General features: G+C 39.7%; 1 protein-coding gene across 7 annotated transcripts; it reads right to left on the bottom strand.

The window, feature by feature from the left end:
* Positions 1-38,081: 38,081 nt before the first annotated feature.
* LOC127952196 (gastrula zinc finger protein XlCGF52.1) lies at positions 38,082-55,965 on the bottom strand. 7 transcript variants are annotated; one of them, XM_052550600.1, is made up of 5 exons: positions 55,642-55,965; positions 55,430-55,500; positions 51,384-51,525; positions 43,191-43,385; positions 38,082-42,848 (listed from the first exon to the last, which is right to left on the bottom strand). In XM_052550600.1, the coding sequence occupies exons 4-5, from the start codon at positions 43,246-43,248 to the stop codon at positions 41,767-41,769; spliced, it is 1,140 nt and encodes a 379-aa protein (XP_052406560.1). In that variant the 5' UTR covers positions 43,249-43,385; positions 51,384-51,525; positions 55,430-55,500; positions 55,642-55,965; the 3' UTR covers positions 38,082-41,766. The 7 variants fall into 7 exon arrangements, with proteins under 7 accessions (XP_052406560.1, XP_052406557.1, XP_052406556.1 ...); XM_052550597.1 differs by having other exon boundaries at positions 51,362-51,525; positions 55,430-55,965; XM_052550596.1 differs by having other exon boundaries at positions 55,430-55,965.
* Between the last annotated feature and the right edge of the window lie 3,323 nt (positions 55,966-59,288).

The following is a 59,288-nucleotide window of genomic DNA, read 5'->3' as shown; positions in this document are numbered from 1 at the left end:
AAACTAATTCATTGTAAAAAAAGAGTGTTCCTTCTTTATATAACTGACTAACCAATTTAATAATGTTGTCAAATCAGTTCTTAATAAAAGAGATTTGTTTGTACAGAATATTTCTATTATTTCATTTGAAATAGTGATGCAGAGAAAAATGATGCTTGTATATTAATGACCAAGATGGGAGCATGTGTTTGTTCTTGTTGTAGAGCAAAAGTATTGTCAAGTTCTGTTTATCACATACCTTATTTTATTAATTATTTGTAAAACCCCATTATAAAAAACCCTTGAGGGAAAACCTTGAGTGAGAATTCTTCTTTATTATTCAGGTTTTGACATCACAACTAAAAATACACTCTATTCTCAGGGAAAGAAAGAATAGAAACCTGTTCTAAACATTTTATAAATCTATCTTTATATCACTTACCATATTTACTTGAACGGTTCTACTCACCATTTTATTATCTCTTTAGTACAGTTCGTAGTACATATTCTTTTAAATTATCACATAACACTTTTAAAACTATATTTTTCCTCTGTATCAGTGCATAATGTTTTTCCACTGTAATTGAAACATCCTTGTAATGAATTTTTGCATTGAGCACCCAGTTTGTGTTCTTTACATGAACAAAATTAACCTTTTAAATGAAAGCAAAGTCCATGCTTAATACAATTTTCAATAAAATTTAAATGTTAAATTAGAAATGAAGATTGTTGTTCAATTTAGTTTTAACCATATGTGGCAGAGATGGTCAAGTACAGAACAAAGAACAGTAAAATGTTTAAGTACTGATCAGCTACGTCTCCCAGAATCCACAGAGAAATTTTTAGATGCCAATGAAGAAAGCAAGCCATATGGGTGTCATAATACAAGAAGCGGGAGCAATAATGCAAGTAACTCTTTATTGAGAGTAGAAAAGAGTGGGCTGGTGGTGCAGGAACTAGATGGTCAGCGTGCTGGTGAAGACAGGTGACGGTGAATATCCAGACGAGAAGGGACGAACACCACAAGGACACCGAACTGGAACTCGAATCCAGAACAGGACAGGAACGGCACACTAAGACACACACTGTGAACAACCAAAAAATGATCTGACAAAGAAAGGAGAATGCGATGAGTCTTTATAGGTGAGTGAAATCGAAAGTCTTACCAGTTGCACAAACTGAGCAAGCCAAAACAAAACTGTGAACGTTGCGAGTCATATGTGGCCACCAAAACCGTGCTTGACTAAAGATGTAGTGCGACTGACTCCTGGATGGCAAGCCACATTGGAACAATGCCCCCGCTGAATAACGTTGGACCGTAATCCCTCTGGCACAAATAAACAGTTCGGTGGACAGTCGACCAGAGGCATTACCCCTTGTAAGGCCGTCTTGACCTTCAATTCGACCTCCCATGAGAGTGTGGAGATAATTAGTGTCTCCGGAAAAATGCACTCGGGAGTAGACGTGCGATCAGAATGGTCAAAAAGGCGTGATAATGAATCGGGCTTGATGTTCTTGGAGCCCAGGTGGTACGAGAGAGTAAAGATGCTAACTTGACTGCCAACAACTCTCTGTTACCAATATCATAATTACGTTTGGCAGAGGACAAATGGTGAGAAAAAAACGCGCACGGATGCATTCTGTCGTCTGCAGAAGAACGTTGGGATAGCACTGCACCTACCCATACCTCTGACACATCGACCTCCACCACGAACTGACGTGATGGATCAGGGGTAATTAAGATTGGGGCTGAAACAAATTGGCCCTTCAGTTTGGCAAACGCAGCCTCAGCTGCGTCTGACCACCTGAACATAGTTCTGGGGGAGGTCAATGCGACCCCAGAAACCTCTGTAGGGCCTTACGGGAATCTGGACTTGGCAAATCCACTACATCCTTAACCTTTTCAGGATCCATATGCATTTCCCCAGACGACACGATGTACCCTAAGAAAGGAACAAACTGTGTATGAAAAGTGCATTTCTCCGCCTTGACAAAAAGCCCATTCTCTAGCAGCCTCTGAAGCACTCGTCGAACGTGCTGCACGTGCTCCTGGAAAGAAGAAAAAAATCAATATGTCATCCAGGTAAACATATATGAACTGATCGACCATATCTCGCAGCACGTCGTTGACGAGTGCCTAGAAGACTGCTGGGGAGTTGGACAAGCCGAAGGGCACGACCAAGTATTCAAAGTGCCCCCTGGGGGTGTTAAAAGCAGTCTTCCATTCATCTCCCTTCCTGATGCAGACCAAATGATAAGCATTACATAAGTCCAATTTAGTGCAGATCAACGCTCTCTGCAACCTCTCGAAGGCTGAAGACATCAGCGGCTAAGGATAAGTATTCTTTACCCTGATGCTGTTCTACCCCCGGTAGTCAATACAAGGTCGCAGGGATCCGTCCTTCTTCCCCACAAAAAATAACCCCGCCCCCGCTGGAGAAGAGGAAAGACAGATGAACCCCGCTGCTAGAGAATCAGAAATATATTTCTCCATAGCCTCTCTTTCTGGAAAAGAGAGTGAATATAACTTGCCCTTGGGCGGAGACGTACCTGGCAGTAACTATATAGCACAGTCATAGGGACGATGCGAAGGGAGAGAAGCAGCTCGAGACTTACTGTCACCTTTATTTATATAGCGCTTTAAACAAAATACATTGCGTCAAAGCAACTGAGCAACATTCATTAGGAAAACAGTGTGTCAATAATGCAAAATGAGAGTTAAAGGTAGTTCATCACTGAATTCAGTTAAGTCTCTATTCAGTTAAATAGTGTCTGTGCATTTATTTGCAGTCAAGTCAACAATATCGCTGTAGATGAAGTGACCCCAACTAAGCAAGCCAGAGCCGACAGCGGCAAGGAACCGAAACTACATCGGTGACAGAATGGAGAAAAAAACCTTGGGAAAAAACAGGCTCAGTTGGGGGGCCAGTTGTCCTCTGACCAGACGAAACCAGTAGTTCAATTCCAGGCTGCAGCAAAGTCAGATTGTGCAGAAGAATCATCTGTTTCCTGTGGTCTTGTCCTGGTGGTCATCTGAGACAAGGTCTTTACAGGGGATCTGTATCTGGGGCTCTAGTTGTCCTGGTCCTGTCTTTCAGGGATGTAGATGTCCTTTCTAGGTGCTGATCCACCATCTGGTCTGGATACGTACTGGATCCGGGTGACTGCAGTGACCCTCTGATCTGGAACACAGACTGGATCTGGTGGCCACGATGACCTCGGAACAAGAGAGGAACAGACAAATATTAGCGTAGATGCCATTCTTCTAATGATGTAGCAAGTACATAGGGTGTTATGGGAAGTGTTTCCGGTTTAGCTAATTAATGTAAACTAAAAATCCTTTAAAGGATTTGGATGTTAAAAGCATATTAGTATGTTATGTGTATGCCAGGTTAAAGAGATGGGTCTTTAATCTAGATTTAAACTGCAAGAGTGTGTCTGCCTCCCGAACAATGTTAGGTAGCTTATTCCAGAGTTTAGGCGCCAAAAAGGAAAAGGATCTGCCACCCGCAGTTGATTTTGATATTCTAGGTATTATCAAATTGCCTGAGTTTTGAGAACATAGCGGACGTAGAGGATTATAATGTAAAAGGAGCTCAATCAAATATTGAGGTGCTAAACCATTCAGGGCTTTATAAGTAATAAGCAATATTTTAAAATCTATACGATGTTTGATAGGGAGCCAGTGCAGCGTTGACAGGACCGGGCTAATGTGGTCATACTTCCTGGTTCTAGTAAGAACTCTGGCTGCTGGATTTTGGACTTGCTGTAGTTTGTTTACTAAGCATGCAGAACAACCACCCAATAAAGCATTACAATAATCTAACCTTGAGGTCATAAATGCATGGATTAGAATTTCTGCATTTGACATTGAGAGCATAGGCCGTAATTTAGATATATTTTTGAGATGAAAAAATGCAGTTTTACAAATGCTAGAAACATGGCTTTCTAAGGAAAGATTGCGATCAAATAGCACACCTTGGTTCCTAACTGATGACGAAGAATTGACAGAGAAACCATCAAGTCTTAGACAGTGTTATAGGTTATTACAAGCGGAGTTTTTATGTCCTATTATTAACATCTCTGTTTTTTTTTTCAGAATTTAGCAGTAAGGAATTACTTGTCATCCAGTTTTTTATATCTACTATGCATTCCATTAGTTTTTCAAATTGGTGTGTTTCACTGGGCCGCGAAGAAATATAGAGCTGAGTATCATCAGCATAACAGTGAAAGCTAACACACCATGTTTCCTGATGATGTCTCCCAAGGGTAACATATAAAGCGTAAAAATGTTAGGTAGAGCTTGGCCGTTAAGGGCGTGAACAGCAATGCTGTGGGTGAAAGGTAACAGGGGAACCTGAATCTTGTGTGCAAATGTATATTCCATGAAGTTACCTTCGGCCCCGGAGTCCAAAAGTGTCTGACCATCTTAGTCTTACCGGGAGGAGCATAAATGTTGATGAGGTCTTCTCAGCGGAGATCCCACCCGACAATAGCCTCAGATTTACTGCCGGGCTTGCCCTTTTACCGGGCAGTTATAAGCTAAATGTCCTGCAGTTCCACAGTAAAGGCAAAGGCCCTGGGATCTCCGCCTTTCCTTTTCCTCCCGGGAAAGCCGAGCTTGCCCGACCTGCATGGGCTCGTGATCGTAGACGGGGCTGACCGCATCCCCGCCGCTGGATCGCGTGGTCTCAGCTGCTCCAGAGAACCGAGCGGGTAACCTCAGACGTTCGACTCGAGAGAGTCAGGAATCCACACGAAGTGCCAGTTCAGTCAACCCATTGAGTGTAGTAGGTAAATCCAGCGCGTAAATCTCTTTCAGGACGCGGTCAGCCAGCCCATGCAGGAACATATCCTAATGTGCCTCCTCGTTCCACTGACACTCTGCCGCCAAAGTCCGAAACTCGATAGCATAATCAGATACAGATCTTCGGCCTTGTTTGAGGTCCGCGAGGATCCGTGCCGCTTCTCTTCCAGCAATCACGCGGTCAAACACCCTTCTCATTTCGGTGGCGAGTGTCTGGAACGAGGCACAGCATGGATCCTGGTTCTCCCACACCGCCGTCCCCCATAGCGCTGCCCTCCCAGTCAGTAGCCTGAGTACAAATGCCACCTTGCTCTGATCAGTGGCAAAGATCCTGGGCTGCAGAGAAAAATGCATAGAACAGCGTGTTAGGAATGCTCTGCAATAGTTAGGCTCACCGTTGTATAACTTGGGGACAGGTAGGCGGGGCTCTGACTGGGAAATGCTCCGGGGAGCGGCCGGTGTGGGTGGCACAGTGGGAGCTCCTAGATGTTGCAATTGCTGGGTGAGCTCGGACACCTGCACCACAAGAGCTTGAATAGCCCGACCCGTCCTCTCCTGGGCATCCATCCGTGAAATACTGGACTTGATGAATACCTCCAGAGGAGAAGAGGATCCGCTTGCTCCTTTCATCGCTTTGTCAGATCGTTCTGTCACAATACAAGAAGCAGAAGCAATAATGCAAGTTACTCTTCATTGAGAGTAGAAAAGACACAAAGTAGTACTGGAGATCGGGTGGGCTGGTGGTGCAGGAACTAGATGGTCAGCGTGCTGGTGAAGACAGGTGAGGGTGAGTATCCAGACGAGAAGGGACGAACACCACAAGGACACCGAACAGGAACTCGAATCCGGAACAGGACTGGAACGGCACACTAAGACACACACTGTGGACACCCAAACAATGATCTGACAAAGAGAGTAGAGTGCGATGAGTCTTTATAGGTGAATGAATTGGCAGCAGCTGATGCGATGAATGAGATTAGCTGGCATGCTGATCAGCAGGAATGAGCGGTCACGCCCACTCACACACACACACCCCCACACACACAGAACAACCAATACACGGGACACGGAGAAAACAGTGAATTCATGAAAAGTGACAATGGGTTTACAACGACATAATGGTGAGTATATGATGACAGCTTTACTTTTATTCCTGGGTGAATCAACTATTAACATGTTAATACATATTGCCTTGATCCACAGAAGAGGTTTTTAAACAAACAAGAAGCCACCACGTTAAATAATAATAATAATAATTAAAAAATCCCCAACAGGCCAACATTGTGCTCGGTAATATAGTAATAAAGGTTTATATCTTACCTAGTGTAGATTCGCAGGCTGTTGTCTTTCTTTAAGAGGCGCCTGTAGACTGTAGTATCAGAAGTGATGTTGAAATCCTTACATCTAACGTTACTACTCTGAATCCACTTATTGTGAGTTTCTTCATCCAGGTGAGAAGTGTAAAAACCTTTGAGGAGCCTAACACAATGGGACACAAAATGTTTATGGAACTCTTCATTAAATAATTATATTACTGTGGTATACTTAAATAATATTATTATTATTTTTGGCGACCAAGATTGTGGCGCGTACACATCGCAAGGCTCAGCGTCTCTCCAGTTTTTGCAATTTAGCAGTATTATTCCTGCTCATCTCAGGTCTATTCGTACTGAACAGCTTTGCTTTAACAACCTAAACCCGACAGGAGCTTTTGGATATCGGTGAGGACTTTTCCAACAGTTTTATCACCAATCTTCGACTCATGCCTGAGATCGCCAAAACACCCAAGGATACACACTCTACCCGGCCAGGCAGAAGTGCTCGCAGGTGGCGTCGAGATCGTAAAACAAAGGCGGGGGAAGTGCAGAGGTCTAAGAGCTAAGCTAAAGCTAACATCGCTCCAGCTCTCTTTACCCAGCATTTTCCTCACTAACGTGTGGTCACTGGTGAACAAAATGGACGAGTTATGACTTCACATCACACAAGAGACTTTTGGAGTGCAATGTCATGGTTTTCACAGAAACATGGCTAGACAGCGACGTACCCAATAATGCTATTGAGCTAACTGGATGCTACAAGGCTTGGTGTATGAACACTGTCATTGTTGGAAAACACTGCTCAGCTAACCTAGAGTTTCTCATGGTTAAATGTAGACCTTTTTATCTGCCACGGGAGTTCACTTCCACCATAATAATCGTAGTCTATATTACACCGGATGCTAATGCCAAGCTTGCTTTGAACGAACTTCATGTGGCCATTAGTAAACAACAGACTGCTCACCCAGAGGCTGCTTTTACTGTCACTGGTGGTTTTAATCACTGCAAATTAAAGACAGTGCTCCCCAAATTCCATCAGCATGTTTCCTGCCACACCAGAGGAGACAAAACTTTGGATCATGTTTACACAAACATTGATCTTTGCTTCTCAGGCTGCCTGTGGCTCTCACATGGACATTGATATCTATACTTCCACTGTTCTGAATTACATAAACACCATCATTGGTGTCACAACAGAAAAACAGATAAAAATGTACCCTAATCAGAAGCCATGGATGAACAAGGAGGTGCGACTTCTGCTGAAAGCCTGCAACACTGCCTTAAGGTCAGATGACACTCAGGCCCACAGTAAATCCAGGGCTTCCCTGAAAAGGGGCTTCAAAAAGGCCAAGTACTGCTACAAGCTGAAGGTAGAGGAACACTTTTCCAACTCTGACCTCTGACACATGTGACAGGGCATACAGATCATCAATGAATACAAGTCAAGCAACTCCGCAAGGAGACGGCCACCAAAATCACACACTCAGCAAACCACCAACCCCTCAAACTCACCTCCACAGATGTCCACACTGCACTGAGCGGGATCAACGCACGCAAGGCTGCTTTTTCCCTGACGCCATTCCTGGACGTGTGCTAAGGGCATGTGCAGAACAGCTTGCAGGGATCTTCACAGACATTTTCAACCTGTCCCTCACACAAGCAACTGTGACAACATGCTTGAAGTTCACATCCATTGCGCCAGTGCCAAAACAATCCTCCCCAATGTGCCTGAATGACTATCGCCCCGTAGCACTCACACCCATCATTATGAAATGCTTTGAATGACTGGTCCTAGCACACCTCAGAGACTGCCTCCCACCCACACTGGAGCCACACAATTTGCCTACTGTAGAAATAGGAGCACAAAGGATGCAGTATGCACAGTGATGCACTCTGCACTCACACACTTGGACAATAACAACACGTATGTAAAGGATGTTGTTTGTTGACTTCAGTTCAGCATTTAACACCGTCTTTCCCTCCAAGCTGACCACAAAACTTGGAGACCTGGACAATAACATCTCCCTCTGCAACTGGATTATGGACTTTCTGACCAACAGACCTCATCATGTTAGGTCAAGCCACACCCACTCCACCACCATCACACTCAACACCGGCGTCCCACAGGGCTGTGTGCTGAGCCCATTCCTCTTCTCCCTTTACACCCATGACTGCAAGCCTGTGCATGGATCCAACTCCATCATTGAGTTTGCAGATGACACCATGGTGATTGGACTCATCAGTGACAATGATGAGACTTAGTTGGGGTCACTTCATCTACAGCGATATCATTGACTTGATTGCAAATTAAAACAGACACTATTTCAACTGAACCGAGATGACATAACTGAATTCAATGATGAACTGCCTTTAACTATCATTTTGCATTATTGAGACACTGTTTTCCAAATGAATGTTGTTCAGTGCTTTGGCGCAATGTATTTTGTTTAAAGCACTATATAAATAAAGGTGATTGATTGACTGCCTACAGGGAAGAGGTACAGCACCTGGCCACATGGTGCGCTGATAACAACCTGCTCCTTAATACCAGCAAGACAAAGGAGCTCATTGTGGACTTCGGGAAGAAGAAAGAAAGCACGCATGACCCCATCCACATTAACGGGATGGTTGTTGATCGTGTCTCCAGCTTCAAGTTACTGGGAACCACCATCTCAGAGGACCTGTCCTGGACTACAAACACCTTCAGCCTAGTCAAGAAGGCTCACCAACGCTTCTTCCTCCTCAGGACACTGAAGAAGAACCAGCTGTCTTCAGCCATCCTGGTGAACTTTTACAGGTGTGCGATCGAAACATCCTGACCAGTTGCATCACAGTCTAGAATGGGAACTGCTCAGTGGCTGACCCCAAAGCACTGCAGATGGTGGTGAAAACTGCCCAACGCATCACAGGGACAGCACTTCTTGCTCTTGAGGACATCCAGAGGAAACGCTGTCTACGTCAAACTCGCAGCATTCTCAAGGACTCCCTCTCACCCTGACCACACACTGTTTAACCTCCTGCCCTCCAGGAGGCGCTTCTTGAGCCTCCAGACAAGGACCAGCAGATTCAGGAACAGCTTTTTCCCTACAGCTGTCTCCTTCCTGAACACTGCCCTCTGACACCCCCCACTCCACACACAGACTCCTCATCCCTCCTCATCACTACAACTGATCTATATATTTATAACATGCTAAAAAACAGTAAACTTTTTATTACTTGCACTACTGTCTGTTTATCCAGAATAACTGAGTAATCCATTTGCACAATTAAATATTTTCAATGCACTTTTGTACTAGTGTAAATGATGTTCATATGTTTATAGTTTCTTCCTATAGTGTACATACACTTTTACATAATCCATCTTTATAATATGCTCATAGTTAACCTATCTGTATATCATGCTGATAGTATTTAAGATCTGTAAATTATGTCCATAATACTTACCTGTATAGTTATTGTACATATTGTAGACCTTGTATATTCTGTACTTATTGCACTTCTGGTTAGATGCATTTCGTTCCTTGTACCTTATATGTACAGTGACAATAAAGTTGAATCTAATCTAATCTAATCTTGATGTTGCACAGCAGCAGACACACTCAAAAAAATGGATTTGTGGCACTGTTCGTTTTACACAGATATGTTTTGTTAAAAAGACACAAATATATTTAGTTTACGGCAAAACACATTGTATTGTGCTTAATCAGCTTAAACTGTTTCATTTTCAATTTTACTTAATTATCAATCGTTAAACTAACGTAAAGTGTTTAATTCCGTAATTCAAAAAAAAAAACCCCCGGAAGTGACGATTTCCAACGCATTTGATGACGGCGCGAAGGAGAGCAAGAGGTACCAGTCAGGTAAGAAAATCTAAAGTTTTTTTGTGTTAAGTCAAAGTCTTTAATTTCTCTTAGAGTTCCTGTTTTGGGGTGCTTTTGTTTTGCAGTCTTGTATTGTGTAATCGGTTTACTGCACCGTTAATAGATGATTTTGAGCGGTTGGGAGATGTGAAAGCGCACGACTCTCTGTAAAGTATTGACTTAAGTATATATATAACGTTACACTAGGGCTGAAACAATTACTCGACATTATCGACAACATCGACGATAAAAAAAAAAATTCCGGCAAATGTTTTTGAGTAACGTTAGTGGTTTGATCTCGTATGGCTAATGTAAAAGCCTCCAATAATGCAGTTTGACCAGTGTGGCGCTGTAGCGCAAGATTGTAATACACTCTCCTGATTCAATTCAAAAGAAGAAGATAGCACTTCAGGTTGAGGAAACCGATCCGATCCGAACCTTGGATGAATATGTAAATATATACTGCACGCCTTCCTCTCAATAACTTTTTAATATAATTTTTTTTTATTATATTTATAAGAGAAAGATAGTCTGTACCGATTTTTCCCGGAAAAACACGAGCGCCTAGAGGCGTGACGTGTGGACGGAGATAAAGAATCACGAGCGCCAGTAGGCTTTTGAGTTGAGAGCATGTGGAAGCTGTGACACAGATCCAGAGGCTGAAATTTAACAAGAGCTGCATCAGCAAAGGCGGTATGCTATGTGGTATGTACTGAAACTGTATATATATGCTTAGCGGTTTTGGAAAATGACTAAGTTCCACTTTATGGCGTCTTTTTTTTTTTTTTTTTTTTTTAAGCTGTACATGTGGAAAGTGCAGTTTGATGACAACATCGCATGTTGTTTACTTGATGTGCTTACGCGCCGATAGTTTAGTTAACAACACAGAGATATTTGAAGCAGTTTTACTCACCGCATGTGGTTCCAACACACAATCGTGACCCTTTTCCGTTGGGACTGCATTATCCTTAAGAAATAAACGATGTGCAATCCGAAATGCAGGGAACAAACAAAAACACTTGCACAACTCCGTTGATGCTCTGTAAAAATAAACTCCATCCACTGGTCCCTTAATGCTGTTTTTCCTTTGGTAATCTGTGCAGGGTTGTCTTGCCCTGGCAACCAAAAACACACTTCTTTTGTGACATTTGGCGACGCTCTCGCTCTGATCAGTGAAGTCTGTTGAGCTCTCAGTGCTCTGCTATACGGGAGCGCGCGCTCTTCCTGCAGAAGTGCCTCAGGACCCATATAAGGAAATTCCGCTCCATCTAACGTCACACAGAGCCATACTCGAAAAAAACTTTCCCAAACTTGTGACAAACCGGAAACAGGTTTTTTTGGAACAAAACTACTCCTTCAAACGTACAACTTAATTTTTGAAACTTTGTCCATGTTCAGCATGGGAATCCAACTCTTTAAAGGGACAATAAGTAACTTTTTAGGTATTTTATTATCTAAAATCAATATTTTTATTCATAAATATGCCCTCAATGGTGTACAAATACCTATGCCAATGATTAAACTAATCCTTGTAAATGAAGAATTTATTATCTTTATATACATGGGACGGGTAGGTCTACGGAGGCTTCCATGTAGTTCCGCCATCTTGCAAAACTATAATAGCAGAGAGGGACAAAAAGTACTAAGCCAACGCATTTCCACAGCGCGTTTTCGGTCAGAGCCAGAAACGCAGGTGCAGAGCAGTGAGAGGCACTTGAAACTGCACCGGCAAGTTTAAAAGTCTGGATTGCATTCTTATTATGGACCATACATATGCCGCGCCACAGGAGAAGAAAACATCGTCGCCAAAACAGTAAAAAATAGAACCTAAAAGGAAACGTGACCGTAGATTACAGAAAACAAGAGTTAATGTCGGGGAAGCTTTTTCTAGGTGGAAAGAGCTAATGCTTGATAAAGATTTCAAAAGAGACACTGAAGTGGCCAGTTTTCTTCTCGACAGGTAAGTCAGTGTTACAATCTATATTATAATTTTTTTTTATATCTAACAATGCATATAATTCAGAAAATATAACGAATAAATTAGACATAACTACTAATTACAATATTTCATGTTTTCCACAGTCAGTAATTCATACTGTAACATTCGTTTGTTTATGGTCATGTTGCAGTTTGTTTGAAATAACACACCTGTTCACCTGAAGGAAAACTCGACGAAGTGCTATTAGAAGACATCCTGTCAAAGCTTTTTGGTACATATCGCCTACCGTAGATGCAACGCGCATTTGAAAAAGCGAGGCGCTGGAGAGCAAAATTAGTTTGAATGCAAAATACAATTTCACCACTAGATGGGAGTAATTCCTACTTAGTGTCCCTTTAACAGTGTCAAAAACTCAGTATGCATGAAATAGCATTTCACCCCCCCTTTAAAGAAAAGTCCAGTCACGTTTATTTATATAACAGTCCTTTATCCAACAGATAGCTTTTCAATATTAAACATGAAAACACAGAGTCAATGTCACTAGAATTATAACTTGATTTCCTGTTATAAAGCAGCTCTCCGGCTAGCTCCAGCTAGCTAATCATAAAATTATTTTATAATTGGGGGAAATATTTCATTAAAGTTTTAGTTCTGCGCTAGATCAAACCAAACTGTTTTAAATATCATAACCCAATAAGGTATTTTAAGAGAGATTGTATTTATTAGTAAAATGCTATCACTTACCTTTACTTTATATTATACATATGGCTTACAATAAGAGATGTTAAGAGACTACTTCCTCCTATAGCTAATCAAACTTCGGTAAAGTTGGTTTTATATTCACACATTCGGACTTCCTGGTTCAATAACTTTGTTAATATGCATTTAAAAAAAGGATACTTACAATTAATTAATCATTACTGACTATAATAAGCAGTACCTACAATCCATTTTTCTGCAGAAGTCGATGTTTTTATAAGGCTTAAAACCACTTATGCCTATGGAATGATGTGACCTCATCTCCACCAGAGGGACCATCTACAAAATACTACTTTTCTGGCAAGCAGACTCATTTAAACTGAAAAACAATGCTTGCTTTTTGTTAAAAACGTTCCAGAGCATGTTGACATATGATACATTTATGATTTATATATTTAATAAACAGTTTGTGCCTCAAGTGTTTATTTTTTTTTTTTTTTTTTTTTTTTTTATTGGTCAATTTCCACTACTTCATAATGTGTTGTATGAGTTTCTTCTATGACACACCATTTAGTTCAATTGATTTTAAAAAGCTTGATGGACTATTCTAGAACATTGTGGAAAATATTTATTTGACCCTAAAGAACATACTACAAGTCTTTAATGTGCTATTATTTACTCTAGATGTTCAATTTCTACCATCATTGTTTTCTTTGGGTTTCTTCCAGTTTAATGTCTTTTGAAGGAAGACACTGACTTATCCAGTACAAATTGTATAATATTCATTTTAGATTAAATAACACAATAAAGCTTTTCAATGTACTATTATTTGCTCTATGTGGTCAATTTACACTGCCAGTGTGTTGCATTTGATTCTTCTATTATCCAGTTCAAGCTTTCAAAAGACTCAATGGACTGTTTCAGAACATGTTGGAAAATGTTAATTTGACCCTAATAAACGTATTACAACTCTTTGTTTTGCCATCATTTGCATTATATGGTGAACAAGTACTCTCAACCTATTGCATACATTTCCTAAATGACAAATTATTCAGTTCAACAGTTTTTAAAATGCCCTGTGGACTGTTACAGAACATGGTGAAATACGTTTATTTCAACCTGTAGAATACACTACAACTATTCATTGGTATAGGAAATTACATCTCCCAAACAGTTGCATTGTTTTCTTCATTCACCCTTAACATGGCTCAATAAAGTGTCATGATTGGTCCAAAATGTTAATTAGTTATAGACATACTGTTTAATGTCTTGATTGAAATATCTTTAATAATATGATGGGTTCAGTCCCATGGACAGTTCTGCAAGTTTGAAAACATCATCGCTAAAAGATTAGGACATTTTGAAACTTAATGCTAAATCAAAACCAACTTTAGAAGATGTAAAATGTAATATCCAGTCGGTTTATTCAACAGGGGCCTCATAAATAACCGTTTCATATGCACAAATCCTGTCCTGAAAGAGTCGAACACCACTTCCTACGCAAAAGGTATGTATAAATAATTAAAAAAAATAATGGTATATATAACTAACTTGAAAACTTAAAAAAAAAAAAACTTTAAACAATTAATAAAAATAATAAAGTAATACATTAATAAAGTAAACAATGATTTTAAACTGCATTTTCATACAATTTCACTCATTAATGGAGATAAGCACCCAAATCACATAAAGTCATATACGCAGAAGGTAAACCAAAATTATATTTGTACACATTTGTAGTGGATGTGGTTGATCACTTTTCCTGTGGAATGTTATGTTTTAATGACAGCGTGAAGTGCTATAGGTGAACAATAATTGATATTTAAACTAAACTGCAAATCCCATATTACGAGAAAATATTTGTGTAGGCCAATAATGATCAATGCTTCGCAATTAGGATGATATTATGGCGGACAGTTAAATCAACAGAACAGCAGGCAGCTGCACGGTGTTGTTGATGTCACGTTTCTATTTGAAATGCTTTGTCAGTGACGCAACGAGTCAGACAATTGTATTTACACTGCAATAAATACAGGCCTTTCTGTTTAATAATAGCGAAATATGTTGAGTTGTTTAAAAAAAAAAACTATTTGGCGAGTGTAAAAGAATAAGAAAAAAAACTCTATTCTAAAATATGTATCTGATAACGATTTTAAACGGTTTAACTTTTTGTGAATATTTAGATACTTCATTCGAAACAAAGCTATTAGAAGATTTTTAGAAATAAAAATTAATGTATGGCACAAATTACATGTATAAGCCATATCTCATATTTCCTTAATGTCTTGTACCTTTGACAGTGGTAAACATGGTCTTGTGAATGAGAATACGCATGGAAATAAGATGCAGATAAGGTTATGCATAGTATAACTAGGCATTGTAAGCTCAATATGGTGATTTCTGAGAAGATGGCGTAATGCACATAATCTTGCTCTAACTGGGATTTATAAAAGGATTTTTGTGCAGCTTCAACTATACGCATGGTTTTATAAATCTGAACACTTTTGTAAAGAATCTAGCTTTCGTGCGTACACTTTTGGATCAATTCTACGTAAAGTTTTATAAACTAGGTTTGTTGCGTAAAGTCGAATTTGTTTCAGAGCTACAGTACGAAGAAAAGCTATTGAACTCTACACCGCACACTGCTAGTAGAAACTGAGCATCTCAAAATATCTCTTCATTGAAGAAAAAAAAATGCTATTGAACTGGTTAATGTGTCAATGAAAAAAAACAATAATAAATGTCACTAAAAAGTAATCTGGAGTAAAAAAATAGTTATTTGTCCCTGCTAGGCTTATTATCTTTATGTTCTAGTTCTACACCCTAAAGATATAACGATTTTTGTGTTTCGCTAGTGTTCAGTGTGTTACATAAATACACGGTTACATCACTTCTGCATGTATTGCATTAAAAAACAAAACTTAACCGATGCCATATATAGCCGATTGGATATACATGTACAAAAATATAGATGTGTGCTAGAGCTCATATGATCAGCATTAAATTTGATGACGCTAATTTTATGAATAAAGTGAAGTGACATTCAGCCAAATATGGTGACCCATACTCAGAATTTGTGCTCTGCATTTAACCCATCCGAAATGCACACACACAGAGCAGTGAACACACACACACACACACACACACTGTGAGCACACACCCGGAGCAGTGTTCATCATTTATGCTGCGGCGCCCGGGGAGCAGTTGGGGGTTCGATGCCTTGCTCAAGGGCACCTAAGTCATGGAGAGAGAGCTAAATAAATAACTTAACTGTTAATGCTGCCTCTCTGCATGTTGCTGCTTTTACAGAGATTACCTAAATGGTCTGATAAAGTACTATTTAGCAATTTTTAGTGTTGACATGTCATTTCAAATCAATAAAAAAAAAAAATAATAATTAAAAAAAATTACACACGAAACTAACACACGAAAAATCCTTCAAAAATGTTTTAATGTAAACATAGAGCCAGAAGGCCAAAGGTAATAAACATTGCAGACAGAAAATGTACCGTTTTTTTTATGCATGTAGCCAAAATAAATTCACTTCCTATTTTGTCACTACTGAAATCATGACATATTGATTACCCAAATCTCATCCTTTTTGTGTGCAGGTTTTTGCCCACAGATGGAACAATATTCTTCCCTTGAGACTGCAATAATTAAAATGAACATAGGGATATGCTTTTAATAAATGGTCTGTCAAAAAAATAAAAAGGACAAAAAAAAAAAACACACTATAATACCTGATGCTAGTAGAATGCCTTTTTCCTACATTTCTGCATCCAGTCCTTGCTGGGATCCATGTCAATTCTTTCCGGAATTTTTGGAAAGTCTTCCACAATCTGCGCGGCCATCTACACAAAAAGAATTACAAATTAATAATAGAAACCCAGTCTGATGTGGAAAAAGCTGAAAACAAAAGTTAAATTATACAACCATTTTTATTACCTGCATCACAAACACACCACAGCTGTAACCATCCTTCTGAAATGTATGGTCTATTGTGCCAGGCTGCCATTTGGTGTCTACCCAGTCTTCTCTTCCATGCTGATTTCTCCTCATTTTGAAGAATTCCCTGTTGTTGGCCAAAAACAATGCACTGTGATTTTGGTGTTATTCTTGACCCCAGAGAACTAGTTAATTATAGACCAATCTCGAATCTCCCTTTTCTGTCCAAGATACTAGAAAAGGTGGTATCATCACAATTATATTCCTTCTTAGAGAAAAATGGTATATGTGAGGATTTCCAGTCAGGATTTAGACCGTATCATAGTACTGAGACTGCTCTCCTTAGAGTTACAAATGATCTGCTCTTATCATCTGATCGTGGGTGTATCTCTCTATTAGTTTTATTGGATCTTAGTGCTGCGTTTGACACAATGGACCACAACATTCTTTTGCATAGACTTGAACACTTTGTTGGCATCAGTGGAAGTGCATTAGCATGGTTTAAATCGTACTTATATGACCGCCATCAGTTCGTAGCAGTGAATGAAGATGTATCATATCGATCACAAGTGCAGTATGGAGTACCTCAAGGCTCAGTTCTAGGGCCGCTACTCTTCACGCTTTATATGTTACCCTTGGGAGATATCATCAGGAAACATGGTGTTAGCTTTCACTGTTATGCTGATGATACGCAGCTCTATATTTCCTCGCAGCCCGGTGAAACACACCAATTTGAAAAACTAATGGAATGCATAGTCGATATAAAAAATTGGATGACGAGTAATTTCTTACTGCTAAATTCAGAAAAAACAGAGGTGTTAATCATAGGGCCTAAAAACTCTACTTGTAATAACCTAGAACACTGTCTAAGACTTGATGGTTGCTCTGTCAATTCTTCGTCATCAGTTAGGAACGTAGGTGTGCTATTTGATCGCAATCTTTCCTTAGAAAGCCAGGTTTCTAGCATTTGTAAAACTGCATTTTTCCATCTCAAAAATATATCTAAATTACGGCCTATGCTCTCAATGTCAAATGCAGAAATGTTAATCCATGCATTTATGACTAATAATCTTATCACACTGAGGACATTTGAGGGACTCAAACACAACTATTTAAAAAGATTCAAACATTCACTGATGCTCCAGAAGGAAACAAGATGCATTAAGAGCTGGGGGGTGAAAACTTTTGAACACAATGAAGATGGCCAAATTTGTCTTATTTTGTTGAAATATAATTGTTTTCCATTTAGTTCTGCCCTTTGTAAGCAACAGAAGATACTTGTATGTTTCCCGGTTCACAAATTAAGTACAATTTACCTTGATCTTCAAATTCTTAATGCATCTTGTTTCCTTCTGGAGCATCAGTGAATGTTTGAATCTTTTTAAATAGTTGTGTTTGAGTCCCTCAAATGTCCTCAGTGTGATAAGGTGTATCTCAAAATCATACAGTCACTGCTGGAAAGGGTTCAAATATGCAAAGATGCTGGAAAACTGAAGAATCTGCAGGAATTTAAAGATTTTTCTGAAGAACGCTGCTCAGTTTAACTGTTCAGAACAAACAAGGGACTCATGCACAACCATCACAAAACAGAAAGACAGCCGAGGATCATCAGGTAACAGAACACAGTATTAAGAACCAAGGGTTCCCAAACTTTTGAGGGGGTTATTTTAATAATTTCAGCATTTTTTTTGTCTTGTGGACTAAGTGTTAATATCTTTTATGCACAATATCTTACTCAGGACAGTACTAAATAAAAAATAACATGCATTTAGTATGATGTATCTTATTTTTTGAAAATGACTCATTTTCACAGATTCTGCAAGGGGTGCCCAAACTTTCGAGCCCCACTGTAAGAACAAATAAATGCTGGTACACATGTTAAATGGAAATAAAAGTCTGGTGTGGTATCAACAGTGGTTTGAATATCTTTGTCCACAATTAATATATAATGCTATTTACAAGGAAGCAAAACATTTTTTTCTTTTATAAACAGTCTGTTAACATTTGTTTATGGTTAGACATAATACTATTTGGTTTGATAGTATGATTCTTAAAGCAATTATTATTTTTTTAACAATAAGTTGGGCCACAGCTAAATTGTCTTAATGTGTTGCATGTACAATATATACAATTCTCCCCTTGGAATTATAAGGTTCTATCTGACATTTTTGTCAAAATTTAGTTATTCACATATTCTTATTCTGTGACAATTTATTTACATTATGTGATGTTTTATTTTTAAGTTGTGTACATTTTGGGATTTTTTTATTGAAAAAAACAAAAGGGTTCTAAAATGTTCTTAAATGTTGTAATTACATGATATATTGTGTGTGTTTAACACAGGGAGACATATTTTAGGATTATCCTCTGTGTAAGGATTTACAGAGGTTTCTTATATTGGTTATGTAGTGTTACCATTTTGGTGAAGAGTAGAGCATGTGGTTAGGTAGAGGATGGGAAGATTTGGATAAAATTGTCTGCTAAATGCATAAATTTAACTAGCACTTAACTATAAATATCTGATTGAATGTGATGTGTATGCAAGAAAGCAGTACATAATTACCATTGTGATGAGTGGGGTGCAACTGAGGTCCACCGAAGTGAGGCTTGGCGGCTCCCATGGCTCTTAGCCCCACCCCACTTGTCGATTTTTTATTTTTAAGCTCTACAAACAAAACAAAAAATGTTATTAGTTTTTCAAATGTTCTGTGGAAAAAAGTTCCCTCAGATGTTTTGAGTATTGTTAACTTATCAAGTTTAAAGTGAAACAATGGGTAAGTAAGCCTAAATTGGTTGATTTATGCATAGTTCATTATTGTTAATGGGCCTACATTTATTTTGGAGTCTGCTATTATTAGCAGCTATATATTTTTTTCCATTATGCATCGATAAAACATATAAAGTTGTTCATGGCTTTAAATGAAATACATTTTTCTTACTTAAATATCCTTCCTTCTACTTTAAAGAAACACGATCATAAAACCATGATTTGTATTTTTTCTCAAGTAGCTTAAAAAAATTAAATAAAAATTGATTAAGAATTATTTTATATGTTATTTTTAAATACCCCATTAGTTCTTGAAACACATCTTCAGATGCACCTGAACACATCATCAGTGATGTAACCTGAGGTCCTCGGGTGTTTCGGGTCTTTCAACATCAGACACCCTCACCCAGGTGACCCAGCCGCGGCTGATCAGCCCGTGACTTGTGTTCAGGTAGCACTCGCTAGCCCCCCATAGTGCTCCTCTACGGATCCAGAGCCATCTCGAGGCTTTCTCGGTTGCGTCGGTGATATTCCTGATGGCCCTGCTCCTTGTTGTTTCTGCAATGCCCAGCGCACTAAAGTAGTAGTAGCCCTTTATTGTCACTAGTCACAAGTACCAGCGAAATTAGCCATCAACCTGTCCATACATACATACATACAATATGACAGTGGGGTAGACAGGACAGGGAGACAGGGTATTTGAGGAAGAAATAAGTACAGCATAACATTAGGGAAGTGAGGAGAAAAAAACCAACACCCAGACTATGCTCCTTATGGGAGCACAGTATGAGAACAGGAAAAACACCTCAGCACAAAAAGCACATAATCAATACACCATAGACACACGACTTTGCAGCTGGGTACGGAACTTGGGGTGGTTGAGGTAATCCAGCGCAGGCAAACAGCCATCCGGTCCCAGCAGCTTGAAAGCGCTGGTCACAGACCCGCCTGCCAGACTGGAGGAACAAAGCAGCGAAGGCGGGGGATGGGGGTTGGGAGGGTGAATGCATATCTGTATATGTGTAAGAGTTTGTGTATTTGTAGGCCTGGAGAGTTGAGACTCTCTCTAGATGCCTCAGTCCGCAGATTTTACAGCGTCACAGCAAGTTGCCATGGAGACGTCCTTGGTCAGGTCCTAGACAGAGTCAACAATCAGCAGGTGTCTGTGGGAGAGGGTGAAGGAATGCAAGAGAAGTCAAGCTGCCCTGCTCGCCTGGGAGATTTTTGTCATCCAGCCAAGGCTGGTAAAGAAAGCCAAAAGAAGATAAGATACCAGTTGTTTGGTCTAGTAGCCGCATTTCACGGTCACTATGATTGTTCAATGTCCATTGGTCTCCAAATTCTCCAATTTCTTTTCCAAATCCGTGAGCTTCTTCATGATGTTATCCATATTGTGGTTAATAGTCTCAGTCTCAATGCTGACCGCTCTGCCCACTACTTCAATCATGACGGGCAGCCTTGTGAGGCTTTGGACGGCTGTTCCCGTCTTCTTAATTTTCCGATAACCCAGGGCAAAGCCTAATCCAATCAGCAGAAGACCTGTTATCATGGTTCCGAATAGGTAGATGTCTTCAATGTCCTCCACGGAAAGAGTCGCCAGACACACGACCCGCCAATTCGCCCACGCGTCCATCTGCAAACATTCCGGCAGGGCAGTCAGGTTCCCCCGAACCCAGGCTTCTCCTCGAGAAGATGGTGTCAATTGCGTTGAGAGACCAGTTTATCAAATCCATATTCCAGTTTAGGAGACCAGTGCAGAGAGAGTCTCTCAAGTAGACGAGACAAGAGAAAAACAAGCGAAGCAAGGAGAGGCAGGGAGGAGATTTTGCCACATGTTTTGGATCATTATCCTGCTGAAAGACCCAATGACAACCCATCTTCAGCTTTCTGGCAGAGGCCATCAGGTTTTTATTTAAAATGTCCTGGTAGTTCAAAGCGTTCATAATCCCATGGACCCTAACAAGGTTCCCAGGGCCTTTGGAAGAGAAACAGGCCCACAGCATCACATATCCTCCACGATACTTCACATTGGGCATGAGGTGCTTTTCGGCATACTCATCTTTTGTTTTACGCCAGACCCACTTAGAGTTGAAGTCCCAGTGCCGCTTAGCAAACTCCAGAGGTTTACTTTTGTGAGTGTTAGTGAGAAAAGGCTTTTTCCTTGCATGCCTCCCAAACAGCTTGTTGACATGTATAGAGCGACTGATGGTTGTTTTGGAGACTTTGTGACCCCAAGATGCCACTTTTTTTTTACTTCTCTAACCATCCTCCTCACTGTTAGTTGTAGCAAGATAAACTTGGGACCTCTTCCAGCCTTGTTTGACATTGTTCCAGTTGTTTTAAACTTCTGAATGACTCCTCTGACTAGATACGTGCTAGATAAGTTAAGGCAAGTGGCTATTTTCTTGTAGCCAATGTCTGACTTATGAAGGTCGACCTTCATAAGTCAGACATTGGCTACAAGAAAATAGCCACTTGCTGTCCTTTTACCTCGGGGCACCAGCTAAGGAATATCACCTTAACAATATCAAATGATCCAAATGGATCATACAATAAGAAAAATTATTAGCATTGGATGAAGGATGGTTTTTCTAAAGGGTTTTTAGATTTGGTTTGTGATTACCAACACAAGAAAGACACAGTTATAACACAAAAAAGCTAAGCAAAGCAAAGAAAAGACAAAAGTTAAAAACTAAACATGAAATGAAAAAAGTACTAAAGTACTAAACAATGTTAATGACAAATGTAAATGACAAACACTACTAAGGAATAGCAATTATATTTTAGGGGTGTGAAAAGTTGAGAAATGTGAAGATCTCCTTTGTTCTAGCCATTTTTACCGCATGGCCAGCAAAATTGCATGCTGCATCTGTAGGTCAAAGGGATTTATTTTGAATGTGTTTCCATTAACAAATATTTTTGCTGTGGTATGTAGGCTATTATGAGTTTGTTTTAGTGCAACTATAAAAAGCAATGCACTTAGCTTATTATCATATGGAACATGGAAAATGTACAAAACATGTTCTTCATAAACATGGAAAATTCAGAACCATGGACAGTGACAGTTCTGCAAGACTGTAAATATTGATCAGTGAATATGGATTATGATAGTGAGTGAGTTTAATGTTAGATGAATACTGAAAACAGCATTAACCTAAAACATAGTCAATAATGTTGCATACCTCATTAATAATAATAATAATGATACATCTTATTTATATTGCACTTTTCTTATACCCAAAGTGCTACAAAAAACACAGAAGAAAAGTAAATAATAAAAAAAATGAATAAATAAAAAATAAAGAATGCAACAGTGTCACCAATCAAGACACAAACACCTTCTTAAAAAGATGGGTTTTAAACCATTTCTTTAAACTTGTTATTGTTGGGGAATTCCTAACAGTTAAGGGAAGTGCATTCCACAACCAAGGGGCTGCCACAGAGAAGGCTCTTTCACCCATAATCTTTAGCCTGCAAGAAGGCTGTTTAAGGAGAAAAGAGTTGGCGGAGAGGAGATATTGAGAGGGCATTTATAGCATAATTAAATCACACATATATATATATATATATAATGGTGCAGTTCCATGAACAGCTTTATATGTTAAAATCAATACGGGCATGGACCGGAAGCCAATGCAGGTTCCTAAGCACCCCGGAGATATGCTGACGAGAAGGAGTATGCATAAGAACACTTGCAGCAGAGTTCTGTAATGTGTTGCAGTCGCTTAATAGACTTTGCAGGTAGGCCAAGATAAAGGGCATTATGATAATCAACACAATAGGGAACGAGTGCATTGACAAGCCTTTCTGCATCAGGTAATGAAAGAAAAGGCCTAATCCTGGCAATATTCATTAGATGGAAAATTGCAGATTTTGAAATGCACTTGATATGTGCTTCAAGTGTCAACTGAGTATCAAAAATTACACCAAGGTTGGGAACTTGAGGTAACGGAGATACTACATTATTTTCAAGGTGTAAACTAAAATTTCAACCATTACAGGCAGCTGCATGGGTACCAATTAAAGAACCTCTGACTTTACATGACATTTACATTACATTTAAGAAAATTGTGGTACATCCATAATTGAATCTCCTGCCGACAGTGAGATAGGGTTGCTGATATACCAGTGATATTAGTTTTCGTGCTAATATAAATCTGAGTATCAACAGCATACAAGTGGAACCCCAAACCATGCTTTCTAATAATCTTCCCTAAAGGAAACATGTAAATATAAAAAGTATCGGGCCAGGAACAGACCTCTGAGGAACACCATGAAATAGCTTTCCAATGTTAGATTTATTGTTTACTAAAGTGACAAACTGTGTACGATCAGTGAGAAAATATTTAAACCACTCCAAGACTCTACTGGAAATACCAAGCCAAGTCTGAGTCTCTCAATCAATATAGAGTTGCACACACAAGGCTGCACTCAAGTCCAACAGCACCAATAGAGTAAGGGGCACAAGAGTCAGCAGAAATGAGAAAATCGTTCATAACGCGGACCAAGGCAGTCTCAGTACTATGTCCTATTTGAAACCAAGATTGAAAAGGTTCTAAAAGCTCATTCATGGACAAGTGAGAATGATGTTGTGACACAACAACACATTCCAGAACCTTAGATTATACAGTATTGTTCAAAATAATAGCAGTACAATGTGTCTAACCAGAATAATCAAGGTTTTTCGTATATTTTTTTATTGCTACGTGGCAAACAAGTTACCAGTAGGTTCAGTAGATTGTCAGAAAACAAATGAGACCCAGCATTCATGATATGCACGCTCTTAAGGCTGTGCAATTGGGCAATTAGTTGAATTAGTTGAAAGGGGTGTGTTCAAAAAAATAGCAGTGTGGCATTCAATCACAGAGGTCATCAATTTTGTGAAGAAACAGGTGTGAATCAGGTGGCCCCTATTTAAGGATGAAGCCAACACTTGTTGAACATGCATTTGAAAGCTGAGGAAAATGGGTCGTTCAAGACATTGTTCAGAAGAACAGCGTACTTTGATTAAAAAGTTGATTAGAGAGGGGAAAACCTATAAAGAGGTGCAAAAAATGATAGGCTGTTCAGCTAAAATGATCTCCAATGCCTTAAAATGGAGAGCAAAACCAGAGAGACGTGGAAGAAAACGGAAGACAACCATGAAAATGGATAGAAGAATAACCAGAATGGCAAAGGCTCAGCCAATGATCACCTCCAGGATGATCAAAGACAGTATGGAGTTACCTGTAAGTACTGTGACAGTTAGAAGACGTCTGTGTGAAGCTAATCTATTTTCAAGAATCCCCCGCAAAGTCCCTCTGTTAAAAAAAAGGCATGTGCAGAAGAGGTTACAATTTGCCAAAGAACACATCAACTGGCCTAAAGAGAAATGGAGGAACATTTTGTGGACTGATGAGAGTAAAATTGTTCTTTTTGGGTCCAAGGGCCACAGGCAGTTTGTGAGACGACCCCCAAACTCTGAATTCAAGCCACAGTACACAGTGAAGACAGTGAAGCATGGAGGTGCAAGCATCATGATATGGGCATGTTTCTCCTACTATGGTGTTGGGCCTATTTATCGCATACCAGGGATCATGGATCAGTTTGCATATGTTAAAATACTTGAAGAGGTCATGTTGCCCTATGCTGAAGAGGACATGCCCTTGAAATGGTTGTTTCAACAAGACAATGACCCAAAACACACTAGTAAACGGGCAAAGTCTTGGTTCCAAACCAACAAAATTAATGTTATGGAGTGGCCAGCCCAATCTCCAGACCTTAATCCAATTGAGAACTTGTGGGGTGATATCAAAAATGCTGTTTCTGAAGCAAAACCAAGAAATGTGAATGAATTGTGGAATGTTGTTAAAGAATCATGGAGTGGAATAACAGCTGAGAGGTGCCACAAGTTGGTTGACTCCATGCCACACAGATGTCAAGCAGTTTTAAAAAACTGTGGTCATACAACTAAATATTAGTTTAGTGATTCACAGGATTGCTAAATCCCAGAAAAAACAAATGTTTGTACAAAATAGTTTTGAGTTTGTACAGTCAAAGGTAGACACTGCTATTTTTTTGAACACACCCCTTTCAACTAATTGCCCAATTGCACAGCCTTAAGAGCGTGCATATCATGAATGCTGGGTCTTGTTTGTTTTCTGACAATCTACTGAACCTACTGGTAACTTGTTTGCCACGTAGCAATAAAAAATATACTAAAAACCTTGATTATTCTGGTTAGTCACATTGTACTGCTATTATTTTGAACAACACTGTATATAGGCCTGTAGTTAGACAGATCAGACAAATCACATCCAGGCTTTTGAAGAATTGGTGTGATGGAGGCAAACTTAAGGGAAGCATTAAAAATGTTCAAAATAAGAGGACTGATAGATGACAGACACTCTTTGAGAACGTGAGTTGGAATAGGATCAAGAGTACAAGTAACAGAATCCATCGTCATAATGATTTAAAAAATGTAACCACTGGTAACCATTTTAAAACTGGTTAGTTATTGAACTGGATGCTGTGCCACTGAAGCGCCCCATAGAATACAGTTATCATAGAAATTGAACATCTAGAGTAAATATTATTGCATTGAAAATTTGTTGTATGTTCTTTAGGGTCTGACAAAAACTTTACAACTTGCACTGTAGCACTTGGTCCTTCTTTTCAAAAGTTATTGAACTGGATGCTGTGCCACTGAAGAGCCCCATAGAATACAGTTATCATAGAAACTGAAAATCTAGATTAAATATTATTGCATTAAAAGACTTGTAGTATGTTCTTTAGGGTCAAACAAATATTTTACAACTTGCACTGTAGCACTTGGTCCTTCTTTTCAAAAGTTATTGAACTGGATGCTGTGCCATTGAAGACCCCATAGAATACAGTGATGATAGAAATTGAACATCTCAAGTAAATAATAGAACATTAAAGACTTGTAGTATGTTCTTTAGGGCAAACAAATATTTTACAACTTGTTTTGGGGCAGTGTGGTCGTCTTTTCAAAAGCTATTGAACTGGATGATGCATCATAGAAGAAACCCGTAAAACACAATGATAGTACAAATTGAATTTATATGTAAAGCGCAAAATATTTATAATCCATTTTGTAGAATGTTTCCACTTGTTTTTGAAAGTGTTCACTCAAAACAAACATCCTGTTTGCTGTCAAACTTTATGAGTATTTGTCTATAATCTGACAAAATTAGTTCCATGGACAGTGATATCTTTTGCAGGACTGTAAACATCAATGAATGGACATAAATTGTGATATTATGAGAGTTTAATATTAAATTAAGATATCATACAACAGGGACACAGAAAGTTTATCCATTCTTTTCGTTGACCACATGTAGAATGCTGTTACAATGTAAAGTCTTTATCACACTTAAAACCACAGAAACAGAGTTGAATAAAACAGCAAAGACATGCACTGCAGTATATTCTGTAGGGTCCAAACAAGATGTTCCAATTTGATTTGAAGTAGTCAACCCATGCTTTCAAAACCTTCTGAATAATATCATACATATTTGTTAAAACAAACACACCAACACAGTTCTTGTTAATTTTGAAGCAAATAAATAAATAAATATAAAATAAATAAATAAATAAATATTTATTTATTTATGTTCAGGAGATTCCAGGAGATTTCCCACTTGTCTGGATTGTTACTAAATAACAATTAATGAACGGTCATTCTTTTTCCATTTTTAAACATTATTTAAAACACAATTATTATAATCCAGTCTTTATTGTTGTTATATAAAAATCTATAGTATTAGAAGACATAATGTGAGTGATCTTTGCTGGTACATCTGTAGTTGGCTAAAATGTAGCTGTCTGTTTGCACTAATGAAAAAAAATTACAACTTTTTAGATGGTCCCTAACGTATATGCCACACTATGTTGGCTATTCAATGGACATACGCGAGTAAGTATGCAATTAAAACAATACTTGGCCATTTTGATCGATTGTGGAAAGTGTAGTAGGTTGAGAATCATGTCGCTGAATTGAATTAGCCAAAAATTACTTTATTGCACATTAAATTGGAAAGTTATTGAACCCGGAAGTCTGAATGTTTGCACAAAAAAGTAGTCTTGTAGCTTTGTAAAATTATGGTTGAACCACTGGTGTCACATGGACTGTTTTACTGATGTCCTTACTATGTTTCTGGGTCTGGGAACATTCCAGTTCTGTTGCTTACCGTACAGGGTCCAGATGTGTGTACCATTTTCCACTGTGATGTTTGTGAGAATCCCATCTTGACTGCTTGCCTGTATTTCCCATGAAGATGAATGACTGACTTTTTTTCATGTAATTTTAGAAAAAAAAATGCTTTGTTGAAGTGAGTAACTTTAAATAGAAAATATTTAGTTAAAGTAACTAGAACTAATTGTGTGGAACCACTGTCCATAATTGAAATGAGTAATTTGAAACAAACCTCCTTATATTGATAGAGTGAAACAAATTTGGCTAGATTGTAATAAACCAAATCATGTTGAGTTAACTTAACCGGTTTAAGTTGAAGCAAAGTGAATAAATTGAGTTGGTTGGACATTATATATATATATGGATCTATTATTTCACATAGATTCTACCTCATTCAATTGTGTTGTCACAACACAAGGAGTTTGTATAGGCTAAATTTTGTTGTTTTCATCTTCAGACTAATGAAATTGAAGTATCCAAATGAAGACCCTAGCAGTATGGAGTATATGGTGAGTTTTTTTTTTTTTTTTTTTCAAGGCTAATAAATGATTTGTTAAAGTTAACACACAATAATTTGAGTTCTCCATCCTTTTAAATACTTCTAGGATACAGACGTTGCCAGCAATCAGGAGGTGATCCAGAAGACCCCTGGGAATCTTTTTGAAGCTGCAGCTGTTGGAGTTTTAAAGGATAAAGTTCTTCAGGACCTATAGCAGTTTACAGTCTGTAAAACCATGTTTCTGGGACTGATATATGGACTGAACTTGAGCAACCCTCCTGAACTCAGGTACACATTTGGAATACTGAAGAAGTTATTTCTGGAGCCAGTTCCTGTTCCTGGAATAATAATAATAATAATAATAATAATACATTTAATTTGTAAGCGCTTTTCTAAGTACTCAAAGACACTTTACAGAAAATTGTAAAACAAATGTAGCAACATAGTAAAATTGTAAAGCAGAAGTAACAGAATAGAAAATAAAACACACGATAAAATTAAACATTAAAAGCAATTTTAAAAAGATGAGTTATTGTCAAGATTTTGAATTTTGGCAAGTCAGTGCAGTCACGGATTTTTTGGGGTAGAGATTTCCAGAGGGTTGGGGCAGCCACAGAGAAGGCTCTGTCCCCCCAGGTTCAGTGCTTGGTCTTGGGAGGTAGAGTCAAGAACTTTGCATTAGAAGAGCGGAGGCTACGAGATGGGTTGTGGCGGTGGAGCAGGTCAGTGAGGTAGGAAGGGGTCTGGTTATAGAGGGCTTTATAAGTGAGGAGAAGGATTTTGAATTGAATTCGTTGTGGCACCGGGAGCCAATGAAGGTTCTTAAGGACTGGAGTTATGTTGTCGCGGGTGGAGGTGTGGGTGAGTAGACGAGCAGCAGAGTTCTGAATGTATTGAAGTTTGTTTAAGCTTTTCAATGTTGTGCCATACAGGATGCTGTTACAGTGGTCGATTCTGGAGGTGATGAAGGCGTGGATGAGGGTTTCAGCAGTTGAGAACGAGAGTGAAGGACGGAGTCGGGCAATGTTTTTTAAATGAAAAAAGGCAGTTCTGGTGATTTGTTTTATGTGCGGATCAAAGGAGAAGTTATTGTCAAAGATGACTCCGAGGTTGCGACTGTGAAGGGATTGAAACAGGGTGGAGTTGTCGACAGTGAGAGAGAAACCGTGAGTGGCCTTGGTGATGGATTTGGGACCGATGATGATCATCTCTGTTTTTTCACAGTTAAGTTGAAGGAAATTAGTGTGCATCCAGGATTTAATGTCAATGAGGCAGTTGGGGATCGTGGAGTAGAGGTCTTCACGGGTCCAAAAATTCTTGCCCGAACCCGACAGAGACCCGTAATGTACTACACCGAACCGACCCGAACCCGTCTATTATTTCAAAAGCTGGACCCGAACCCGTGTAGATCCGAGAAATGCCTACCCGGACCCGACCCGGACCCGTATATTACTTGAAATCTGGACCCGAACCCGCCGGGAAGACACAGACCCGACTGGACCCGACGTTGACATATTCCACCTTAAATTGCTATTACAAGTCAATAAACCTGTTGCGAAGAATACAGCTTTTTGTCTTACCTAATTTAAAGAGCCGTAGTCTCTCTTCCTTGTACCTGACTGCCTGTGATGCATTACAATCCTCCGTCAAGAAAGTTATTCATGTTATTCCTCTCGTTATTCCATGTCCAAGCTGAATCCACTCATTATTTCAGCTTCAAAAGTCCACTTGATGTCACGGTGATGGATGACAAATGCTACTGTGCACATGTACATTCTGACTCGAGTTAATTCGCATAATAACTTACACTGTTTGCCTTTTGAACTATAATAACGATCGTTCGTGCAATGCCATGGCCGCTGACATTATTTATTTACTATCATCTGATCTCTGTCTGTGCTCTCTGCTCTGCATCGAGTCTGAATCTGAACCACTAAAACTTTAAGATTAAACGGTTCATTTATAATATTATAAAAATGGGAGAAAATGTAAAACGCAGTTTGGCGGTCGAAGTGTCCCTCACTGCTTGCCATAGAAACATGACTGCACATGCGTGCTAGCTTTATCAACCTAAAATGCCTTAACGCAATTTGAGCGTAATAGAAAACATTCATGTGACAGTTCACCTCAGATTGTGTTGCTGATTTGAAATATATTAAACATGAGTGTGTCAAGTCTGCAAGCATTACCGTGTGTGCACTTGTATTAACTCTTGAGTCTGCGAGCGAGAGAGAGAGAGAGAGATCACTTTTTTTGGCTCACTCTTTTCTTTTCCTAATTTTACAAGTTGCAAGTTACAAAAAACACAAGCAGTCTTTGATAATGGCTGGATGTTCTCCGAGTCCAATATGACTCCGATCGGCGATCGCACGGGTATTACACACAATGTTAAACAGACCCGGGACCCGAGGTAATAGATTCGGACCCGACCCGGACCCGGCTGATGATTTAAAATATAGACCCGAACCCGTACGGGTCCCGGGTCGGGTCCGGGGTCGACGGGTCTCGGGTGCACTGTGAAGACCTCTATCGTGGAGTGGGTAGCGGAGGTAATGGATTTAGTAGAGATGTAAAGCTGAACATCATCGGCGTAACAGTGAAAGTTTAGACCATGGTGGCGAATGATGTTGCCAAGGGGAAGCAGATATAATATGAAAAGGAGAGGGCCAAGCACCGAACCCTGGGGGACACCTTGGGACAGCGGAGCAGTAGAGGAGGTACAGTTGTTAATGTGAATGAACTGTTGTCTGTCAGTGAGATACGATTTGAGCCAGGAAAGGGTGGTGCCAGTGATATTGAGGGAAGATTCTAGGCGGGAAAGAAGAATGGAGTGGTTTATAGTGTCAAAAGCTGCTGTGAGATCCAGGAGGATGAGAATAGTGAGATGACCAACATCAGCAGAGAGGAGGATGTCATTGGTGACTTTAAGGAGGGCTTTTTCAGTGCTGTGTTTCGAACGAAAGCCAGATTGAAAAGGTTCGAACAGGTCATTTGAGCAGAGGTGGGTTTTGAGTTGTTTGGCAACAGTGCGTTCCAGTATCTTTGACAGAAAAGGGAGATTGGAGATGGGCCGAAAGTTTGACATAATGTCGGGGTTTAGTCCAGGTTTTTTAAGAATGGGAGTAACAGCAGCAAGTGATAGGATGGGAGTACAGACAGTATTGACAGAGGAAGAGGAAAGGTTGTTATAAATGGTGTCAATTTTGGTCTGAAAAAATGTTTCAGTTGTGAAAGAGTTGGTGGTAGTATCACTGGGTTTGAGAAGTTTATTTACAGTTGAGAAAAGAGCCTTGGGGTTGGAGGAACCAGAGTGTATGAGGTGTGAGTAGTAAGTGGATCGGGCAGTCTTGAGAGCTTCTTTATACAGCTCGAGGTAATCTATATATGCTTGTAGATGAACAGATATATTGGTTTTCCTATGAAGCCTTTCAAGCTGACGCTTTCGCGATTTCATTTTGCGCAGATCCGGGGTGTACCAGGGAGCAGAGTGAGTGAATGAAACAGTTTTTGTTTTAATAGGAGCCAACTGATCAAGACAGATAGAGAGTGTTTCATTGTAGTAATCAGTGAGATCGGAGGTGTTATCAGTCTGCAGTGGGGGGATGGAGGATATTTTGCTAACAAGAGAGGCTACAAGAGCAGAAGTAGAAATGGATTTAAGATTTCTGAAGGAGATTGACCATTTATTCTTAGTTGTCTTAATGGGGAGATCGATGTTCATGGTGATTACCAGATGTTCAGAGATGTTGAGGTTGAGGCTGGAGAGGTGAGATATGGTAAGACCAGTAGAGCAAACCAGATCCAGGATATGACCCCGGCTATGAGTAGGAAAGTTAACATGTTGAGTAAAGTTGAAGCAGTGTAGCATTTCCAGGAATTCAATGGCAGATTTGCAGTTAGTATTGATATAAAAATTTAAATCTCCCAAAAGCAGAACAGAAGGTGAAATGGCAGAAAGCTGAGTCAAAAAATCAGATAAGTCAGAGAGAAAGGAAGGATTTGGTTTGGGGGGGGGGGGGGCGATAGATTATGGCAGTGACCAGAGGAGTGGGACCAGAAAGTTTAAAAGTGATGTGTTCAAAGGACTGAACAGCAGGGATGGAAATGATGGATGTTTTAATGTCCTTTCTGTACACTGCAGCGACACCACCTCCACGCCCCTCAGGTCGGGGTTTGTCCATATATGTGTATCCTGTGGGTGTGGTTTCATTGAGTGAGAAATAGTCCAGAGGTTTATGCCAGGTTTCAGTGATACAGAAGAAATCCAAGTTATTGTCAGTTATGAATTCGTTTAAAATGAGACTTTTATTGTTAAGTGAGCGAGTGTTAAGCAAAGCCAGTTTCAGGTGACGTTGCTTTGTGATGGATTGGGAGGACAGAGGAAGGGAGCGGAGATTCGATAGGAGCGCGTGTCGTTTGTTATGGTGACGTAGTGAGGAAGTTGGAATGCGCGAATAAGACCAGATGGATGGAATAGAGTTTGAAGTTGAAAAGTTATAATTGAACATACGACCAGAGCCTCTATGCAAAGGACGGCGAGGTAGTCCAGATTCTTGAAGGATGTTGATGTTGTCCGGACGGAGCGGAGCATAACAGTGGCATAATCCAGGCGTGTTGCGCTAGCACAAGCTAGCGCTAACTTGATCCAGAAGCCGGGCGTCTCAATTCCAGTCAAGTTCAGCAAGTATGTAACATTAGGTTCTAAGATTTCTTCGCGATCAGAGTTGTTGATCTGCTCGAAGGCCACGGTTGAGTCGGGCACTTATTGTTTGTTCTGGTGTTTGTCCTACACTGAGTGCGTCATTCGGCTACCTTGCTGTATCTCTAACCGGAGGAAGCGTCGGAGGCGCCGAGGCAAACGTGGAGGCGTCCGAGTGAAGATCAGGAGAGGAGCGAGTGGTTCTCCTGTACAATCAGGTCTTTGCCAGCTCTCTGAAGCCATCCTAGGTCGGAAGGATCTCTACCTGGCTCGACGTTCGTGGGATTCGAGGTACTCTTGTCACGTACACATTACCCTGCATCATCACCGAGACATGGATTAGTGCTGGAGTAGGCAAGTCGTCTGTTTTTAGTGAACTTTGTCCAACTAATTGTTCATTTATTAGCACGCCGAGGTGCGTCAGAAGAGGTGGCGGTGTGGCTCTTGTCTTTAGGAACAATTTGAAATTACGGACACTGTTTGCAGGGACTTTTTCCACTTTCGAACTGCAATGTGTAGTTGTAGAATCTGTTATGTCACCATTGGTTTGTGTACTGATCTATAGGCCCCCTAAACCTGACAAAGACTTTATAACTGAATTCTCTGACTTTCTTTCTCGATAATATTGTGATTGAGGAGGCCACTTTCTCTGATCATAAGCCTATTACATTTGACATCACCCTTTTCAGTTCCCAGCAAACTGTCAGAGTTCAGGATTATTACTGTCGCCAGATACATTCTCTTACTGCAACTCAGTTTTCTGATAGTTTTTTGAGTGGAAATGTTGCATCTATTATTGCAACAGAGGCATCGTGCTCCTCTAGTCCAGATGAAATAGTCAACCTTTTTCACTCATCTTGCTCTTCCATACTTGACTCTGTAGCACCTTTCACATACACTCGCTCCAAACTAAAATCTCATTACTGGTTAGATGAGAATACACGCTCTCTTAGCCAGGCCTGTCGTAAAGCTGAAAGGAAATGGAAAAAGGATCATCTCAATGTTTCTTTTCAAATTTTTAAATCTGCATTAGGTTCTTTTCAGGCAGCAGCAAAAATAGCCAGAGGAAAGCACCTCTCTGATTTGATCAGTAAACACTCAAACAGCCCATCTCTCTCATTGAATTGAGGAATTTAGTATCACATATGAAACCTACTACTTTATCTTTTGATTCTATCCCCTCTTCTATTATAAAGGATGTTTTTGATGTAGTCGGTCCCTCTATTCTGGTCATCTTAAATCTATGTCTTGCATCCGGCACTGTCCCTACATGTTTTAAGCATGCGGTTGTCCAGCCCCTGCTCAAAAAACATGATCTCGATGTTAAACTCCTAAATAGCTACCGTCCCATTTCCAAGCTTCCTTTTATCTCAAAAATTTTGGAAAAAGCCGTTCTGTCATAGCTGCTCCCCTTTTTGACCACTCACAATATACTAGAACCTTTTTAGTCAGGTTTTAGATCATTTCATAGTACTGAAACCGCTCTGCTCAAAGTAACCAATGATCTTCTCCTTACACTAGATTCAGGTGATAGCGCCATCCTGATATTATTGGATCTTAGTGCCGCCTTCGACACTATCGATCACAACATCCTCCTTACTCGCCTTGATCAGCAGGTGGGCATTAGGGAGACTGCATTACTGTGGTTCCGTTCCTATCTCAATGATAGGACTTTCTCAGTATCTATTGGCAAGTTCTCCTCATCCTCTGCTTCTGTTTTATATGGGGTCCCTCGGGTCCATCTTGGGTCCTATGCTTTTTAGCCTGTATATGCTCCCACTGGGTGACATCATAAGGAAGCATAACATTTCTTTTCATCTCTATGCAGATGATTCACAGTTGTACTTGCCTCTAAAATCTAGGGATTCCATACAATCTCTTCTGGACTGTCTCCAAGACATTAAAACTTGGATGGTTAATAACTTTCTCCAGTTAAACAGTGACAAGACAGAGGTGATTGTTTTTGGTTCTCCCAAGGCAAGATGCACTGTAGTACAACATTTAGGTAACTTCACTCCATTTATCAAACCCTATGCTAGAAATTTGGGTGTCATTCTTGACTCAGAACTCTGCCTTGACAAACAGATTAGTTCTGTTGTTAAAAATAGTTTTTACCAGCTCAGAATGATTTCCCGCCTGAAGTCATTCCTATCTTTTAACGATCTCGAGACAGTTATCCATGCCTTTATTACATCACGGCTGGATTATTGCAATTCCCTCTACTTGGGCCTCCCACAATCATCACTTAGACGTCTGCAGTTAGTACAAAACGCAGCAGCGCGTCTTTTAACTGGCTCTAGGAGGCGTGAGCACATCACCCCCATTTTGGCATCTTTGCATTGGCTCCCAGTTCCTTTTAGGATTCAGTTTAAAGTTTTATTGTTTGTTTTTAAGGCACTTAATGGGCTCGCCCCGACCTATATCATCGACCTTGTACAACCATACTCGGTTCAAAGGTCACTGAGATCCTCAAACAAAGGGCTCCTGCTTGTACCGCGCTCACGGCTTAAACAGAGAGGTGACAGAGCCTTTGCAGTTGCTGCCCCACGTTTGTGGAACCGGCTCCCCCAGGATATTAGATCTGCCCCCTCCATTGCTACATTCAAATCAAGGTTAAAAACTCATTTTTATTCCTTGGCTTTCCTTGTTCCCTAACCTGGTACCTTTGTTTTCTGTATTTCTGTGTTGTGTGACGTGATATTGAAGGCTTATTTTTATTAATGTTTTATATAATTATGATTATTCAATCTATGTGTTTATATTTTTATTGTCTTTTTAGCTATTCATTGTACATCACTTTGGTCAGTTTTGCGCTGTGTGTAAATGTGCTTTATAAATTAAAATTACTTACTTACTTACTTACTTACGTGAGATTCCCAGGACAGATATCCACTTTGATTATTCATTCATACGTTATCCACTTTAAATTCAGTATGAGATGACTGAGAGGATGAAGGAAACTTGTAGTAATAAAATTAATACTGATTTAGAAGCATTAAGATAAATAAACATTAAAAATTAAGACATTAAAACAGAGCCGAACGGAGAAGCGGCAGCCAACAATAAGGTTTGATTGGTTGCCCATGAATGCCAATTAGAATTTTATTTGCTATTTTGTGTAATTTTGTAATGTGGTTTAAACTGTATTTTACTGTGTGTAATTATTTATTGCTTGTTTAACAAATACACTTTGATCATTTGTGACATCTTGTCTTTTGTTTCATTACAAGACAAATCACACAAAAAATGCCTTGTTGAAGGGAGTAACTTTAAATAGAAAATATTTAGTTAAAGTAACTAGAACTAATTGTGTGGTACCACTGTCCATAATTGAAATGAGTAATTTGAAAGAAACCTCATGTTGATAGAGTGAAACAAATTTGGCTAGATAGTAATAAACCAAAACATGTTGAGTTAACTTAACCAGTTTAAGTTGAAGCAAAGTGAATAAATTGAGTTGGTTGGACATTACTATTTCACATAGTTTCTACCTCATTCAATTGTGTTGTCACAACACAAGGAGTTTGCATAGATTAAAAAAATTCCATTAATGTTATCAAAACACAATTTGGTTGTGTGGAACCACTGTCCATAATTGACTAAGTAAGTTTAAAGAGTAATTTTTTTGAGTGCAGTAAGTTAGGCTTAGCAAATAAATTGCGTTTGTTGTCCAGAATGTTACACTTAATATTAAGTGGACAGTTCCCGAGGAGTTACCATGTAAGCACACTGGTATTACAGTGTGTAACTCCTCTAACTCCTCCCACTATACATATCCCCAAACCCACTCATCCCCCTGGATCCCATTTCCACCCCTAAACCTCCCCAGCTCAACTCCCTGGATCCCATTTCCATCCCTAAACCTCCCCATCTACAACTCCTGGATCCCATTTCCACCCCTAAACCTACATATCTTCACCCCCTGGATCCCATTTCCACCCCTAAACCTCCCCATCTCCACCACCTGGATACCATTTCCACCCGTAACCCTCCCCATCTCCACTCCCTGGATCCCATTTCCAACCATAAAAACCTCCCCATCTCCACCCCCTGAATCCCATTTCCACACCTAAAACTACCCATCTCAATCCCCTGGATCCCATTTCCACCCCTAACGCTACCAATCTCAACACCCTGGATCCCATTTCCACCCCTAAACCTCACCTTGTCCATCCCCTAGATCCCATTACCACAACAAAACCCCCTCTTCTCCAGACCCTGGATCCCCTCTCCACCCCTAAATGTCCCCATCTACAGCTTCTGGATCCCAATTCCACCCCTAAACCTCCCCTTCTCCACCCCCTGGATCCCATTTCCACCCTTAAACCTACCCATCTCAACCACCTGAATCCCATTTTCCAACCCTAAACCTCCCCATCTCCACCCCCTGGATCCCATTTCCACCCCTAAACCTGCCCATCTCCACCACCTTGATCCCATTTCCCACCCCTAAACCTACCACTCTCCACTCATTGGATCCCATTTCCAACCCTAAACCTCCCCATCTCCTTCCCCTGGGTCCCATTTCCACACCTAAAGCTACCCATCTCAACCCACTGGATCCCATTTCCACCACTAAACCTCCCCTTCTCCACCCCCTGGATCCCATTTCCACCCTTAAACCTACCCATCTCAACCACCTTGATCCCATTTCCAACCCTAAACCTCCCCATCTCCACCCCCTGGATCCCATTTCCACCCCTAAACCTCCCCATCTCCACCACCTTGATCCCATTTCCACCCCTAAACCTACCACTCTCTACTCACTGGATCCAATTTCAAACCCTAAACCTCCCCATCTCCTTCCCCTGGATCCCATTTCCACACCTAAAGCTACCCATCTCAACCCACTGGATCCCATTTACACCCCTAAACCTCCCTTGTCTGACCCCTGTATCCCATTTTCACCCCTTAACCTCCCCTTCTCCACCCCTTGGATTCCATTTCCACCCCTAAACCTCCCCATCTCCACCACCTGGATCCCATCTCCACCACCTTGATCCCATTTCCAACCCTAAACCTCCCCTTCTCCACCCTCTGGATTCCATTTCCACCCCTAAACCTCCCCATCTCCACCACCTTGATCCCATTTCCACCCCTAAACCTACCACTCTCCACTCATTGGATCCCATTTCCAACCCTAAACCTCCCCTTCTCCACCCCCTGGATTCCATTCCCACCCCTATACCTCTCAATATCCACCCCCTGGATCCCTTTTCCAACCCTAAACATCCCCATCTACACCCCCTGGATCCCATTTCCACACCTAAAGCTACCCATCTCAACCCCCTGGATCCCATTTCCACCCCTAACCCCCCCCCCCCCCTTCTCCACCCCCTTGATCAAATGGTTACAATAACTCTCATACATATTGTTGTTACAAAATTAAGTTATATAATTCCTGTTACACGAGTACTTAAGTGAAAAAAGTGTTGTTACCAATGTTCTGTTACACATTTGTAATTACACAAACCATCCTGAGGGTTGTTACATGTTTGTAGTTACAGAAACATTACAGCTGTAGATACAATGTACCAATGTGTTACTTAACTTACCAAACTTACACTCTGGTTACATCCTACATACACATTAAGTTACTATGTAAATACACAGGCATTAAGGACACTTAATATAAAGTGTGACCAACCAATTTCTACTACATATTCTTTTCAATTATCACATAACACTATATTTTTCCTCTATTACACTGCACTGTATCAGTGCATAATGTTTTTCACTGTAATTCAAACATCTTTGTAATAAACTGAAGTGTTTTCATCTCCGGACGCGGAACAAAAAGAGGGTGTTTCTCAATTACTGGGCATTTTCACATCGGGATAGGCATTTTAACTCATCAGAACAGCACAAAAAACATACAGGCCATGTGATATTATTCTATTTTTACTTTATGAAGTTTCCAGCAATTTTGTTATGTCTTGATCACAAGAACTTAAGACCAGATCAAAATAAATAAATAAAACAAGGAAGCTGTGTTTTTCTTCAGTGCACAGACGTATGCATATATTACATTTAGATTAAAATTAAATTAGATTAAAATTAGAATTCATTTAGATAAGATTAAACACATTTGCTTAAAGAAGTTTTGTCTACAAGATCACTAAAACTGCTGGAGATTAACCTCATTCTTCTGTCTCTATACAGCTTTAAGCACCCAGTCTGTGTTTGTCTATCATTTAAATTAATAATTAATAATTAAATTAATAATTGACATTTACAAAATGAGCCTTTTAAATTTAAGCAAAGACCATGCTTAATACAATTTTCAATCAAATTAAAATGTTAAATTAGAAAAATAAAGAATGAAGATTATTGTTCAATCAAGTTTTATACATATGTGACAGAGATGGTCAAGTACAGAACAAAGAACAGTAAAATGTTTAAGTACTGATCAGCTACGTCTCCCAGAATCCACTGGGAAATACCAGCCTTATCAAAGGCACACAGCTTCACTGCCAAAGACAGGTTGAGCCTGAATATATATAATACAATACATTAATTCCACACAAGTCTCAACAGTTCAATTCCAAATGATGCATGCAGATACACAAAACAAGAGAAAATTAAAGCTGCAAGCAGCGATGAACGGGCCCTCGCACCCGGGCTCACCGGCAGCGAGTGGCTTTAGTTAATAGGTGAACGGTGAGAAATATGCGTTTAAACTCATAAATATAAGTAGAATATATCAATGTTTATTCCATATATGTGCCAATCTTCCTGTTGCCAGCAGGTGGTGCTATCATTATAGTGGAATATTGGCCTTCAGATGTGTTTAGGGCAGGACTTTTATCGAACATGTGAGGTTTGGGGAGGATTGGACATTTTATGCCTGAGTTACAACAACATCCTTTTCATGGCGAAACATCAAAATTTGTCAGGCCGCCATGGACACGCCCTTTAACGAAACCTCAAGATCTTCGCAATTTAAGATCGCAAAAGGCTTTAGATTACACTGACCAAGTTTGGTGTTGATCTGAATAAATCTCTAGGAGGAGTTTGTTAAAGTACAACCCCTGAAAATGGCCAAAACAACACTAATTTTGCAGAGAAAATTCTAAATAACTGACTTCCTGTTGGGATTCGGATTTCGTACCAAGAGACTTTTTCGTAGATATTGGTGTGTTACATGTGTGTACCGATTTTTGTACATGTACGTGAAACATAGCTTGAGGCGCACTCAGTTTAAAGTGTATACGCACTCCGTTGAAAGTGTATAGGTGGCGCTATCGAGCCATTTTGCCACACTCGATGGAATATTGGCCTTCAGATCTGTTTAGGCCAGGACCCTTATCACACAAGTGAAGTTTGGGCAAGATCGGACATTTTATGCCTGAGTTATAACATCTTTTATTCCCATGGCGAGACATCGAAATTCATCACGGCGCCATGGACACACCTTTTAACAAAAACTCAAGATCTTCACAACTAAACATCACACAGGTCTTTAGATTAGACTGACCACAAAAAAGACATTGATGTCATAAAATTTCTAGGAGTAGTTTGTCGCAGTGTAAAATATGTAACTTCCTGTTGCCAATAGGTGGCGCTATGACTATAACTGAATATTGGCATGTAGATCTGTTCAGGTCAAGAGTCTTATCCAACATGTGAAGTTTGGGGCAGATTGGACATTGTATGTCCGAGTTACAGCAACTTCCTTTTTCATCGCGAAACATCGAAATTTGTCAGGCCGCCATGGACACGCCCTTTAACGAAACCTCAAGTCTTTCGCAATTTATTATCGCAAAGGGCTTTAGATTACACTGACAAAGTTTGGTGTTGATCTGAATAAATCTCTAGGAGGAGTTCGTTAAAATACAACCCCTGAAAATGGCAAAAACAACGCCAATTTTGCAGAGAAAATTCTAATTAACCGACTTCCTGTTGGGATTCGGATTTCGTACCAAGAAAATTTTTTTGTAGGTATTGGTGTGTTACATGTGTATACCGATTTTTGTACATGTACGTGAAACATAGCTCGAAGCGCACTCCGTTGAAAGTGTATAGGTGGCGCTATAGAGCCATTTTGCCACACCTGATGGAATATTGGCCTTCAGATGTGTTCAGGCCAGGACTCTTATCACACATGTGAAGTTTGGGGAAGATCGGACATTTTATGCCTGAGTTATAACATCTTTTATTCCCATGGCGAGACATCGAACTTCGTGATGGCGCCATGGACACGCCTTTTAACGAAAACTCAAGATCTTCACAACTTAACATCGCACAGGCCTTTAGATTAGACTGACCACAAAAAAGACATTGATGTCATAAAATTTCTAGGAGTAGTTCATCGCAGTGTAAAATATGTCACTTCCTGTTGCCAATAGGTGGTGCTATGACTATAACTGAATATGCGCATGTCAATATGTTCAGGTTCAGAGTCTCATCAAACATGTGAAGTTTGGGGCAGATTGGACATTGTATGTCTGGCCTTTAGATTAGGCATACCAAATTTGGTGTTGATTTGAAGAACTCTCTAGGAGGAGTTCGTTAAAATACAACACATGGAAATGACCAAAATTACACAAAATATGCTCATAATATTAAAAATAACCGAATTCCTGTTGGGTTTAGAATTTCGCTGCAAGAGTCTTTTTTGTAGGTGTTGGTGTTACATATGTGTGCCAATTTTCGTGCATGTACGTGAAACATAGCTGGAAGGCTGTTGATTTTCTTAGTACAGGTGGCGCTGTCGAGCCATTTTGCCACACCCTCTTCTGAATCCTATATCAGACGAAAATTTTCACCAGGTTTGACGCGTGTGCAAAGTTTCATGACTTTTTGAGCATGTTAAAGCCCTCAAAAATGCGATTCATTCGGGAGAAGAAGAAGAAGAAGAAGAAGAAGAAGAAGAATAATAATAATAAACAAAGCAGATACAAGAGGGTCCTCGCACCTCGGTGCTCGGGCCCTAATAAAGGTGTCCAGCAGGGTCCTCAGACCCAACCCTCCAAAAAAATAATAAATGCACACACACTTGTGTGAATGTTCATATGATGCTTAAAGTTGAATGAGTGTGAAAAACTCTTTCCACATTAATTAACTGATTCACATGTGTACAGTTTCTCTCTAGTGTGGATGTTCATGTGTGATGTAAGGCTTCCTTTTTGTGTGAAACTCTTCCCGCACTGATCACATGTGTACAGTTTCTCTCTGGTGTGGATGTTCATGTGTAATGTAAGGCTTCCTTTTTGTGTGAAACTATTCCAGCACTGATCACAAGTGAACGGTTTAATACCAGTGTGAATCCTCTCATGTTTTTTCAGGTTTCCTAAATCTCTGAATCTCTTGTCACAGTGTGAACACTTGTAAGGTTTCTCTCCAGTGTGAATCCTCTCATGTGTTTTCAGGTCTCCTGACCGACTGAATCTCTTGTCACAGTGTGAACACTTGTAAGGTTTCTCTCCAGTGTGAATCCTCTCATGCTTTTTTAAACCGTTTGCAGTAATAAAAGTCTTTTCACACTCAAAGCACATGTACTCTCTCACACCAGTATGTATTTTCTGATGTTCTTTCAAACTTTGTATTAATGAAAAACTCTTTCCACACAAATGACATGAATGTGGCTTCTCCTTTGTATGAACTCTCAGGTGCTGCTTCAGGTTTGAATCCCTCAAAAATGTTTTCCCGCACTGATCACATGTGTGTGGTTTCTCTCCAGTGTGGATGTTCATATGTAACTTAAGACTTGCTGATTGTGAGAAACTCTTCCCGCACTGATCACAAGTGAATGGTTTCTCTCCAGTATGAACTCTCATGTGTGATGTAAGGCTTCCTTTTATTGTGAAACTCTTTCCGCACTGATCACAAGTAAACGGTTTAATACCATTGTGGCTCATCTCATGTGTTTTCAGATGTCCTGACAGTCTGAATCTCTTGTCACAGTGTGAACACTTGTAAGGTTTCTCTCCAGTGTGAATCCTCATGTGAAGATCAAGATGATGTTTGCATGTCAATCTCTTTCCACACTGAGTACAGGAGAAAGATTTCTGGGCTCTTCTTTTCTTTAAAACTTTCTGAGTTTGACAGCAACTCAAAGGTTTTTCTTCAGTCCTGAATTGATTTTTTCTCTCAACTTCACTCAATTCTTCATGCTTCTCATTTTCTTCCATCAACTCTGAAATAAAAGTAAAAATTGTTTATTTAAAAAAGAAAAGTGAAAAGACAAACATGAACCCTGATGTAACAGCAGAAAGTAGACAATTGCTATACAACAGTCTGATCATTTTGATGCAGGTTTATGATTACATCAAGTTTATATATACATCTCTCTGAAACTTTTTCATTCATCAATAAATTAGGTAGATTATTTTTCAAATTATGATTTTTAAAACATTATTAGCACAAATACCATATATCTAATAAAAATGTTTGATCAACTACACAATTATCTAATAAATAATTTTGTTGAAAAAAGTACCCAGTTCGTCAGCATAATTAATGTAGAATAAACACCAACCTGTTAGTTCTTCAGTATCTTCAGTGTGTTTGATTCTGCAGGGTTCTGGATCTCCCATCTCCTCTCTTTCCTCTTTAATAAACTCCTCCTGATGATTTGAGGCTCGTCTTCACTCGTAAACTGATATATTCCAGCTTTTAATGGTGAATTAATTTATTTGTGATTGTTGTGGGGAGCTTCACTGAACATGAATTTCTGTGTGGAAGAAGCAGATTTGCCAAAATAAACAATAAATCAGTTTATACATTTAAGCACTAATATGAGTAAAGCAGATGCACACTCTTCAAGCATAACTCGTTTGAAGTAATGGTGCTTCATATAACATAATCCAGAGAAACAAGTGTTAATGATAAATCCCCTGTGATGTTGCATTGGGAGCAGCACTTCTAGACATTCTGGGTTAGACAACATGTGTCAGGTCTCACTGTCAGAAAAAATGGATAAATCCAATTAATTGAAAATTAATCACACTTCAAATTTTGCTGAGAATTTGATTACTCCCAAAAGATCAAAAACTGGTTTTGCGTTAAATGCGTTAATAATTGTAACATTATTTTTAACAGTAATTAATTAATCTAATTAATGCCAGCCCTATATAATAGTCACATGGAATTGATGTTTATGGCATTGAAATTCTGCAGCAAAGCGATGATATCTTAGATCATTATATAGCACGGTTGGCGAACACGGTCCTGGAGAGCCTCAGCTCTTTTAGATCAGGCCATAGTACTGAGACTGCTCTCGTCCGGGTTGTAAATGATCTTCTCATTTCTGCTGATATGGGTGTCTGTAGTATTTTGGTATTGTTAGACATCACGGCTGCTTTTGACACTATATCACAAGCGGTCCTTCTTGAAAGACGTTCTGTATATCTAGGAGTTTCTGCTACGGTTCTTAAAAGGTTTACATCTTATCTTACAAATCGTTTCCAGTTTGTGTCCTTGGGGGATATACATTTTTACCAACTCTAGTCCAGCAAGGTGTCCCACAGGGGTCTGTGCTTGGTCCCATCTAATTTAGCATCTAAATGTTTCCTCTGGATGACATTATTTGTAAGTTTGGTTTAGGTTTTCATTGTTATGTTGATCTATAACAGCATGCACCCTGATCCTAATCTTGCGATTACAGCCCTTAGCGCACCTGCCTCGATGCGATAAAAGCCTGGATGCATGATAATTGTTTTAAGCTTAACCAAGAAAAAACAGAACTTCTTTTTGAATATGAACATGAACATCTTTACTCAAACTTAATATTTCAGTGTTGACTACAGTCAAGCACTTGCTTACTTAATCTCTTCAAGTGCGTAATCTTGGCATTGTCTTCGACTCTGAACTTATGTTCGATGCACATGTTAAAAAGGTATCAAAGATTGCATTTTTTCAACTTAGAAATATTGCTAGACTGTGACTATTTCCATCATTGCCAGATGCAGAAAGGCTTATACTTGCCTTTATTACATCGAGGCTTGATTATTGCAATGCGCTCTATCTTGGTTTCCCAAATAAATCAATAAAATATTACAATATATACTAAATTCAGCTGCCCGGTTATTGACATACAACCACTCAGTACTCTCTGATTTACACTGGCTGCCAATACAAGCACGTATTGAATTCAAAACACTGATTTTAACATATAAAGCTATTAATGGGATGGCACCTGCTTATCTCTGCGGTTGTTGGCATCTGTACTGCGTTTGAGCTCTTTCACTATATTATTTTTACTGACTAATTTTATCTTAAAAATCAATTTTATACACCATCGTGTCCGTTTCTATAAGGTGCGAATATATCATCTATTGTATTCTACAACAAAAACAATCAGAGCGCTTCGATATCACTAGTTTTATTTTGATCTCCCGGGTCCGCTATTAGCTTATAGCCTGTTAGCATCAGCAAGCGTGGTTGCTGCTAACTGCGCTTGCATTGCTAATACTCTATTCACACACATTACCATTGCTGTACTCAATGTTACTTGCTTTAATGGTGGATGAATGTCTAACTTTGATTGCAGGCGAGGACACGTTGGAGGATTCGAGACCTGGAGGAGAGGCAGGCCCAGCTGAGAGAGCGAAGAGCTGCGCTGGAATCATCCCGGGCTGACGCTCACAAGTTCGGTGTAAGTATACAGCGTGCTGTTAACACTCCCACCACGTCTACTCCGTGTGTTTCTCTGCACAGGCCCAGTGCACCCAGGACGCGATCACCTTCACTCCTTATCAACGAGGACACGAAAGGTTCAGTAGACTTGTTGCTTTAAATGAACGGTTGTTGTCATGGTGTAAAGAACAGAAACTGCTATTTGTTAATAATTGGAATCTTTTCTGGGAGCGTCCTAGGCTTTTCCTAGACAATTCTCAAATAACTATTATGATGACATTTGTCACCCGCTTAAATGATAAAAGTACTTGCACTGTACAATCTATTCAGACTGTGTCTGTTCTCCGAATAGTGAGGTCAAAATATAAATTTAATGTAGGATCTAGAAAAAATCTTATTGTGATTAAACCAGAAACATGTAAAGTAAATGAACAAAAACAATCTTTAAAGTTTGGGCTCATAAATATTAGATCACTCACACCAAAAGCAGTTATTGTAAATGAAATGATCACAGATAATAGTTTTGATTTACTCTGCTTGACTGAAACCTGGCTAAAACCAAATGATTATTTTGGTCTAAATGAGTCTACTCCACCAAACTACTGTTATAAGCATGAGCCCCGTCAGACTGGTCAACAATATATAGTGATATTCTCAATGTTACCCAGAAAACAGGATACAGGTTTAACTCTTTTGAAATACTTCTGCTAAATGTTACACTGTCAGACATGCAAAAGAAATCTAATTTATCTCTTGCTCTGGCTACTGTATATAGACCACCAGGGACGTATACAGAATTCCTAAAAGAATTTGCAGATTTCCTCTCAGACCTTCTGGTTACAGTTGATAAGGCGCTAATCATGGGAGATTTTAATATTCACGTTGATAATACAAATGATGCATTAGGACTTGCGTTTACTGACCTAATAAACTCTTTTGGAGTCAAGCAAAATGTCACCGGACCTAACACTTGAGTTTTATCCATCGCAAAGATAAACTGCAGTGCTTTACAAATATAGGACAGGAAGAGCTAAATAAACTTATCACTGTATCTAAACCAACAACATGTTTATTAGGTCCTGTGCCCACTAAATTACTAAAAGAGTTGTTACCTGTAGCCGAAGAACCGCTTCTCAATATCATTAACTCGTCGTTATCTTTAGGTCACATCCCAAAACCATTCAAGCTGGCGGTTATTAAGCCTCTTATTAAGAAACTAACACTAGATCCTAGTGAACTGGCAAATTATAGGCTTATTTCAAATCTTCCATTTATGTCTAAAATTTTTGAAAAAGTTGTGTCTGATCAATTGAGCACCTTCCTGCATAAAAATGATCTGTTTCAGTCAGGTTTCAGGCCCCACCATAGCACAGAAACTGCACTTGTTAAAATTAAAAATCTAATTTCACTTGATCTTAGGGCTGCGTTCGACACCATAGATCATGACATACTCGTAGATCGATTACAAAACTATACAGGTATTCAAGGGCAGGCTCTAAGATGGTTTAGATCCTACTAGTGCTGTCACGTTACCAAAATTTCAGTCTTCGGTACCGATACCAGTGAAAATCCACGGTTCTCGGTACCAATTTCGGTAACAAAGCAAAACACAAAAGTATGCTAATTTAAAAAAATATTTTTTTAGCACTAAAAATAAAACCAATGCCATTCTTTATTTATAATTGTGTTTAAAGTTTTTCTACAAGTTATATAATTATGAAAAACAGTAAATAAGTTTCACCCAAATTTAATTTGTCTTTTAATCTATGAAATTAAATTTATTTATTTTTGGTAATAAAGGGATTTGCTATTAAAAATAAAACATGAAAGAAATATTGTGATTTATTTCTTTAAGAAATAAAGTTTTATAATTTTTTTCAACAGTAGTAGCAGTATCACATACATTTTACTAAATAATAGTAATATTTCTAGCACAATGCCTTTATGTAAAAATTAACTTTTAGGCCTAATGAATGCATATTTGTCATTTTAACTGAACTTAAGACTGGTGGTGATGCTTAAGATATTTTTGGTCATTGAGGGTTTCTATAAAAAAAAAATAGTAATAGATCATATTAATTATTATTAAAAGATAATACTACTACTAATTCTACAATCATACAATGCACTATGAATTGACGAGCTGTTGGGTTCATGAATATTAATCACGTTGTCTGCGTTCGGTCAAACTGATTTGCAGAAATCAAAACACGAACGGTACTAAATCAGCACCAGCCAATGAAATTGCCAAAATGAATATGAATAATTCTAAATGAACTCCATTATTTTGACAGGAGAAGACAACAAAGAATAGTTTACATATAGTGCGTCGATTCAGCGTGGCAAGACTCTTGCTCTCTCTCTCTCTCTTTGCATGTGTGAGAAACAGCACTATCAGTAAAGCGATGGTGAGTCGTGCGTACAGATACTGGTCCCTATGGAGATTTGATTTGATTAATTAATGCTAACTTTGACAAATTCCATGACTGTCCATATTAAAATGTAAGTTTCATTTTCATGACTGGATTTTGAGATTCCGTCCTCGTTTTCTGCTTGCTGAACCAGGTTTGAACGGGTCCTTGGTACTTAAAGAAACCTGGTTTCTTAGTAACGAAGTACCGGGTCTTTTTACAACACTAGATCCTACCTGTCCGATTGCTACCATTTTGTTTATTTAAATGGGGAGTCATCTCATTCATCACCAGTAAAATATGGAGTGCCACAAGGATCCGTCCTAGGTCCCCTTCTATTTTCAATATACGTTTTGCCCCTTGGTAATATAATTAGAAAATACGGGATTAGTTTCCACATGCTGATTATATTCAGCTATATATCTCAAGACCAGATGAAACTTCTCAATTATCTAAGCTAACAGAGTGTGTTAAAAATGTAAAAGATTGGAAGACCAATCATTTTCTCCAATTAAATTCGGATAAGACAGAAATATTAATTATTGGACAAAAAAAAAAAAAACACTACACAGAATTTTGTAGATTGCAATCTGCAACTAGAATGATGTACTGTAACTTCCTCTACAGTCAAAAATCTGGGTGTTATATTAGACAGAAACTTGTCTTTTGAAAACCATATTTCCCATGTTACAAAAACTGCATTCTTCCATCTTAGAAACATTGCTAAGCTATGAAACATGTTATCTGTTTCTGATGCAGAAAAGCTAGTTCATGCATTCATGACCTCTAGACTGGACTATTGTAATGCACTTCTAGGTGGTTGTCATGCATCTTCAATAAACAAGCTACAGGTAGTCCAAACTGCAGCAGCTAGAGTCCTTACCAGGTCAAGAAAATATGATCATATTACCCCAATTTTACAGTCTCTGTTCTGGCTACCTATTAAGTTTTGTACCAGTTACAAATTATCAATACTTACCTATAAGACCCTAATTGGTTTAGCTCCTGCGTACCTAACTAGCCTTCTACCACTCTACAATCCATCACGCTCCCTAAGGTCACAATTGTGATTTGGTTTCTGAGAAGTCGTCTCGTTGGCAGGCTGGAAGGGCCGAAGGGAGCGACTTGGGTGTTGGGAGAGTAGGCCCTACCGGGTGCTGCTAGTGAATACGTGGTTGTTGGCGCCCGGTCAGTAGGGCTCGAGCCGATGCTCAACAGGAGCTTTTGGTGTTGGAATGGTGAGCCCTACTGGCCGATGAGGAGGAGCAGCGTGGTTGTGGTGCCCCACCGGGAGGACCCGAGTTGCCTCGACCGGAATAGGTCACAGTGCCGGCGTACGGGCTCTACTGGCTGACAGCCCCTGCTATTCAGTGGGTGAAGGGCCTAATGCTGACCCAGAGGGCCCATGAAGCCTCCGATAGGAGATTGAGACTCAGGATGACGGACGTCTGGGTCCTCTCGGTTTGGCAGATAAAAAGCTTTGTGCTGGCCGACAAGGAGGACTCTGGCGACATTTAAAGGGAGATCCCGACTCATGGCATCGGATGGATGAGACTCACTTGCGGCCGGCAAGCATAGGCCCGACCGGGAGAACTCTTGCCAGACGTCTGAAGGGAGCACATGCATCAGACGGGTAAGCCTCGCCGGACGGGGAGAGTGGAAAGGAAAACCTGACTGGGAGGACTCTCGCAGCATCCGATGGGGCATTAAACTCAGAACATCGAACCTCATTGACAATAGAAAAGGGAAAAGGTAAGGTTGTCTAACCGGTAGGCTCTCGCCAGCGTCCGAAGGGAGCACACACATCGAACGGGTAAGCCTATCCCGATGTGGGACAGAAAAGGTAAAGATAGGTGGCCAGGAGGCTCTTGCCAGCATCCACATGGGGACTTTCTGTTCCCCAAAAACAACTGGGTGAGCCTCGCAGGCCGTAGGATGGAAAAGGTAAGTTTGTGTGGTCGTTAGGCTGTTGTCTGCGTCTTATGGGAGTTTGCTACTCACGGCAAGAGACAGGTAAGCCTTGATGACCTTAGGAAGGAGGGAGGGTTTATTTGTGTGTTTGGTACTTGCGGCATAGAACGGCTAGCTTGTAGGTTTTGTGACCTAAACCACATGGAATGGTCGTGGTTGGCTGGCCCTCGCCTCGCATCGAACGGGTGAGCCTCGCTGGTCAAGGATGGAAAAGATCAGGTTGTCTAGCCGGGAGGCTCTGACCGACGTCCAATAGGAGCTTAGCTCCAGGAATCGAATGGGTAAACCTCTCTGGCTGAAGGACGCAAAAGGTTGTCCAGCCGGGAGGCTCTTACCTTCATCCGACAGGAGCTTAGCTCCCGGAATCGAACGGTTAAGCCTCGCTGGCCAAAGGACGGAAAAGGTAAGGTTGTCTAGCCGGGAAGCTCTCACCTACATCCAATGGGAGCCCTGACTCCGTGCATTGGATGGGTAAACCTCTCTGTACGTTTATTTTATTTTTTTAAATTAAATTTGTGACACCAGATGGGTAGTCTCTCCAGCCATCGGAGGGAAAATTGACATTGTTTTATCTGCGAAGCACCCGTTGGTGTTCGGCAAAAGCGTAACTTGCGGTGTTGGATGGGTACATCTTGCCATCGGAGGGAAAATTTGTTTTAGCTGCGATGTACTCGTTGGTGTTTGATAGGTAAGTGTCGCTGACTGAAAATTATTATATATATTTTTTTTTTTATTAATCGGGCTTTTTAATCAGGTAAGCTTCGCTGGTGGTCGGATGGAAAGTCCAAGATTGCTTAAGCGGGAAAGCATCTGACAGGAGTTTAATACTCGATGTCATACGAGTAAGCTTTGCTGATAGTTGAACGGAGAAGGCAAAGGTTGGCTCAACCGGGAGCACTCTTGCAGCGCCTGACAGGGAGTTCGATACTAAGGATGATATGGTTGTCTACGAGGGTAGACGCTGTGAGGCTTACTTAAATAATTAATTTAGCAAATCCAAAAAGTCCGAAAAATCTTGGTGCAGTCATTGTATTCGAAATTAAGTGTGCAAAAATAGATTGGATTTCCTCTGCCAGTGTACCCCAAATAGGTGCCATGTATCGGCGATGTGGTCGTTGTCAAATCGTCATATTGTCAGCACATGAGATCGATGGTACATATCGACGATGTAATCGTGCATGGAGTAAGAGAAAAATTCTTTATACTTGTCTGGGCTTACTATTTGCCATTTTAACCATGCAGGTGCACGAAAAGAGCCTATGGAATCACCAATAATTGTAAAATGTACTTTCGGACGTACTGATAAACTGGCATTAAATATAAAATACTACATTTAAAACTTCTTATTCATGTAGTCGACACTGCTATCATTTCGTTTGTCCTGCGAATTTTTTTTATTTATTTTAATTTTTTTACACGATAGTAGATTCCATTTTAAGTCTAATGATTTAACTCTAATATGGACGTAAACGAATGCTTTAAATATAAGGTATTCAAAAACCGGTAAGTTCATATATTTGGAGTGAGTTCGGTTGAAATGATGCCTTGGTCGTACGCGGTTCGGACCACATGCCTCATGATGGGACCGACGCGCCGCCCCTGAAACCAGAATGAGATGCGTTCTAACGTAACTGTGGCATTAAACTCTGTTAGTGAGAGCTCCTTTAAAATATGGCACGTATTGGATTACCTGTTAAAGTACGATGAAATACCTTATATCTGCAAACAATGTATGTATATTTGTGGATGGAGACTTCTTTGCCACCTACAGGCTCACATCATCCTTTGAGAGCACTGCTGCGGCAGTGAGGAGGTACAGGAAAGGTTACTTTCTTCGGCTGCTGTAGGTGTTGGCTGTGGGAAGAGTAAAAAAGGGTTAGTAACATTTGATGGGCAAGCTAAAAATGAATGGGTTGCCTACTGTGTTACCAGCTTAGCAATTGGTTGCCTGATTTGACAATTCCTCAAGCCTAGTCCACATTATTATGTTCCTGTTGGAAAAGCATCTTTCCTCTCATTTGGCCTCCGGGCTCTTTAGACGGTCTCCAGAGCGGATACGTTTGAAACTCTGTTTTCACGTTGTAGTATGGACTGTGGAAACAGAGGCTTTTGGAAATGATGGAGCATGTTTAGTCTTGTAAGACGTTGTACCGAAAGACATGATTATGGCAGTAACGTTAACTCCTTACCAGTCACCCCCCATTTTTGGCATGGAGACAGAAATTACATACCCCAAATAAAGGTGTTTCTGCTCATGATTATTTCTGACTAGATACATGATCAACATTTGTCCACGAGCTAACTCTTCGACGTTTACTAGATAACTGTCGCTGAAATGATGTTTTATCGAAATATTGGTCATATATAAAAGCCAAAGTCTTTAGACTTTCAATTGATGCACGGTTTATCCAGATCAAGTAAGAGAGTGATGTTTAACGTGCTGTGAAAGTGAAATGATAATAAACTGGGGCCATAGGCGGTGCTTGCAAGCAAATGAGTTAATAGCAGTTATGTGCTATTCGCTTCCAAGTGGTTTCTAAAGATTTTTTGTTTTTTTTTTTGTTTTGTATTACTGTCCTTAAAAGGCGACAGTAATTTTACTCACAGATATTTACAAGCATTTTTTTTAAATCTTGGAACTTATGTCTGTATCATTTCAGTGAGGTTTAAACGTGCGCGGTAAGGTGAATGTAATGCCTTGGCTTCGTGGTTAAAGGTGGCATCATCATCCGATGGAACGTTGTATCTGTAGTCCAAATCTATGCGCAATCCACACTCCAGATCAGCAGGTGGCGGTAATGCACCTTTTACGCTGGTTTGCCAAAACCAGCATAAAACACTAGTAGAAGACGGAACTGCGTTTAACAAACTTTAGCCGCGAACCTGCTTTTAGATGCAACACTTTGGATGCCAACTGCCGTAAAAATCCAATGAAGAAAAAGAGGAACCTGTTTTTAGTGTCTTCGGCTGAAAATGTATTGGTTAACGTCGCGCGGTCTGCGCCGCTAGAGGAAGCGGCCTCAAAATGCCACTCGGCCGGAACGCCTGATTGGAAGGCTGAGCCGCGGTGAGAATTGGGGTTTGGCCCGGGCTGGTTGGATTCTTTCTGCTGCAATCAAGCGCTCGAGGAAAGCTCGGTCTCTGGCAGCCCGATCGTTGTGTCGAGCGAGGCGAGCTCGGAGCTTGCACGGTCTATTGGCCACGACGTGTGGCTTGGCGAGGAGAGCAGCTGTCGCGATGACGCTTAATGCTGCTCAACGGCCGTGTTTGGCTGGGTAGGAATGATCGCGGGTCCGGCAAAAAGAGCAGGTCTTATAAATCCCCTGTGTAGCTTTCTTCGTTGGTACGAAAATTCGGTCTGTGATAAGGTGACAGACAAAGCGAACCAGCATGCTGATAAACCGTTAATGGATAGAGGTAAGTCAGCGATATTTATACTATGGGATTGATTACTTGATTATGGTCCACCTGTGTTGGTTAGGCTAAGTATCTGACGCACTCATCCCGAATCTTATTAATAAAATACATTTAAATCTAGATTAAAAACGCATCTCTTTCGCCAAGCATTCGAATAATGTATCTCTTAAATTGTGAGTGTAGTTGTATCTGATCAAATGCACATTCTTATTCTTTAGCTTGGGTTAAACTAATTAATTTTACTTTGTTGGATTAGCAGCTATGCTAGTGATGTCTCCATTTGTTTCTAAGTTTTGTAACTAGGATTTACTCAACCTCCAGTCTGGATCCAGAACACCTGAGATGATGCTGATCCCTCAGAGGACCTCAGATGATGCTAACCCTGAATCAACAACAGAACTAACAAATATTGCTACAAGTGTGACTGCATCATATAATAATTATTAATTATTAATAATATTAATAATGTTCATCGTCTAGCTGACTACGTCTTGTATTCATTTTTCTAAAAATCCTGTCATATGTGCACAAACTGACAGTCACCACTTATTAAGCTACTACTAAATATTGTAGAAACGTAATTTCCTGTAAAGTTGCTTTGTAACGATTTCTATTGTAAAAAGCACTATACAGATAAACTTGAATTGAATTGAATAGTCACTGCTCATGTGCCAGCTCGCACCTTGCGCTCTTCCAGGTCATGCATTCTCCAGCAGCCTCGGAATAAATTAAAGTCTATGGGCGGCCGAGCATTCTCTGTTTCAGCACCACGTCTATGGAATGCTCTACCACCGGAAATTAGAGACTCTCCAATATTAGATTGTTTTCTAATGTGCTTTAAAGACACATCTTTTTACAGCTGTTTATTGTAATTGAATGTGATTGTATGTGATGTTTTACTTCTTGTATACTGTAGCATTTTGAGTCTAAGAAAAGCATGTTAGAAATAAAATGTATTATTTTTTTTGTTTGTTTTCTTTGCTTACAAAATGTCTGATGGTGACCTTGGTGTCAAAGAACATGATTCCAAATCCATCCAAGCAGGAGGGCTTTCAGATGAGAAATAAAACATGACTGTATGCAATTGGGCTGCCCAGTAATATTTTATATTTTTATAAAAACATTTTACTCAATGTGGATTAATCTTACATCCCATCACACAACAGAAATAGATGTTACAGCAGCCAGTCAGTGCATGTGTCTGCATGTTCTGTGTCTCTGAGTGAATGGATCATGGAATAGTTTGATACACAAACTCAAACACACGTGACTCAGTGTCTCAATATATGAGGAAGAGAACACATGAACTTCATCTCCAGAGATGCTCAGAGAGTCACTTCACCAGCTTTATGCAGTTTCTTTTGAGAAAAATTACTGTCAAATACACGCTGAAACAAAAACTAAAACTGAAAGACCTTCATGACAATCCGTCACAATAAAAGTACGGTTTAACTTGAAATTATGACCGACTAGATTACTACTGTAAGTCTCAAAGTAATGATGATATTTTTAGGGAATATCATACAACCAAGTTATTAATTATTATTAATTTATACAGTTCTGGTGTGCAGTATCTTTTCTGATGAGATTAAATGAAAACACTGTTTTATTGTAAATTGATTTTCATTTGATTACATTTTAAAAGATAGATTAAATTGTTCAAGTTTTATTAATTCACTTTACTAGACACCATTTTTCTGATGCATTTGTGCTGAATCATAACACACAGAATTCATAATAAATCAAATGGAAAACAGAATTTAGGGGAAATAAAATGCATTTCATGGAGCCCTCAATTAAACCGTAGTTCCTCTGTGGAATTGAGTTGTGAACAAACTAAGGTCTAACAAACACGTGGAAAGCATTTTATTCCCCATTAATGGTAAACGAACACCATGATAAATACCTATATTGAATGATATGGGAAAAATATATTGTCAAAGCCTATTTGTATAAATTTTTCTGGAGCCCTCGAGACTATTTTATCCCTTTAGAGAGCTCACGTTCACAACAAGGTTTGTGACTCTTGTTTCAGGCAAACAGAGAAACATTTTAAGCGCGCGCACTCTCTCCGGGCGCGAGCAGCGTGTGTTTGAGCTCGGAGAGATTCGCGCTCGCGCATTATAGATTATATATTGTCTAGTGATCAGTGAGTGTAATGCGAACGGAACCGATATAAAGTTGGTTCGACGTTGGATATTACAGATTAGACAGACAGGGCATTATTGTAGCGCGAGCGCGCAGGTTTTCTATTCACGAGACATTCAATAAGAGACACATTATTTCTCCAAACGTGGAAAATGTGTGTGGTGTTTGTGTTTCTGTGTGAAATATTGCTCACCTCTCCTCAGACTCGATGCATCTGCGTCCGAAAGCTTTATCACACAATGACTTTACAGCAGAAAGTAGCCTCTACATCAAAGGTGGGAAAAGTTGGTCAGAAATCTACTTCTACATATAAACTAAAGAAACTGTTGTCTGTGTGTATTTCTGAACTCTCCGTGAATCGAGGAGGACTGGGTGAGATCAGTGAAGGCAGAAAGTTACACTAACACTGGACTCGGACAATAGAGTCTGGCTGGAGACCGTGGGTCAGTCAGCTCTCTCGAACCGGAAATACGTCACCTCCACTCTGTTGCCAACTCCGCGGGTTTCCCTCGGAACTGGGCAACTTTAAAAGCTGTTGCTGTGGGTTGTTTTTCATGCCCACGAATGGAGGCGAACAGAATAAGGTGTACAAAAAACGTGTACTTTACCCCCAGAGCGTTTTATTTAAAAAGAACAATAACATAGAATATATTTTATCAAAATAGCTTTAAAGGGAAAAGGAAAAGGATAGAAAAATAAATTAAAACAAAAAGGAATGGCCACAGAGTTCAAATATCCTGTGAAAACACTAGACAAACCTGTTCACAAACACGGTTTTCTGAAAAAAGCCTTGCTGATTTGGGAAGGTGCATGCGCAGTCAGCAGAGGCTCATGAAGCCGAGTCAGCCGAAAGTATAAATACCGCTTTAAACAGGCGCATTAACTCCTTGTCTGCATGTGCTCTGTTTGAAATAGGAATCGTTGCCACATTTCTTGTTAAGATCTTTCATTAATTGCTGCCTCATTTGTATTTGGCCAGTGTGCAGAGAGCTTCACCAAACCTGACCAGCCAGGCGTTTGCAGTCACAGGAACTTGAAGACACATGTACAAATGTGGAGGGGTGACTGAATGGAGATGGCACCAGATCGACTATGTATTATTTGGTTTTCCATCAAGGTAATCATCAGGTCAATAAAAAGTAAAATTAAAATTACAAATTAATTATCAAGGTCCATCACCCAACACAAAATCAATTTGCTGAATGCTTAAACTGTATATTCCTGCGCTCAAACCTGCCAATCTAAAGGAAACACTGGGTATGGCTGGGTATATTTTAGGTAATTTGTAAATTACCTGGGTATGGCTGTGTATATTTTAGGTAATTTATAAATTACCATAGACTTATAATCTAAATAGCAATTTTCATCTATTGCTGTTATTATACTTGTATACAATACAAGTGTGTGAAGAGTGCGTGACGTCAGGTACACTATCGCCGTTGGCAGTAGACATTTTTTGGTATTATTTGGGATATAAATACAATATTGATCTCCGAACATTACAAAAACGTTTCCCTTTTTCCATTAAAGGGGGGGTGAAATGCTCATTTTCACTCAATCTCCTGTTAATCTTCTTGAGTACCTATAGAGAAGTACTGCATCCTTCATAACTCCAAAAAGTTTTTAGTTTTATTATATTCATAAGAGAAAGATAGTCTGTACCGATTTTTCCCGGAAAAACACGAGCGGCTGGAGGCGTGGCGTGTGGGCGGAGCTAACGAATCACGAGCGCCAGTAGGCTTTTGTGTTGAGAGCGTTTGGAAACTGTGACATTACCGTGAGGGAAAAAACATCCAAAACAAACCATGGCTAACAGTCAGATTCAGCGTATATTTATGATCCAGAATCAGATCCCGAGGCTGAAACTGAACGAGAGCAGCAGCAGCAACGACTCGCTCCGAGCGGGGCTCGAACCCGGGTCTCCGGCATGGCAGGGGACGTACTAACAAGGAGGCATAGATATTTTAAGCAGTTTTACTCACCGCCTGCGGTTCCAACACACGATTGTGTCCTTTTTCGTTGGGATTGCATCATCCTTAAGAAATAAACAATGTGCACATCCGGCGTCAAACTGGGCCTTGTTTGTAAAACAAGCATCTTCGAAATGCAGGGAACAAATACAAACACTTGCACAACTCCGTTGATGCTCTGTAAAAATAAACTCCACTGGTCCCTTAATGCTGTTTCTCTTTTGGTAATCTGTGCAGAGTTGTCTTGCCCTGGCAACCAAAAACACACTTCTTTTGTGACATTTGGCGACGCTCTCGCTCTGATCAGTGAAGTCTGTTGTGCTCTCAGTGCTCTGCTATACGGGAGCGCGCTCTTCCGGCAGAAGTGCCTCAGGATCCATATAAGGAAATTCCGCTCCATCTAACGTCACACAGAGCTATACTTGAAAAATGTGATGACGTTTACCATTAATGGTGACTTGATGTGGTGCATGACTAGCCGCTCAAAGCACTTCATGAGGATGGGGGTAAGTGCAACAGGACGGTAGTCAATGAAGCAGGATGGAGATGGCTTCTTCGGGACTGGGATGATGGTGGTAGTTTTGAAGCATGTGGGAACAACAGCCTGACTCAGTGATATGTTGAAAATGTCTGTGAAGACATCAGTGAGTTCTGCTGCACAGTCTTTCAGTACACGCCCAGGGATGTTGTCAGGACCCGGAGCTTTGCATTGATCCTGCTGAAGGATCTCCTCACACTGTCTGGGGTCAGCGTCATCACCTGGTCGCCGGGAGGAGGTGGTCAGTCTAGCATAGAAAATTACCATTAAACAAAATGGAGTGACCAATATTTTTATTTTATCAGCCATATAAATTTCTTATTTGACATCTTGTCTACCCTTTACTTTTCTTTAACCCAAAGAGCTCAGCATTGTTGTCAATAATTCAATTTCCCCTAGTTGGTTAATGAAATAGCCCTTACTATGCCAAATCCAGCTCCAGCTTTTTTATCTGATTGTGATTCAAGCACTCACTGATGTGAGACAACTGAATAATTTATATTAAAATAGTTAATGTAATAATTAAGAGAATAATCAAAAGAAGCAGTCTCTATAGTTATCATTAAATATGCAGCACCTGTGCCTGCACAGGGAAGAGATGGAAGTCCTTCTGGTTAGATCATCAGCCTGGGCTGTTGCACTGGGTCGTCAGTCTGTGATAGCACTCAAAGGCCTGATGTTGTAGTGTACAGTCTCCGTTGTTTCTCTGCCTTTTCTCAGTCTTCTGCCAGAGTTTTGGATTTATGGATGTTCTCTTCATCCTCAGTCTTAAGTGAAATGATCACCTTTTTCTGCAGTCTTCTTGCTGAAATGTGCATCCCTCTTTCAGGAGGGAAGGTGAGCGTCCACAGTTCCAGAAGCCATCTGAAATTTGAACACTCAGAAACTGCATTAATCAAATTAACCTTTGTAAACTCTTAATAAATTGTGTCGGAGCAATCAGCTCTTTATCTAAATTTTACATTTCAACCATCTCTTTCAATTGCCTCTTAATAAAAACTATCTCATCTGGTTGAAAACAGCAGTTCTCTTATTCTATTTCAGTAAAGAAAGTTCATTGCAGAAAAGAAGCAAGCAGTTTTTTTCTTTGCAAAATGCAGAAAGCAGCTACCTTTATCTAAGCATACTACAATAAAACAAAATAATTATTCCTTTTATATAAGCATGATATGCGTATGATAAAATAAAGATTTCAATCATATTTTTTCTTCTATATTTCCATCCACAATTCAGAATAACCTGGTAATGGTGAATTAATTTTTAACCAAGACAAAATAATTCCTATTATTTAAAACACCAGTTATAGGGGTGAGACGGGACACTTATACCACGAGACCAGATGAGATTTTTAGTCTTTTTTAAAAGTATATATAGGGAAAAATGGTCTTTTATTCAACTGAAAAACACAAATTGCAAAAAAAATGTAGCTTAATTCCGAAATCAAATTGTACTTTATGAAATTAAATATGTATTTTAATCAATTGTATGCAGGTGTAAACAATGTAAACAATTGTCACAAACTCAAGTGACAGGCAAGTAATTGC

Source organism: Carassius gibelio, chromosome B3 (genome assembly GCF_023724105.1).
Source record: "Carassius gibelio isolate Cgi1373 ecotype wild population from Czech Republic chromosome B3, carGib1.2-hapl.c, whole genome shotgun sequence".
NCBI lineage: Eukaryota > Metazoa > Chordata > Actinopteri > Cypriniformes > Cyprinidae > Carassius > Carassius gibelio.
The sequence above is the reverse complement of the archived record's forward strand: the minus strand, read 5'-3'. Positions and strand labels throughout refer to the sequence as shown.

Coding starts and splice junctions, on each gene's coding strand:
- LOC127952196 (XM_052550597.1), bottom strand. CDS start 43,248: ATGGGAGATCCAGAACCCTGCAGAATCAAACACACTGAAGATACTGAA. Junction 42,849..43,190: donor AGATACTGAAGAACTAACAG/GTTGGTGTTTAT, acceptor CTTTTATTTCAG/AGTTGATGGAAGAAAATGAG.